At 43.6% G+C, this 72089-nt stretch overlaps 1 protein-coding gene and 1 long non-coding RNA gene across 2 annotated transcripts; one reads left to right on the forward strand and one right to left on the reverse strand.

The window, feature by feature from the left end:
• Window positions 1-763: 763 nt before the first annotated feature.
• On the reverse strand, window positions 764-40039 carry Tmc3 (transmembrane channel like 3). The gene is made up of 22 exons (XM_021168016.3): window positions 39951-40039; window positions 38707-38853; window positions 33481-33556; window positions 28520-28601; window positions 27107-27213; window positions 26362-26460; window positions 26118-26260; window positions 24549-24696; window positions 23545-23588; window positions 20974-21121; window positions 19615-19724; window positions 16617-16695; window positions 15017-15265; window positions 14368-14496; window positions 13559-13626; window positions 11757-11885; window positions 9296-9406; window positions 8336-8461; window positions 7510-7588; window positions 6150-6192; window positions 4165-4420; window positions 764-2185 (listed from the first exon to the last, which is right to left on the reverse strand). The coding sequence occupies exons 1-22, from the start codon at window positions 40037-40039 to the stop codon at window positions 1342-1344; spliced, it is 3306 nt and encodes a 1101-aa protein (XP_021023675.1). The 3' UTR covers window positions 764-1341.
• On the forward strand, window positions 21880-28633 carry LOC147002947 (uncharacterized). The gene is made up of 3 exons (XR_015047725.1): window positions 21880-21925; window positions 27015-27353; window positions 28549-28633. It is a non-coding gene; the product is annotated as an uncharacterized LOC147002947 (long non-coding RNA).
• Window positions 40040-72089: the final 32050 nt, after the last annotated feature.

A 72089-nucleotide genomic window follows, 5' to 3' on the forward strand; every position in this document is an offset into this window, starting at 1 on the left:
CGGCCTTGGGGTGGTGCCACCCTTGCTGCTGATCTCACTAACACGGAGAGCTGACTGAAAGAGCTTATGAAGGCTTCGTTGACTTGTGAAACCATTCCTTTACTCTGGATGCTACAAGGGTTCATGGCTTACCAGACCATGGTATCATCAATGGTCAATGTGATGCTCTCAGTTTCCAAAGAAATTCAATGTGTGGAGGGTCCCATTGCTATTCTAATCGACAGCAGTGACAGGAAACACACATGTGATACCTGTTGTGTGTCAGTTACTGGGAATGTAGAACCGAGGTGCCACTTTTGTCCCAGATGTTCAGAGAATAGTAGAGGAGACAGAAATATTAACTGTCAGAGCTTTTAAAAAGCAATATGAAAATAGGAGTCAAGACACCAAGCTGGTTACCGTGGGGTGGAGCATACACAGCTGCCCTTCACAGGGCCTGTCAGGGGAGCCAAAGAACAACTCCTTTTGAGAAGACACAGTGGGAAGCAGGTAATGTCAACCTTGCTCTTTTTTTTTTTTTTTTTTTTTTTTTGTGGGCTTGTTAGGTGGAGGCTACAGGCCTGGCATCTCTGCAACTGTGAATTCTTCGCTTTCTACCTGAACTGAAGTCCTTTGGTCCTGGGGGAAAACAAGAGCTGCAAACACGGAATCAGAGCTGAGAGGTGAGAAAGACAGGTGGTCTTGGGGACGTTTGAACCTCCATTCCAGCGGAGCATGGTACCAAGTCTCAATTCCCATCCTTCCCAGTGAACCAGGAAACCCCAGCTATATACTTGGGATCATTTCTAATCTGTACTATGACCGAGTAATACAGAGTTAAATAAGTTTGCAGTATATGACACTGGCCACTACTAAACCGATTGTCCTCATAAACTATGTACTCAGAATACTTCAAGGGTAGCCACCCGATTTTGGGTGCTCACTATGGAGTGCTGATACGTGTATGTCAAAAGTCCATAGTGCAAAGCACTCACTCATATTATTAACGATGAAAAGAGTGATGAGTGTTTTTGCAGTCCCGATGAGATATCTGGCTTGTAGGTGAGCATGGACACCCTGAATGGAATCAAAGGCCTGTCATTTTCTTGAAATGACAGCCTGATATGGTTAATGTAAATAAACACTGAGAATGCCCATGCATACCTCATTGCTTTGAATAGGAAGTTACAGCCTTTGGGGTCTCAGAACCTCAGGCAGCATCAATACATAAGCCTAAAGAAGCCCCACAGATCTCTAACACCTCACAGATAGATCTCTCTTCCAGAAAGGGTGGGACCATGTGCCCTCAATACTTCCAAAGAGATCCAGTCTTTAGGAAGGGACATGGAACATTTGAACCGCCTAGACATTTGAACAAATTAGATCATTTAGATCTGTGGGCAGTACCTGCCTGGACTTGGCCTTCCTCCTGCCCAGCTGGCTGGCAGACCTTGGGAATCTGCCCTGGCTGGACATGACATGCAGGTATTGGTCATTGTTGCTGTTTTGATGGTCACTGCTAGATGCTGCTGACACAGAATCAGATTCTGTGAAGGACGGCTCAAATTTGGCCTTGACTCTGGCCTTCAGGGCATGCTGTGGGTATTGGCTGTTCCTGGATCGTGACTTTCTGTGTACAAATGTGGGCCTCTCAAGCTGGTCTTCAAAACTATTATCCCCAGATCTGTAGTACACCCTTCGCTGGTATTTAGGGTCTCTGGTGTTATTTTCTGATCTGTCACCAGTGTAAAAACAAGAAGACCGAGGCAGGTCTGTCAGGGAGCTAGCAGGGATTGACCACTGGACCAAATCTCGCCTGAGCATCTCCTCCTCTTCTTCACTCAGCTGTGGAGAGCAAGGCTGGTGGGGAACCCAGGACATGTACTGCTGCACATTCCTGGGGTACAGCTCTACAATGTCCCCTAAAGCATCTATCTTGAAATGTCTTTCTGGCCAGAAAGCTAGGTGGGTCTTTTTGTGAGAGTCACGTTCATTAACGACATAGTACCTGGGAGCATGGGGACTGTGGTCATGTGTCATCAAGGTAGAGACCCCAGATCCACAGAAAGGAGGACTGATTGGCTGAAAGTCTTTCCGGGAAAGAGGCTCTGAGCGGACATCTTTGAGGGGCTGTGTCTGGGTCACAGATGAGCAGGATCTGTTCTTGTGGAGGTTGCTTGTGCTGGAACATGGCCTATGTGGATGCCTGTAAGACAGACGTGGTTAAGTAGCTATGGCCTCTGTATCCCTCCACAGCTCCAGGAATTCCAAAGTGTCTGTGCATGATTTGTGGGCTGCATGCATAGAAGCACTCAGGGAGCAGAGCCACACACTGAACATCTCAGAACCCTGATATAAGGGATGACAATCTCTATGAGGGTGCACATAAAGGCCTCATTAACATATGTCATCACAGAGCACTGGTTCTGTTAGGAACATTTTTATGGGGCTAATGTTTATGGAATGCATGTTAGGAATACTGCTCTAGTGGGCTAACCTGCTCTCCAGCTTCTCAGGAACTCCCTCAAGTGTCCACTTGGGGGAACTCTACCTGTCAAAGGACCAGTGACTGTGCTTTGGTCCCCGCCCCCAGTGACCTCCCAAGAAAGACTTAGATTCCTCCCTACTTGTCAAGGTGCTCCAAGGATGTGAAGACAACTTGCATAAAACAAATCCTCAAGGTCTATGATAATTTGCAGTAAGGAAAAAGAAAAATTATATCTATTGCTATGATGTCCACTGTAGTACAAATGATGGACATAATTCTGTCTCCTCATTCCTCTGGGTGCTGTTTGAAGAGTAAAGGAATCTGGGTTCTCCTGCTTTCTGGAAGATGAAATTGAAGCATCTGGCCCATATCCATAACACATTGAGGGTCTTGCCAATAACTTATCAGTCTGAGTGTGAAGTGCAGACCATTTACCATTCGCAGACCGAAAGTGGAATGAGGCCAGATAAAAAGATAGGGAAGCTCTGGGACCCAGGGAGCGGAAGGCACCCATCACCCAGGGTATAGTAGAGCCTCCCACGAGCCAAGAAGCAGGAATCCCAGAACTCTCAACACTGACTATGACGGCTGGGACATAGGGGCTCATAGTCCTCTCATCCATAGATACTCTATGTACTAAGGAACCAGGGTTGAGGCCTGAGTGTGTGTGACCTTGCATAGAGTTTTATTCCTTCCCTAGACAAGGCCTGAGTGTCTCAAACAAAACTGCTCACTCTGTTTCCAGTGACAGTATCCTGACCTTCTGTGTCACTGGAAATCTATGTTTTTACCTTATACATTGTAATCCTGTCAGTTGCTCTGCAGGGTCTCATTTAACTTTCTTAATAAACCTTTGCGCCGGGTGTGGTAGCGCACGCCTTTAATCCCAGCACTCGGGAGGCAGAGGCAGGTGGATTTCTGAGTTTGAGGCCAGCCTGGTCTAACAAAGTGAGTTCCAGGACAGCCAGGGCTATACAGAGAAATCCTGTCTCAAAAAAAAAAAAAAAAAAAAAAAACCCAAAGGGGGAAAAAAAAGAAAAAGAAAAAGAAAAAAAATAAACCTTTGCACATAATTAACTTCAACCCCACCGAAGTCTTTTGTATGACTATTGTAAACAAACAAACAAACAACAACGACAAGAACACAAAAACAATGAGCTGTGACTGTTAAGCTTGCCCGTGCTCTCCAGTGCACCTCGGTTTTCCTTCTGAGTGTATCTCTCTTTCACTTAACCCTGCTGCTTAAGCCTGAATTAAAATGCTTTTACTAACCTCAGTTCTACTTCCTAAACTGGCTAGTCCTGATCTTCATCCCTGGATGAATCAGATCTGAGTTTGGCCTGAATCATGTTTTTGAAAGTCTTGGGAAACTCCCCAGGCTATTGGGGAGCTGTACCTTCTACTTCTGCACCCTAAAATGCTGACTTGGGACATCTTACTTTCCCAGGCTACAGAAATATGTATATTAGGCTGAGGAAGGTGTGCTTATAGATGATATGATAATGTAGGTTTCAAAGCTCTTGACCTCCCCTTCCCCACACCACTTTCACATTCTCAGGTCCTGGCACTCCCTGCCTTCCCACTCCTTTAGTGGGCAGTCCTGGAATTTAAGGACCTCAGCCCCTAATGGTTCTGGTCCACCACTGGCATCTCATTCAAGAAGTCTGCTTTCCTTTTGTGCCAGAGTTCACCCTCACCTGTTGGTGTCCTGCTCTGGCCTTGACCTAGATCCATCTGGAAGAGGAGAGCAGGGGTCCCTGGACCCTTGTCCAGGACTCTGAGGCAGGGACCTTGTGATTGCCTCCATCCTGAGGCTCTTGCTACTCAGAGAGTCGAAGTTAAGCATATGGCCATTGTTTGGGGATGTTGCCATATACACTGAGGACAGCTGGCTGATAAGGTCGCTGTCCTTTAGAAGCCTCTTGCTGCTTTCCTCATGAGTCTGGATTCGAGCTGTGGATAGAGGAAAGAGCAGGTGACATGTCCAGGTTTGCTGTGCATTGAACCTTAAAGTCTCCACATGGCACATGCTCAGACTTGGTCCCTTATCTGGCACTCTTGGGAAAAGCCTTTAAGGCTACAGCCTGGTGCTGAGTCCTCAGGCCATAGGGGTCATGTGCTCTAAGGGGATTGTAAGACTCCCTTTCTGCTTTGGACTGTGAGGTGAACAGATTTGCTTGGCACACTATCACAGGGTGGTGTGGCCCCTCCTAAGCAATGGGGCCAATGGAACACAGTTTGGAACCTGAAACTGTGAGCTGGGATGTGGGGCTGGCGAGATGGCTCAGCAGGTAAGAGCACTGACTGCTCTTCCGAAGGTCCTGAGTTCAAATTCCAGCAACCTCATGGTGCTCACAACCACCTGTAATGAGATCTGATGCCCTCTTCTGGCACATCTGAAGACAGCTACAGTGTACTTAGATATAATAATAAATAAATCTTTTTTTAAAAAAAGAATGGGATGTATTTATTATTGCAAGAGAACACTGGCTGGCACAAAGCTAATTTAGCTAAGGGACTTTGACAGCAACAGAGTTTATAGTCATCAGCTGCACCTACAAACACAGTAGACCTTTGGCAATACACATTTGGCCATTTGAAGCATGGTATCCAGGCAAGGAATGGAGGAGTCCAGTGTTGTACCTGAGACTACAGGGTACAATCTGATACCCTTCAAGGCAAGGAAGGCTGTTGGAGAAAGTGTGTGTGGGTCCTGGTGGCTCTGCCTAGATTATGTAGTATTCTCAATTGACAATTCATCTCTAACAGTGACAATGGGTTTCACAGCACAAAGCACAGTCATCTTGTATGTGAAATTGTCACCTGGTGACTCCTCCACATGGAATGTGACCCTTGGGCTTGAGTCTCCTGCAGGAGAAGAGTTCTCTTCCAGACATATCACTTTAAAACATTCATAGGAGCTAGTTCACGGGGACGTTTGAGTTCCATTCTCCGTCATGCTCTGGTAGGTAGCATGGGCTGTGCCAGCTCAGTGGTACCAACTGAGCATCAGTGCACGAACTCTCAGTGCACTCTATTAGTGACCTCAAGGGGAAGACAGAGTTACTGGCTCTTTTTTGAGCTGAACCTGTCATTCCACCCCCAAATCTGGCCTTCTAGCCATGCCAGATATCTGTTTCCCACATTCTCCTTCTTTCTGGGGCATAGCTTGCTCTTCCCTGATGGGTCTGAATTTGGAGAACTGGAGGAAAGAAGGTATAAACTTGGAGAGTCTTTGGCTTTGAATTTTCACTTGAATCTGCTTCCATGGCTGGGCCTGCCTACCTGGCATTGCTAGGGATGGCTAGGGCCGTAGGTCAGAGAAGACAGAACTTAGGAATGTGGGAGCCTGGGCAGAAGCCTGGGAGATGGGCTCATGTGGGAAGAGATGGGTGCCTGAGAGGACAGACACAAAGTGGTTAGACAAGCAGGTGCTTCAACATTTTCCATCTTACCACATTGAGTTTTCTCTCCTGTTTCAAAGCCCCTATCTAATTACAGAGGATTGGGGGTTAGTTATAGGCCTGCAAATGATTAAATCAAGGGCTTAGAGCAGTGGCTGGCCCTGGTTTTACTTTAGTGTGCCCAGTGACTTGAGAAAATCCAGAACTGGTTATGAGGCCCCTTCTGTAAATGCTCAACAACTTAGAGAGTAGACATTTGTATTTTAAGACTCACTTACCCTCTACCATTTGGGCAACCTTTTTCTTATCTTCAGATCTCGCCTGGAAAATAAGAATGACAACCAGTTTGCTTTAGGTTTAAGAGGAAGCAGTTACCATTTTATTTTGGAGAGAGAGAGAAAGACTTATGTGCTATTATTCATACTCTGGACACAATAGTACCACTGAGGACAGAATGCTCAGGACATAGAGACTAGACCTATTATTTGAGTGAATAAATGTAAACATGGAAAAGCCAAGGTTTTATGCCTGAGGGGTTTCCTGTAGAAACAATTAGTTCATGCATGTGTGAAACTCTGCCAAGGCAAACAGTATCCTGTAGATGAAGGAGTTGGGACCTGTAGAGTTTCATATTCTGGTTATTTCAGGGATAAGGCCCAAGTCTCAGTTGAGATTCATTTTGCTTTACCTGTACTGAGCACATTCAGCCTGGGGGTGACTTTATAGAATATTATTTTCCACAGTTTTTGTGCATGAAAGAGTTTCCTGTTTTGGAATTTTACTCTCAGCCTCATGTTGACACTCAAGGACTTTCAGGTCCTGAAGCAGTTCAGATCTTTAGATTAGGGAGACTCAGTCTGAAATGGTTTGAGTCACAAAGAAAATACAAATGAGCCACTAGGGAGATATCCATTGACAAAATGCCCTCCACTGGAAATGGCTTCCTAACTTGACATTTCACAAAGCCAGGCTGTTACTCCTTTACATAAATTTGCATGTGTGGGAGCAGTTGTTTTCTTTCCCTAGTGAAAAGGGGACATAGGGTTGTTTTTCAGTGATGATGAGAGACAGGAGGTGAGCAGGAGGCCTCACTTAAGGAAGTATGACTTTCAAGATACACATGACCCAGAAAGTCTGGTACCTTGGATACCTCCCTGGCCTCCTCCTGACCTCGAGGGAGCAGGAGACAGAAGCAGAAGGCCTGGGAGTATCTGCCTCAACCTGGTTACTTAAGGAGAGGTGTGTGGTCCAGGTGGGAAGGAGTCTATGCCAGGCAAAAATCTAAAAAATAAGAAAGAAGAGAGCAGAGTGCTTGAGGTTCAAACAGTACTAGGGGCTCAAGGGTCAAAGTTGATCCAGGCGGGGGTGGCTCTTCACCAGTCTACTAAAGTCTACCGAGGTGCCATGCAAAGAGGGCTTAAGTGAGCAGCAGGCTTGCTCCCAGCAAAAGCAAGTGACCACTGGCTAGTCTCAGAAATAACTTGGAGGGACTCGGTGGGTAGTCACTTTGTACCATAGTACATGTGCATTGTCATCTGAGGGTTGGAGCTGCTTTGGACTCTCGTGCTGGAGAGGGTGCAGGTGTCTGGCCAGGGCTGACATTGGCATGGATGAGAACTGAGTTCAGATGATACTTGCATTTTGGATCTGCATCCTGAGTTGCTGGCTGCTGAGCTTGAGTGATCTCGCGATGCTCTGAAGGTAGTAGATGAGCATGCTGGCATGGAAGGACATAGGATAGTAAGCGGGGTTCTTTAAACTGCTTCTGTAGCTTCCCAGCCCTGCTCAGGGGGCAGCCGAAGTGAGGGTTCCTCCTCACTAGCCTCTGAATCTTGAACAAAAATACATCTGCCTTCTTTCTCACAGCCTGTGGTCACTGGGAAAGCACAACTTCATTTTTTTTTTTTTGTTTCCCCGCAGCTGACCTCTGTTGCTTCAGATTCTGCACCCTGACAATAAATATAAGGCACCAAGGCCAGCAGGCACCTTGCAGCCAATCAAACTGTAGCTACTGGTTTCACTTCTCTCTGAAAGACCTAAGAAACATAAGCTACTCAGCTGAATTATGACATTTCAAAATTATCTACACTTCTGCAGAACACTCGACTGGTATTAATAGTGTCCGGACCCATTAGAGTGGCCACAGTAGCCTTCCAGATGACGTGGTTGACTCGGGAGCTATGCAGCCATCCCTCCGTAGCATGGTGCCTTGTGCTCTCAAGTGTGGCTCAGGATCAATGTTTAGATCATCAACACTTGTAAGTGCTTTCTGAATGGACTAATTTTTAAAAATTATTGGCCATCAGTGTGATCAGGTGACTACACACTTGTCCTAGAAGGCTGAGAGGTGTGGCACCCCTTGGAGACTGTGGGGAATAGTGTCTCCTCAAGTCTGGAAGTTATGACAGACCCTGTAGGCTGGGAGATGTGATGCCCCCTAGGGGCTGGGAGGTGTAGCACTCACAACAGAAGCAGTACAGCTGGAAGTATCACCACGGGGCTGCTGATATGTCCAACTACAGCGTGAAACCATGTCGGGAAGTCATTCTCTATCGTCTCGGACACAATGTCATAAATTTTCTCTTGTCCGCTAGGAAAAAAGAAAAAGATGACTCCAGATTGGGCTGCTTTTGCCAGCGGAATGTTTCAAGATCTATCAAAAGTGTTTGGGTGTCTAGAGGTGGATCTCCACAAGTGGCTATAAAAGCTGGAGGCCAATCTCCAAATGACCAAGATCCCTAACACTCCTGAAGTTATGTGAAGTAGTGATCCGGTTACCCGGTAGGTATGGAGGTGAGGCCACTGATTGCACTATGAGTGCACTGGCTTTTTAGCAAGTAAATGAAGTCACCTCTAATGGCTTCCTGGCTCAAAATCGGCTTAGGCAAAGATGGAGATGGCAGTTGAGATCTGTATGGCTACAGCAAGATACTCCAGACTGAAAGCTGGCATGGACTGTCTTCAAATAAAGCCTGGCTTCAGTCACATAGATTTCTGTACAACCATCTGCTCCTTTCCCTTCCTTTTCTTTTCTACCTCCAACCCCTTCTTTAGATCCACCCACTTGCTCTCTTTCAAACCCCTGATCTCTTTCTGCATCAACTCATAGTACATGCATACTTGTATGCATATGTATATTTATATTATACATATATTTCTAAATACATTACTACAACCTACTCAGTCTGGATATATTGTATACAAGTGTATTTTCAGTTTTGAGACAGAGTCCTACTCAATAGCTCAGGCTGACCTTTAACTATTGACAGTCCTCCTGCCTCAGCCTCTCAAATACTAGGATGATAGGGGTGACGAACCACACCATGCTCTGTTGGTTGTTTTCCATTATTTAAAAATATTGTATTGTGTTATATTAACTTATCCATTTGCTTGGTTACTTATTTCACTTTTCTAGGTGTGTTACCTGAAGGGACCACAGTTCAGAGACGGCTTGTAGTGGACAATGGCAAAAATGGTGGGCAGCATGCAGAGGAACAGCATGAACAGGAGCATTGCCAGGTAGAAGTTGTTGGATCTGCAAAAAGAGCAAGTATCACGAAGCAGCATTCATTCCAGAGTCTGAATGAGTGCTACACAGAAGTACTACCACCTCTGTGGATGGAAGTGCTCTCTTATCAGGGGCCTGGAGAGGTGGCTCAGTTGGTAAAGTGCTTGCTGCATAAACACAAGGACCTCAGTTTGATCCCCAGCACCCGCGTGAAAACGCTGAAGGAGGCAGCATACTTGAAATCCCAGCAATGGGGAGGCAGAGACAGGACAGTCCCTGAGACTTACTGGCCATTCAGCCTGGTCAGACTGGCAAAGCATAAGGTGGAGAGTAATTGAGAAAGGTGCCTGCCTGCTATCAACCTCTGGCCTCTACATGTATATGCATACATATATGCACATGCACTTGCATACACACACACACACACACACACACACACACACACACACACTGCTGTGTGTGAGGGGCATGGCCAGCTTAGAAACCCAGAACTCAGCTTTCAGAGAGAAGCTTCTACTCGGGCAAGTTTACTTTACAAATACTGGCTGGGCACTTGTAAGCTATAAACCAAGAAGACAGTGATCCTATCCCTGTGTGCATGGCTTATACCCAGTTAACTCTACTCATAGAAATCTCAGAACTACTTTAGGACCCACCAGGGTCCTGACCTCATGTCTTCCTCTTCTCTGATAGCCTTGAGCTTGCTTCTTAGGTCCCAGGGTTGGGGCTCTGTTGGATGTGACTCTTAGCCATCTGAATTGGATCACATTTGCTCTTGTTTTGTTTATTTCTCTGCTCCTTACTGCTCAAAGTGAATGGTCTACTGGGGTAAGCCCTGCTGCCTCATCCCTGGTTCCCAGACCAGTATCAGGGCCGTCAACTGCCCAGCTTCTCTACTGGTAGCTCTGACCAATTTGGCATGTGAGACCCTGTGTGTAGTCTATGGGTCTAGTGATGCTCAACTATCCTGTCTGTCAGTTTTTCCCATCTTTCTCCTTCTCTGCTGAAAAATTACTTAACTAGAAGTCTTGTACAGAATTTAACAGGCAGGGGCTAATGTTTGTACCCTCCCCCTGACATGTGGTTGCTTTTGTGGGATATTTGAGAGGTGGTTTGGTCCATGAGGACTCAACTCTCATCAGTGGAATTAGTTCAGATACATACATTCAGCTCATCCTATTTGTTCTTTTGGTCCTTGTATTTGCAGCACACAGGGAGGCCTATTCTTTCCTCTAGATGACACTGCATTTGAGGAGCATCTTAGAAGCAAATCCTAGACTTATCTGGACTTTTAGCTTCAGAAAAGTGAGTCAAAACATATACTTTATAAACTGTCCAGGTTTAGGTATTCTGTTATAGCAGCTCAAATGGAATTAACAGAGAAGGTATGTGAAGTCCCACCCTGTCTCTGTCCCCCTAAACTATACATTGATGAACACTTACACATTTATTATGTATATGTATGATTAAATAATCACATGTAAATATATAAAACCATATATATCCAAACATAGGCATGTGTGGTCATTAGATAAAATGTAAATAGATTACTATCCAGGTCATGTTAAAAAGGTTTGAAAGCCACTAATAGAGACAAGCAGATACACAGATAATTGCTGTGATGAAGCACTATAACTGGGTAATCGTGAGATTTAAAATATGTTCTGAATCCACCCACATTGCTAAATGTAGGGAAGAATAAGTGTTGTCAGGATTATAGAGCAATTCAATCTTTTAAGCAGCTGTGAAGACTAATACATGCCTGCCTTAAAACTCAGCATTATACTTTGTGGTATACTCCTGACAAAAGACACTTAGCAGAATGTACAGGGATGTTAGCCCTAACAATAAGGAGCTGGAAGCAGCCATGGCAGAGATAAAGAAATTAGCAGATCAGTTGTGTGTATTTCCTCAGTAACATGAAATCGAGCAACACAGTGTTGAGTGGAAAATAAGAAATCTGAACACAAAGGAGCACTTTCTGTGTGTCACGTTCTACATAAGTGACAAAACCAGGCAAGCCCAACTGGGTCTGTAGAAATCAGGAGGGACTGTGAGGAAGGAGTGGGGTGGGGTGTTCTCCCTTTATGTGGGTGTGGGGTGTGGAGTCTGTGAAAGGCCAAATCTGATATTCCTAACTTGTGCATATTTTTCCAAATGATTATTAGACATTAGTAGAAATTTAAAGATATTTGCCAAGGACTCCGAAGGGGTGACAATTGATTTCAAGGTGGAGTGGGGAATAGGCAGTGACTTCATGGGGGAACCAATCTGAGAAACTTGAGGGTTTGATAGATACCATGGTAGGAGGCCCCTAGTTGGAAGAGGCTCAGAGGATGCATGGTCTCAGCTGGAGGCAGCAACGCTAGCTACCAACCTGGAAGCCCGAAACACTTGCTGGTGGGGTACATTGCAGGTCAGCACTGCCCAGCTCCTCAGGTACATCAGCCCAATGAGCTTGAGAACATTGAATGCTGGCAGACACGGAGAGAAGAAGGCCCCCATCCTGAAATGGAAGAAGGTCAAGTCAGTCTGTGTTCACATTCAGGGGTGCACTCCAGATACCCCATGGTGGAGCAAGGGTGTGAGACATTCCATGTACACCCTGTACTTCAAGAACTGAAGAAACTTCTGAAGGTACAAGACCCAGTCTGCACATTCCAGAGGGATGATGAGTCCCTGAAGGTGGGTGTTGGTGATGTGTTCATCTCTCTCCTCATTCAGGAAAAGGAAAGGCCTCCTCTGGGGAGAAGACGACACTGGAGCATCAGGTCCTGGAATAGACTCTAGACTTTGCAGGTCTGGGATAAGAACTAAGCTAATAAGTTACTGAGTTTCAGACTGAATTAACAAAGGTCAAACATCCCCAACTTTTGTCGGCTGTTTTTCTCAGGCACCTCACATGTGTTAGTCCACTTAATCATCTGAAACTGGGAAAGGAAGAGTAGATAACCAAGTTAGTAGATCAGGAAGGCAAACCTGGGGAAACAAATCAATTTGCTCAAACACATATTACCCAAAGAGTGACCTGGTGTCTAGATGTGGACACTTCTAAGAGCAGAATTAGTGAGCTGAGAATACTCAGTTATCTCAAACAAGCCAGGACACCTAGCCAAGGCACAAATGTCAAAGGTACAACACAGCCCAGGACCTCCACTTTAGTTTAAAATCAATTTGTATTGAATATGCAATTGAACCTATTACAGTGGAATTCATATTTAGTGGCAGGAAAATGAAGTGTTTAATAAGTGTTTTAAGAGCAGTTGTTTGCTCTCTTATGGCAGACATGTCTCCTGTGCCTCTCTTCATCATCTTTTACTGCATACAAAGACTACAATTACTTGCAAGAGTTGCAGTGAAAAATTTAGCTCAGTATTCCAGGGATCTAGCACATATTAAATAAATAGTACACATAGTTACAACGATTTGATTTATACAACTGGGTTCCCTATGCAGTCTGTGACAGATGTCAGAGGTTGTTTTTCTGAATGTACAGAATACCCAAGCTTCTTTTTTTTCTTTGTCTAACATTATTTGGACCTACAGCACCATTTGTGGTCCCATAGGTAAAGTGGGAGGTCCCCACCCACTACTGAGAAAAGAATGGCAAGATGACCTCTGCCAGTGCCCTGGTGTCCATAGGAACAGGATCTGCTTGGCTGGAGGTGCCTCAGTCAAAGGGTCTTGCCAGGATCCTGGTCACCCTTCAGGATGTGTGAGCTATTCAGAAGAATAGGCCTCCATCTGAGGCTAGTGTCTACATGAAAGGAATAATGGGAAATTCCCAAGAATGGTCTGTCTCTAAGTGCTCCAATGTAACCACAGAGTTCCTGACACCTTGGCAAGAAGCAGTCTTCTGCTTGCTTACCTCCTTCCCAGATGAAGGATTCTACTACTTCCTATGCAGGTGCTTTAGGGGCTATGACCAAAAGTGGTTTAAAAAGGAGCCACTCCCTCTGTCATTCTTTTCTGTAAAACCCTCAGGAAGTCACTACTAAAATCACCTCATTCAAGAATTTGTCACCCTATTGGGGTTAGGGTTAGGGTTAGGGTTAGGGTTAGAGTTAGGGCTGGGGTCATCCTGATGATGCTTATGACTGTGCGTACAGGTCCCTCTGGGCCCATTAAAACCTTAGCTCAGATGACATTAGAAAAGCTGAGATGCAGCACTGTCCTTACCAAATCATCCCTTGATTGTAGACAAGGTGCAGCACATTCTCGGCAATCTTGAATTCTCCATATTCAGGCTGTTAGAGAAAAGCATCTGCATTAAGAACGAAGTCATAAAGTTTTTTGTTGCACAGTACTGCACTATGGCCATTTGTACCAACTTCTTCGCTCTTGTAGATACTCAGAGATCACTGTCTTGCTGGCTCTCAGCAAATGGTGTAATGAAAGCCTGGGGCAGGAGCTCAGTGGAGCATGACCTCTCCTCTTTCCTCATGAATCCCATTTTGTGGTATCTCTACCTCACTCCCTGGACCATGCTCTTATGTAGCTATTTCTTTAGACTGAAGCATTCCCTTCTGAAAGGAGGATCAGGAGAATTAGGAAAGTCAAGACTTAAGGCTCAGGAAATGTCCAAGGCTCAGAAAGGCCTCCCCTAGGCTATGCAAGCAGTTCCCAAGGAAAGGAAAGACTCTTTAGTGGAGCTGCCTACAAGTTGTGCAGCAAGCTTTGCTCACATCACCCATACCGGCATTGGCATTTTAGTGAAGTAGCTATCTGAGTCACCCATGTGTCTTTAAGTAACCCTTCACCCATGCTTTTGTAAGTAACTCCAAGAATCTTGTAGGTTCACTAAGCTAGACTTGAATGGAACCACTTCCTGGGTCTGTTTCCCTCTATTTGAGATGAACAAAAGTAGACTCCCCAGAAAAAGCTGTATGATGCATGTCCACCTGATTCATAGACAAGCCAACAGGAAGAGATGGATTTGCTTCTAGAACCTTCCGCAAGTGAAATACTGGGGGAAGGATTTTACTTACAAACTTGCTTTCAAGGTCCCAACACCAATAGTCACTTAGGTAGCGAACAAAAAGTCCTCGGAAGAAGTCTATGAGGAGGATGCTGGCCACAGTGAAGAGCATGTCGATGACAGACAGCTTCAGCATCTCCTGCAACACATTGGGTCCTGCTGCCACCATGTCCTGACCCCCCACAATCCTCCCTCCTATTATCTCCACAGTTCTCTTCCTGGTTTTCCCTGTCTCTGTCCCTTCCATGGAGCCAGAGCCAGGAGCCCTCTTATGTTTTCCCTTTGTATCTCTATAGAGCACAGAGGCAGAGGGAGGGGTTTCTATTGCATCATGGGTGTTTGGGTTTGGGATTCAAGATCCAAGGCAAAGACACTACTACATAAATCTTAGGAAGACCCTAAGGTCTGAGGCTCTGAAACACAAGCTCTTAACCAGATGTGCCTATGAGGTTGATGATAACCTTTGACAAGGGCCTTGCTTAGTCACTGCTGGACAGTAACTTTGTTCTGATCACTAGGATTAATTATGAATCCTGGAGCACAGAATATTAAAACCTCACTGGATTCCATATTCTTCTTCTATGAAAAAGGGACAGTGATGCCCAAGAATGTTCCCAGGGTGAAGTGTTTGGGACTTCTCAAAGGGCAGAGGAAAACACCTGGCCAACATATGTCTCCCAGCACTGGCCTTGTGGGCCCTGCATGTAGGGCACTGTCTTGTTGGCCTTTGTGTGTGGCGTGATAGAAGTCAGAAAGCTTGTCTCTTCCACGACCCATGTGCTAGTGTTTCTCCTGAGCTCCGCTCCTGATCCAGGTGTGGGCCACTGCCCTTCTTCAGGCACTGTCCTGGTGGCAGAGAAGGTGGGAGCATCTGCCCAGTGGCTTGTGATGTTTTTAGTAGCAGCTTCCTGTTGAGAGGGAAAGAGAAGGAAGGAAGAAGGCAGGCAGGCAGGCAGGTAGGCAGGCAGGCAGGTAAGAAGGAAGGAAGGAAGGAAGGAAGGAAGGAAGGAAAGAAGGAAGGAAGGAAGAAAAGAAGGAAGGAAGGGATGAAGGGAGGGAGGGAGGGAGGGAGGGAGGGAGGGAGGGAGGGAGGGAGGGAGGGAGGGAGGTAATTTATGTTTTTAAGAATCCAGCTTGGACAGATGAAGGAGTGGCCACATTTGCTTTGGAGAGATCATTCTCTCTCCCCAGGTGATTATACTTCTCTCTCTTTCCCTCTCCACCCTGTCTCTTTCTCCATCTCCAGTCACAATTTTCCCCACTCTTTGCTCCTCTCTTCTCTCCTTCCTTTCCCCTTACCATTTGACTAGAGGTGACCACACTTACAAGACACCAGCTAAAACATACCATACTCACTGTCACCTAATGAGTATCAGAAATGGTTCTATGGTTCTAGGTAACATCTTTTCAACCTCAAGGCAGAGGGAGGGGTTCCTATCACATCATGGGTGTTTGGACAGTATCTGCTCATTTGAGTTTAAGTCATGTTCACAAGGAGATTGGGCTTCAGAAGGTGGTAGACTAATGCTCCAGACAGACTGCAGTTAATTTGCAGGTCAGGGCCAAGGTCTATGTGATTTCAAAGCCCTGGCTTTCTATGGCCTCTTTTATTTATTTATGGTATTCTTTGAGTAAACTACCTCCAGGAAGTTCCTCCTCATGCCTTCCATCCCCTCCCACTCATGGTGTCCTCGAAGGCTGAGCAGGCTGAAATGAATATTAAAACTGCTCTGTAAGTGTGGGGCTGGGACTGGAGCACACTTGGAACCTATGGTCAGCTCATCTTTCTGTGCTCATTTGAGTTGCAGTCTTCCTTGATAAAGGAATGAAAATAAGGTAGCATGGCCCAGAGAGATGTGGTGGCAACAGCCCAGGCTCTCATAACAGCACTGTTGGGGCTTAAATTTCTCTCCACACCCTAAAAGGACCATGGTGGTAAGGACTGGAACATATGAGACACAAATATAAGCACTAGAGGGCAAGGATGATGAAGACACTGGCATAGGGGCACTTTGTGGGGAACAACTACAAGAGACTGTCCAGTCTGGACAGTGATGGGTCAGGGGCTGTGCAATCTAGGCCTTGATGTTGGGTGACCATCCAGTCTAGGCAGTGATAGCAGGTGACTGTCCAAGTTGGAGAGTAGTGGGAGGTTGACTATCCAGTCTCACAGTGATGGCAGGTACTATACAGTCTAGGCAGCTATGACAGGTACCATTCAGTGGCGATGGAAAATGTTGGTCCCATCGGGATGCTCACCTCAATGTTCATGCTGTTCACTTTGTCCAGAAGAGCAATGATCAAGCTGTAGAGATTTCCTAGATACAGTACCAGGACCCTGAAAACCACAAGCTGTCTTGAGAAACAAGAACACCATACATAGGACCAGCAGTCTAGAGCTACCAGGGAGTTCAAAGTCATCATGGACATGCTAATAAAACAGTGGGCACAGCATGAGGCTTTCTTTGTGCTGTCATTGAAAAGCCACAGGCTTTTTCTCAGGGCAGGTGAGATGGCTAAGTAAAGGAACTTGTTGGTCATGCCTGACTTTTGACTTTGATCTTCAGGAGCCACATGGTGGGAAGAGAAAACTCACTTTCACAGGTTGTCCTCTGCCCTTCATGTGCATCACATGCATCACACAGACAGACAGACAGACAGGCAGGCACATATATACATGTACACACACGGATAATGTAAAAAATAAAACAAAACTTAGACTACATGAAACATCTATCTTCAGCAGGTTTGGGTGAGGTTTGGAGTCTCTGTCTTTCCCAGATGATCCCACGGTAGCCTGTTAGAAACACTAGTGCAGCAGGAAGACCATGGGTGAATTAATGCAGGGTGACACAGTGCGTGGCCCATGCTTTCTGGTCTGTGAGTTTGTTACCTAGCATCATTCCACCCAGTTCCCAGCAAGTCTATGCTACATTGTCCATTCAAGGAATGAGTGAATAGAACTGCGGAGTGCTAAGAGTTGCTCAGTCCATGAGGCTGAAAGGGCCAGCAGGCCACTTGGAGATTCCAGCACCCACCCTTGGAAGTACAGGCTGGGCTCCACAGAAGCACAGAGTGGCAGTGTTACAGTTACACCAGGCTAGTAGCTGCCAGAGAGTGGAATCTGCTTGCTGCAGGGTGTGCCAGTCATTATAGACACAATGTCTGTTCTATAGTGGAATATTTGGGAAACACATCCTGGCATTGCCAGCGATGGAGCATTGGGTCTTATGGGAAACCTGCCTAAAGAAATAAGGTGGTGGTGGTGGTGGTGGTGGGGGCTGGAGAGATTGCTCAATGGTTAAGAGCACTGGCTGCTCTTCCAGAGGTTCTGAGTTCAATTCCCAGCAACCACATGGTGGCTCACAACCATCTGTAATGGGATCCAATGCCTTCTTCTGGTGTGTCTGAAGATTGCTATAGTGTACCCATATATGTAAAAATAAATGGTCACATCATTAAAAAAGAAAAACAAATGAAGAAGAAGATGGGCAAGGAAAGCAGCCTCTGCAGATCATTCACTGGGTCAGTGATGTGCAAATGTGGCCACCATCCCAGTGATCTTATCTTAAGGAGAATACTTCCACATGGAAATGACAACTCACACATCCACACTGGCCTCTTCCATCTCTGTGGGATGCAAGTGACTCCATGTAGAGGCAGCTTCTCAAGTAGACACCCTTGCCGCTTTCCTTTCCTTTGAAGCTGTAAAAGGGCTCCTTTATGCGGCATCCCAGGTGACCTCGGCATCTACCTTAGCCTATGTGGGTCACAGCCCCTTCAATGATGTGTGGATGGAGGAAGATGGAAACAATTAGCTCTTGGCAGAGCCTGGGCTTTTGCTTGAGCTCTCACTGCATCTTGGATGAAAGGTATCATGGTCTGCTGGTGAGTTAATGGAACTGAAATAATATGTCTTGCTCTTATTACCAGAATTATGTCTCATTTGTCTGGGGTTATGTCTCTCTGTGGCTCTGTTTCTGTAGTTTTGAGTATGAAAAACGAGACCAATCTGTGTAATAGGATTGCTGTTACACCAAATGCAATAATGGAATCGATTCGCCCCAGTGCCTGTGGGCAAGGAAGGATCTGAGGCAGGTACTTCTCATCCAGGCGGGATTGGTGCAGAGTGGAACAGAACGCAGCAGGACGAGGTGGCCCCAAGCCTTGTCCCAGGTCTAGCCCATGTTGTGGGGTTTTGGTCAACTCCTTGATCATTCTAGTAATGATTTTCTATCTTCACAGCTACAGGGTTTCAGGACTCAGCAAACTGGAGTCACCAAGTCAAACAACACCCTTACCTATTTTAGTAAATAAAGGGCTGGCAGTTAGCTCTCTGTTGACCTATTAGCTGTAGCTTTCTTAATGCTTTTCCCTTAGAGCTTGGAGTCAGGACAGACATGAATGCATAGATGACAGAATCTAAAAGATTGACTGTCCTGTCTTTTTCAGAAGATATTTACTGGCTCCGGAGCAGAACCAATCATTCTCAGAGTGGTGTGACATTTAGAGAGTGTCATGAGGTGTCACAGGAGATGGCTTGGAGAAGCCAGCGCAGGTAGAGTAGTGAGTGACTGATCATGCCTCTGATACCTCCTACACCATGGTTACCAGCGCGTGAGTTGGAGTTTACCAAACCCCAGGGAAGAAAAGCAGCTTTCCAGAAAGATACCCACAAAGCCCTTGCTAGACATGAATGTAGCTCTCTCAAGGAGGCAGTCTTGGGATGTTCCCTTGGACACAGTCTTCTCAGGCCACATCTGTTTATGTGACATTCACTGTGGCAGCTATTGGCTGTCTTGGTACAGCCCATACCATCATCCAGCCTTACTAGCAGAGCATGAGCTGTCTACATCATGTCTGGCAAACAGTGTGGGTCTATGCCACCACTCAGTCAAACCACAGAGGAATTCAATCATGAGGAAAACAAGACATGTATTCCATCATCTTGCTGCTCAGCTCATTTCCTGTCTGCTTTCCGTCTTCCCCTCTGCCCCTCATCCTCTTCTTTCTCTGCTTCCTCTTTCCTCTACCTATAATTCCAGCTGTATTACTGGTACTATTCTATTCCCTCCTGCTCTGACTCCACTCCTTTCATTCCTACTGCTGCCAGCTTTCCTTGAGCAATCTCCCTAGGGGAAGGTCTCTTCTACATGTGGGGAAGCAGCAGCATGCTTTAGCTCTGCAGTGATTCAGTCCCTCTGTGGATGGCTGATGGGTGAACCACCTTGGGGCTCTTCCCACCAGGATGCTCTACCTTGCTAACTGGAAGCGCAGTGTCGTCCGTGGATGGTACATCTCCAAGGCAGCGATGAGGTCAAAGGCAGACGGTGCTAGCATGGTGACGAGGGAGACCACCACGCTTACCTATGGAGAGAGTATAGGCTCCTCAAGCCCCCCCCCCCCCACTCTCTCAACCACACTTGGTTTTGTATTTGGCCACTTGCCAATGTGAATGTCAGTTAACAGGGACACTGAGCCCCTGCTTAGAAACCTCCCCACATCTCTCTTAGAGTTATCCCTTTTTTCAGGCTACCACCACTCCAACATAGGATTGTTCCTTTCTGAAACTCTCTGTTAGGGTCAGGAGGATACTTACATGTGCTGTCTGGGCTTTGGTAGCATTGTATTTATACCTCCCTGACCTTGGTTGGAAGATGGAAATAATTGCTATTATTATGATCAGAAAGGGGAAGGCAGAGAAGTAATTGAATATCCCTCTGTACACAGGGGATTAATTATCTTGAGAACTGTGCCTGGTTCTTGTTTGTCTGGACTTAAGGGAGAAGAAAGGCGAGTTTAAGCTGGTACATAAAATGTCTGAGCTAAATTAAGAAATAATTGTGGAACAGATGTTTAAAAATCTGCCATTTCATAAATGTGCAAAAGGTACAAATTTACTTAACCCACATAACTTGTATAAAATACAAGAAGATGTGAGAAAGACTTCCTGTTATATTTCAGATTCTAGGAAATGATTGAGCACAGGTGAACACACACAGGATAGATGTATGCCCATCTCACTGCTTTTAAAATGGATGCTATTTTTATCCGAGTAATACAAAAGATGTTTTGAAGTTATTTTTGTCTTTCACATCTTGGCAGGTAAATTGGGCCAAACATTTAGGACAACAGTCACCATTATTATAAATTATGACATTCTCCCTAATCTACTGGGTAATTTTTATGTATGGGTGGGTTGTTTAGTACACAAACAGTTTATGTGACTGGTTCTGGAAATGACCTAAGGGCTGGATAGAAGCAGCTAATGGGATTTGAAGCCCATGCGTGGGTCAGTACAGTCACCGATGCAGCTCTGTGGTGGTGCTCATGCCTAAGGATGTGGATGCAAAGGAACAGATGTGAGCATGGAAAAACTGAACCATAAGGATCAGTATGGGCACCTGGAGGAGTTCTTAAGATCTTCCTAGTTCTTTAACCAGGACTTGATAGCACTGGCGCTGAAGCCTCTGGTCCCTACTCTAGAACTAGAAGGCTGTACTCATTTCTAGAGATACTTCAGTCTAGTTCACTAAAGAAGCATACAGAAGGCAATTTTGGCATCCCTATTAAAGTGCCCCTGCTTTAGAGAACATAGCTGCTAGTAGCTGGGTACCTCATTCTTTTCCCAAAGTGTCAGCTCCTTCTTCGACTGCTCCAGCTTCTGGGACCGGTCCACCACAAAGTAGATGAGATAGATGCTTCCAGCCAGTGAGAGGAGCACCAGGATGTTGGCAATGATTCTCAGGCAGACAGTCACCGCCCTGCAGAGAGAAGCAGTACTCGGATGCAGATGGCGGGACTTGGGGCCAGGGGCCTTTCCCCCTGCTGCGGGGCCTCTTTGCTTCCTCTGCCCCCAATTTCTCACTTTCTGAGAGATCAACAGAGTTGTAAATTTGGCCAGACAGCAGCTTGGAACAAATAAACCATCCATCATTGGTTTTAGGATGCAAGTATGTAGGTTCTAGTTTGAGGTTTGTTGCTTCACATTGAAGTCCTACAGAGCTCAAGAAATGATTCAGCTGTGAAGTGCTGGCCATGCAGGCATGAGGATCTGAGCTCAGATTCTGAGAGGCAACATTTAAATATGTCAGGCAAAGTGGCGTGTACATGTAGCCCCAGCACTTGGCTTTGGGGAGGCAGGGATAGTCAGATGCCTGAAATTCACTGGCCAGAGAGTCTAGTCAAATTGATGAGCTTTGGAGTTTGTGGGATACCCTGTCTCAAACCATAAAGGTAGAAAGGCATTGAGGAAAAATGCTCAATGTATACTTCAGGCATCCATGCACACATATTTATGCACATGTACACTAAACAATACATGTATTACTCTACACACACACACACACACACACACACACACACACACACACACACACACTCACACATTAGAGTCCTGTGAAACACACAGTGCTTCACATAAAGTTTTCGGCAAAAGAAGAATGGGGAGGGGAGAAAGACTGGCCTCATCTTTCAGATGACAGTTGGTGGACCCACCCCAGCATTCCATATCATGAGCCCTGGGGGAGTCCATAGGTGCTGTCTTCCATGGCATACTCATTCTATGGGTAAGAGTACATGAGTGTGGCCCAGGACCCTGTTGAGTACCTCCCAGGGCAGTGGTGGGGTAGTTAACCTAGGTACAGGCAAGCTTGCACAGCTCTGCCTGGAGAAAGATGATTTGAAGTGGCACATAGAATTGAGCCACTCCTCCTAAGTCCTACTACAGGGGAGCGTGGGCAGGGCAAGATATTTCTTTTTATGCAAATTTTTGCCCTTCATTGGTATAAAAAGAAACTTGATCCTAAATGAGATGGTGAATGCCATCTCCCAGGTAAAAAAGGAATACATAATGAGCTAGAAAGCATGGTTATTCCCTGCTCTGGAAGGGAAATAGCATAGACCCTGAACTGTGGAGCACTGGGGCAGAAGACACTGAGAGAGCTAGGTCCATCAGTGTCATCCAACCTGCCTCTAGAGCACACAGTTATCATTGTCAGGATCATATTATCCACTAGGCACCAGTTAGGAGGAATGTAGCAGGGGGATACAAAGTCTGCCTCCCCATGGCCAAGCCCCTGGCATCCTTCCTGATCACAGCTGTCTTGAGTGAAGTGGCCAAGTGATAGTTTCCTCTTCCTCTGTGTCTCCCCTGGTCCAGAGTACCTGCTACATCTCTGTCTTCCTCTGAGCAACAGGATGGGGACTATGGGTTACGGAAGAAGAATGAGAAAACTTGTTCATCCTTGGTTCACCAGTAATGAGTTGTTGCGTAAGACCTCTTGGATCGCGAATAAACTTAAAAGTGGCTATCGTTTTCAGATTCCAGGGATCATTTAAATCATTTGATTAGATCTGCTAAAGACCCGGACTCTGTATCCCACTGCCAGGGATGTTAATCTGAACTGAGGTTGTTGCTTTCAGAGGCTGCTGATGACTATGGTGGGCTTGTTGTCTGCTCTCTGAGATGCCTGATGGGACCTATCCTGCCATTTCAGTGGAGAGGAAATGTAGGTCAAAAAGGTTGTGGGCTAGCTTTCTGGGTCACTGGGGTTTATGTAAGGGAGGGCTAGGACCCATACTTCCCGGCTGCTGTGTACAGCTCTTCTTAGCTCTGCCCCTGCTCCCACCATTCCCAGTAGCCAGTAGACACACATTTACCTGAACAGAAGGACTATAAAATCATCAAGGACATGAGGCCAGTGGGCATGCTTACCTTAAGGAGGACAGAGCCATGGCCCCTTCACAGCAGTGTCCTCCTATTCTACTGGGTCTCTGTTTAAAGATCTCATGACAAACCTGGCCCCCAGGTGGTCATCTCTGAAGGCTATGGGAGTGAATGGGATGTTCCTTGTATCTTAGGAACTCAGAGATTTGTTTCTAAACAAATTAGTCCTAACTCATGTGTTTCCTTCACTTTGCAAAGTAGAAATTATTACCAAAGTCAGCCATTTTATTATGTAAGTCAAAGAATAGGAAACTTGTGAGTCTTAGACCTCCCGTCCAGTTTCAGCAGGTTCTGCAGGAGGAAGCTCTGCTGTAGAAAAAGAACGAGATCCCCCAGGTCGTATTACTAAGGAGATGGACATCAAGAGGAAAGAGTGTAACAATTATGAATGTGGACAACTTGATAATTTTTTTGTACCAAATGAGGCAAAAATTAATGAATGGGCATATTAATACTTACATGTTTTTGTTTTTTTTCTTTTCTTGCTCTTCCAGTATGGCCTCCTTGAAGGAAAAATACATATCGCATTAGGACTTAACCTTATAACCAACAATAGGCACTAGGAATAATGTATCCAACTGGGCATAATGGCTCATACTGTGATCCCAGCCCTTAGGATGATCAAGACTTTAGGGCCATGCTTGCCCACATAGTAGGTGTGAGCTAGTCTGGGTCTAAAGAGAAAACAAAACACCAACCACCACCACCACTAACAACAACAACAAAAATCCCCACTCTCTTATCTTAATTCTTATCTTCAATATCTGTGACTCTCTTCTGTAAGTTTCTATTGGTAGCAGTAGATTAAATATTAATTATATAGCAGTCAATTATGCAAAATATTTGGGGATTGGGAAGAAAGAATGGAGAAAAGGAGCTGTGATAGTTTGAATCATGGAGATATTTCCTCCCCAAAATAAGGTTTCCTTTAATTGCCTATGACACTCAGATGACCCAAATCTCTGATTTTGATCACATTAACTTCTAAGCTAAAAAGCTTATATCCACAATGCACAAGTATTTATTCATGTATAGGTTTTAGCAATCCATTGTGTAAATTATTAAAAATACACAAATCAAAATTTTAAGACAATGGGACACTATGCAGAAATAAGACATTTTGAGCTTTTGTTCCCACATTTGTTGGGCTCTTGGCTTTCTTTCCTTTTCTTTTTATTTATTATTATATGTAAGTACACTGTAGCTGGCTTCATATGCACCAGAAGAGGGCGTTTTGTGAGCCACCATGTGGTTGCTGGGATTTGAACTCAGGACCTTTGGAAGAGCAGTCAGTGCTCTTAGCTGCCGAGCCATCTCACCAGTCCCACTCTTGGCTTTCATTATCAACCATGGTCACCTCTTTGCCTCTTTTGCCCTGTGATGGAAGAGAACAGTACTGGTTCTGCCAGCAGGGGGCACTGACTGCCTTGCTGCCAGGACTCCATAGCACAGCCTTCACTTACCCTAATGCTGTTCAAGATGGCAGCTGTTTTGCTTTCTGCAGCCTCTGGGTTCCCAATGAGATAATCCCAGGCACAAAACACCCGCCAGCAGAAGGTGTAGTTTTCATTGGAAGCACTGGCTAGGCTGGTGCGGGAGTTCTTAGCCATCCTGCAAGAGAGCCCCTAGTGAGATCACAAGAGCATGTCTCAGGGATGGGATCACCCACTCTGAAGTGGAAAAACCTGACATGGAGCCTTTATGCAACCTGGGCAAAGCTGTCCTCTGACATAATTCCTCAGTTCCTATTTGGCAAGCAGAACACTGGCTGGACTTTAACCATAGTTGGACCCTCGGGCCCATCCTTTACCTGTGTGGAAATGACAATGGTAATTATCACATGAGTCCACCATGTGATACCACCCTGTCAGCACTGTGGTGATCAACAGCCATTCAGGTTTGCTTGTCCCAGGAGGTCTCATGTCTGCGGCGGTGATGGTAAAGTTTTCACCTGCTCTCTGGGCTCAAGCTGTGTTCCTGAAGCTTCTGCCTATGGTAACTCCTCCCCATGTGATCACCAAAACTGCCGATCCCTCCTGCACAGGACAGTCACATATTTTAAGGCAGGAGATTCCCCCTCTCGGTCCTTTAGGCTATCTCTACAGTAATAAGCCTTGGCTTTCTTCCCCAGTTACATTTCTTGTTCTCTCATCTGCTCTGAGTTACTTTTAAAAAATAACACCCAATAAAGGATAGAAATTGTTCTGGAGGGATTGTGAGAATACCAGGAGCTAAGTTGGAGAGCCTTCAGTCATCGGAAGATCCCTTCCAAGTCACTGTACATTTCTTCAAGGTTTGTGGGTTTGCCCATTCATTTGCTATGTAGCTTCTAATAAGCACCTCTGTGTGTACTTTGCTGCCGGGCAATAGGGGGCGTGGCAATGGTGAAAGAGCAAAGTAGACCAAAGGCAAGAGATAAGGTAACCAGGGCCAGGCTCTCCCTAAGCTCCTTTGCCAACTCTGCATATCCCCCCCTCCCCCAACCCTGTCCCCTCTGACTCCCTAGCTTTACACAGAAGCATAGAATGTTAACCTGGAAGGGAGCCTCGTACTCTTCGGAGTCAACATGCACACAGAGGAAAAGAAAGTTGCCATAGGGCTCTGGGTGAAGTTGGTGGAGCTCACAGCGGTACATTGCAGGACTCATAGCTCTAGCCAGTTTTCTTTCTTTTATACTGTGATCCCCCTCCCAATGGTGAATGGCAGGCATCAGTGGTATGCTTTACCGCCTGGTTACAGATACACACACAAGCTGTGTGCATTCACCTGTCTCTGGTCACCTCGATGTCACTGGACACATCTTATTAGTACTGCTATGGCATTGTCCCAATCAGACCCCTCACAGAGCCTTGCACAAAGTAATCAGCATACAGTAAGTGCTGGCTAAACTTAGTATAACTCGGAGTCTTGGTCTCTTCCTCCATAAAATGGCTCTAGTGACTGGTAACTTTAACAGGGCTATTGGCAGGAGGTGAGGTCACACATTCTCTAACCTAACTCCTGACATGGTCTTGCGAAACAGACAGTCATACTTTTTTAAGAGAACGATGAAGCTGTAAGCAAACACTGCCATCCCCACCAGGAAATATGCCAAGGGCAGGCGGTAGCCGGCTCTCCCGATCCGCCTCTCTCTTCCGTAGTACCCGTAGAACAGGACGGAGTATTGAAGGTAGCCCTGCAAAGAGAGCACTCGAATTGTTTCTGATTCCTAGATCCCAGAACTGTGGCCCCTTCAGCTCTCCCGCAATGTCTGGGTGTAGTCAGCATTAGCCTTACCCCCAGGGACCAGACAGTGTCCAGATCCTGTGCAGATGTGATCTGCTCCCGGGGAATGGTCTTGCTGGCTGTACTTCCAAAGGGCTGGCCTGCGATCAGCTGGTGAGAGAGGAAGGGAAGACATGTAACTCTGGGCTAGGGGACCAGATCAAAGGAATGGCGGGTCCCCAGGTGTCTGTGGAGATGCCCCGATGGTATCTCTAGGGACTATGGTACACTTTAGCTTGATTCTCTTCAACGAGAAAGTAATAATTTCTGCATGAGTTTTCCGTCCTCTGATATGTGCCTGCCCACACTGGTCACTGTGTAAACCCATTTGAAATAAATGCAACTGGTTTCTATGGATGATTCATTGAGGTCCCTGGACCTCTAATGTCCTGAGGAAATGAATGGCTCTATTTGTTTATAAGGATGTAGTTTACTTGGAAAACTGGGTAGACAAACTAGTACCTGGGCCAAATACAGTCTGTCACCTCATTGCCCTGTTGGGGAAAGTAATCAAAAGAAAAAGTACACACATGATATGAAATTCAGAGTTTAGCTACCCTCACTAGTCTCTGCCGTACTCAAACCTTCTTTTGGGACACATGGCCACTTTGAGTAGTGGTGACTAAGTCTGTGTTCTTTTACTAAGCTTTCCATGTTCTTTCTAGCCTTCCTAGTGTAACAGTGAGGGCAGCAGGTTATAGCACCTGCCTCTCCCTCAGGCTTTGAACCTCCCACCTTGATCCTGGGACAACCTCACCTCAGGAAGGACAACAAAGGCACCGGTCATCACTGTGAGCACTATGTTGATCCCAAATAACCACCTCAGGAAGATGAAGTAGGAGGCCACGCCAGACCCGAAGTGACCTATGGAAAGACAACGGAGAGTGGCTCTGCTCAACCCTCACAGCACAGAAAGCCTTGTCACCCACCTTCAGCAGTAGCAAACACAGGAAGAGTGATGTCATATGGTGCCTCCCACCCCCCACTGTTGGCTGCTTAACTGGGTCAGCATCTTGTGCCTGGTCCCTGGTTCTGTATACAGCTCTGGTTGACCCAAACACTGACAACCTTCCCAGTGCTGTACCCATTTGAATATGCTGAGTCAAACTTACTAACTCATGGGTTAAGAGACTTTCATATTCTGTAATATGCTGCATTACTTTGCATAGTCCAAGGTTTTTCTAAGGTCCTTTTGTCTTAATTTCAGCATGGAAACTATTGTGGTGTTTACTGGTGTAGTCACATAAAGGGTATGTAGAAGCTCTGTAATGTTCTGTATTCACACACTTCCTCTCAGCTTAAAGGTTAGAGAGCATTTAACTCCACTGAAATATCAGAAATGATTTTTCTAACTTCCCATCTAGCTTTTGATTTTTTTATGTCTATGAAATCTATTTTCTGAGGCTAGAGAGATGACTCAAAGGATGAGAACATTAGCTGCTCTTATAGAGGACTTGGATATGATTCTCAGCATCCCCATGGTGGCTCACAACCATCTGTAACTTCTCTTCCAGACACCCTCTGCTGGCCTCTGTGGGCAGAACACACATGTGGTGCACAGACACATATATAGGTAACACATCCATACACTTGAAAATAAACAAATCTTTAAAAGGTATTTTCCAATAGCTAAATTTAAAAGCAGTTTTTCTAGACAGTTTCCCACTTCACTTTTATGATTAAACAGATCTCCATGCTGAGATCTCATTTACTATATCTTCTTTAATGGTTTTTATGATTTCTGACTATACATTCATATATTAATAGAATATTAAAGTGACAGGTTTAGACTTACTTTTTGAAACTGTTGAATCTACAGCATGATTTCTCTTGACTGTAGTAATAACTGGATGCAGAATTAACAATAGGATACACTCCTGTTTCTGAAATGTTTGCCTAATCCTTTGAATGTTGGTCAATGAATGAATGTCCTAGGAATGAACACGGAGCCATGGAAGAATGTGGAAAGGCAACTCGGGGACTTTTCCCATCCTGGGAGGTGGGGAGGGAACCAGGCCTTCCTCTGAGTCCCACATAAGCAGAGCCTCTCTAACTGTACAAGTGTCTTGAACTGACTCTATTCCATAATGGCCGAGGCTCACCAGATGTCTCAGGCTGTGTGCTGCCCACAGTTGCACATCACCCCTGCAGTCCACCAGTGGATACTCACTCTCAATTTTCTTTATCCTCATTTCCCAGGGAATGAAGATGACCACAAAGTTACAGGCCAGACGGGCGAATTTCCGCCAGAGCTAGACAAGAGAGGCCACGATTAGAAAACTTCTCATTTGTAACCTTGGTAATAGGAAGGGTTCTGGGGTGGATTCTGGGTGGAGGAGGGGCTTCTGGACACATCCACAGAACCTTTAATTATAGTTCCTCAGGCTACTAAGCATCTCTAAGTCAAAGCAGCCGCTTATTTTCCCTGTGTCCTGACCAGGTGGTAGACATCTGGCTTGCACTGTGAGCTATGGGGTCTGCATTCCTTTTTGGAGGCAGAATCACATAAATTCCAAGCTCGGTTCAAATTCATCATGGACCTAAGGATAACCTTGAATTTCTGATCCTGCTGTCTCTACCTCCCAAGGGGACCCCACCACAGCCAGTTTAACGTGATGCTAATTAAGATCAGGGCTTTGCACATCCTCAGCAACCATTCTACTAACTGAGCTACATCCCAACCCTGTGATCTATAATCTTTTGGTCACAGTCTGCCCTATTCATGGGTTGAGGACCTGGAAATGGAAATTCCTATCTCATTAGGAATGGCATCGCAAGATACTCATTTGACCCAGCCACAGACCCCTAGCAGCTCTGTGAGTGGAGCCTAGGAATCGGTCTGACTCACCAGTCCCCCAGATGATTCTACATGCACTTCAGAGACCAAAAATCTAGAATCCTCCTTGAAAATAAGCTCCAGTCCAGGTGCTCCTGTGTCTTATAAGATATATCCTCGCCTCTGTCCTTGATGAAGCTGCCAGGAATTAGCTTGGGAGTTTTGTCTGTGGACTTACACACTTGCCAAAAGTATGAAATCATTATTCTTTTTCTCAAAGGAGAGCAAAGCAGACTGTGGCTCATGCCGGCTCTACTCTCTAGCAAAATTGAAAGGCTGTGCATTCTAACACACAAACAGTGTCCGGGTTTGTGTTGGAAGCAAATGATATCACTGTGCAAGAAAGAGCCACAAATGTAATTACTGCATTCCCAACTGTAAGACAGCACACAGTCCTGCCACAGACTCACAGGATAATGTCATTCTGGATGGATCTGCCAAGCCAGACGGCTGCCTGCACATGGAAGTCCGAGTTTTATCAGAAGTTCAAATTGTCTTTCACTCATGATTTGAGGACCAAGTCAAAGTCAGACATGATTCCTGTGAGCAATCATACAGACCCCGTATGAGTAGCCAGGAAGAAATATGTCTGTCTCTGAATTCTCCTAGTTAGGGTCCTAGTTAAGTTCTTGCAATTTTCTTATGTCTGCCTGGCATCATATGCCCAGAAAATACAAGCTTTCTGATCCCTAGAGGCAGATAGGCTCAAACATCCTTTAGTGAAGGCCTGGGCTTAGTAAACACCAAGTCTCCTCACTGCTTTAAAGCCCTACAGTCAAAGAAGCACAGAAGTCCAGAGATCTGTCTGAGCTCTAGTTTTCCTTGTATATCTGTCTTGCCATGAGCCCCCAGAAAGTTCCTTTCTTTCTAGGGGCAGTCATTGGTTTATCTGTAGAAGGAGCAGTGAGTGGCATCCAGGCCTTTCCTCATTTAATAGTCTGAGGATTTCAGTGCACAAAATAGGCTAGATCTGTAGGTAAGAGATGCACTCCCTACCAGTTTGAGGCTTGAAAAGCCAGATTCCCTACACATATGTGGCATTTGGCAATGTAGAAGGGCTTTCCAGAGCCAGAGAAAGAGTTGGAGGGTGGTGTGTGACATTGTCTTCCATGATGCTGCTACTGGGAAGTTGCCTGTGCTCCTGGAAATAGCTCCCAATCCATGATCATCATGTAAGTAAACTTAATTAAACTTGATGATTTGTGAACAGATAGCAAGGACGAGGGCTGTTCAGAGATGTGAAGGGAATCGGTGGGAGTGACAGGGGGACAAAAGAGCAGTGGTAGGTGACTATGATCCAAAGCTTTCATATAAAATGTCACTGTGAAACTCATATATACATAACTAGCATATAATAATAATAGAAACAGATTGGAAAAGGTGATTTTTGATGATCATCATTAGGGAAGGCATGGGAAAAATATGCCGTGCTTCTCTGACGATTGCCCCCAGCCCCCACAGCAGAAGACCAGAGAATCTAGACTAGGTCAAGGTCAAAAAGCCAATGAAAAACAAATGGAAAGAACTCGCCAAGACCGATGAACTGGGCCATAACTGTGGGCATGGCTGACTGCGTTTTGGTGACTCTATTTTGGTTAGAATATTCTGGTAATTGGTAAGTTTGGGTTATTTGATAATCTGTATACTTAGTAAACTTTGTCACGTATGTTGGTAAGGGACGCTCTTGTCCACCTGAGATATCTATATACCTGGGATAACTGTCCTAACAACATGTATGGTATGTCCTGAGACGTATGCTCACTTCCAGCAGGCCTGGAGTCCCTTGGCTGTGTTTTCTTGCAGTGGAGACAGTAAGCAGGACAAGTGTCAGCTAGAGAAGAGCTTGTATCCCTGTACAGAGAGGGTTACCACAAGCAATCCCGTGTCCTAGTCAGGCTGGGAGGGAAGCTCTTTCTTGTCCAGAAGTTGGGATGCTCTCGCTTCTAAGGATGTACCTGATGCATCTCTATGCCCTAAACTAAACTTAACTGGAAGAAAATGTCCTTGCCTCAGGCAAAGGCAATGCTAAATGGGCTGGAGATGCAATCCCTGTGCAGTGGTTTCAGTGAGACATGAACCCTGAAGGCTCAGGTATTTGAACACTTGGTTCCCAGTTAGTGGTGCAAGTTGGGGAGTTATGCAGCCTTGCCATAAGAGGTATGGTCACATGGAAGTATGGGCTTCAAGTGTTCATAGCCTCACCCCACTTCCAGTTTGCTGTCTGCTTTGTGCTTGTGACTAAACACATGATCCCTCAGCTTTCGGCTCTGGCTACCTTCTGCCATCCCTCCCTTGTCACCATAGACACTTGCTTTGGAACTGAAACCCCAAAGAAACCCTTCCATAAGTAGCTTTTTTTCTTGCATTTTATCATAGCAATGGAAAGTAACTGATACCCGCGGTGGGAACTAGATAATTCCACAGGGCAGGGATTTTGGGTTACCTATTTCTGTTACAAAACTCTTCTTCTGATAAGTCAGAATGCCTTTCATGCAAGTGATGTCCATTATGCTTGTTAGTCAGACTTTTGCTTGTAGCCCAGGTTGGCCTCAAACTTGAAATCTTTCTGCTCAGTCTCCCAAGTGCTGGGAGTATAGACATGTGCCACCATATCTAGCCTGTTAATGTAGTTTCACCTTAAGTAAGATTATGCTCTTTATCCATAGTGAATTTGATGGTGCTAGAAATACTAACACCTTTTCATATATGTGTGTGTATGTATGTATGCATATATATATATGTATGTGTATGCATATATGTATATATGTATGTATATGTGTATATGTATATATGTACATATGTATATATGTACATATGTAGATATATTCACACACATACATAAATATACTGTCTGAAGTCAAGCAATGAAAGGTCTTATATTATTTAAAGCTATTTCCCCATAGCATCTCATATGGTTTCTAGAAAGCTGGCAGAAAGTTAAAGCACATGAGAACACAGAGACATAATTGTGTTCTGTATATTTACCTCATGAGCTCCCTTTCAGTGCAGCTAGTGTAAGGAGTCAGAAGTTATTTTGGTCATGAAACCAAAAAGAATCTCTGAAGAGTAGGAAGAATGAACACCAAGGCCTAACCTTGGAGGATTTTTAAAAATAATTTTTAGACATCGAAAGTTAATAAATTTTGTTTTAGAAAATTTAATAAGAGTCTATTTATATTTTTCCTGTTAAATTAATAAACTTAAAATATAACATTCAAGATTTGTGCAGATGTAATAAAGTCAGGCTGATTATTTCATTATTCATATGATGATGTAAATGTTACGCCTTTTGGAAAGTAAATTGTAATATTTAGCATGAACCAAAAAAAAAAAAAAAACCACCCACAAACCAAAACAACAACAACAACAACAGCAACGCCCCACAAAACAAAAGATAAAAACTAAGCCACAACCCCCCAAAATCCATATTCATAATGTTTCCTAGGTGGACTATAGCTTCTACATTTAACCTAAGAATGAATTTAAACTGACAAAATAATTTGCAAATGGCAAACATGTTCTTTGTAGAATTAATAACAAGGGAAACAAGCAACTTAAATATCTCCCAGCAGCCAAATAACAAAACGAACAGACATTTTATAATGAAACATTGAAGAGTTTTGTAAAATGATAAACATAGACACTATAGATCAATATAAAAATATTTAAGGTTTGAAGTAAGAAAAGAACAAGCAAAAGGTATCGTCATGATGCAGGAAAAATTATGTATTTATATAATGGTTTTAAATGGGACTTAAGATTAAACTATCCTGTTTGGGTCACTAAGCAGGGGATGAGCAGGCATAGACATGATTTTTTTTTCTGTGATTTTTGAAGATGTGAAATCTCATTGACAACAGGAAATTTCATAATATATTCAATTTTAGTTTTAGCTATCTGCTTAGAAGAGAGGATAATCCACTCGCCTAGCTTGGATTATTAAATAAGAGCTGGGATTTGCCTAAACCACTCTAGGTGCGAGTGCTGCAGGGCTACAGCCGGATATAGGGTGGAAGGCCGTGAAGTGCACTTATGAGGTTGAGTCAGGAAGGCTGCCGAATAATTCTCACAAATATTTCCCTTTTCCCAATACACTAGGCTGATTTATATTATACAACTGATAACTGGTGGCCCCCAGGATTGAGATCCAGGTTTGGTGGTGTTTGAACTTGTGGACTCATCGACATTCTACAGTTGTTAATGGTGAACACTCCCAAGTATGTGTGAGGACTGGGGTGCTGGGTTCCAGAGACAACCATTCAGGAGGCCCACCACACCTCATGCGTGCTTGTTACCTCTGCTCCTGCTGCTTGGTAGCCTCGAGTCCTGGTCAGCCGCCCTTCAAACTTCAGCACAATCTCCTTGGCTCGTCTGAGAGAAGAAAAACGTAAAGTGACCCCCAACTTTACCATAGCAGGAAAGGAACACCAAATGGTACAGGAGTAGAATTAAAATATTTCATTTCCTGACTTTTGATAACAAGAAAATAAATGCTTTAAAAACGATTTTTAAGGAGCCAGAGAGATGGCTCAGAAGTTAAGAGAGCTTGCTGCTCTTTTAAGGACCTCAGTTCTGTTCAACACCTATAATTCCAGTTCCAGGGGATTGGATGTCCTCTTATGACCTCCACAGACACTTGTGTTCACACACACACACACACACACACACACACACACACACACACACACACACACCTTAAAACTGCCCTATCACTTATATGGATGAACTAATTGGAAATAATGAATTCACACCAGTTAGTTACGGTGCACTTTGTCAAAGTGCGTCCTAGGCTGGGGAATCACAGGCTTTGGGTATTCTGATAGCAGCCACCATATCTTAGCTCCTCTACCTTACAGCTTGCTTGTTCCAGACATTTCCTCTCATTACATTTCTTGGGATTTTATTTTTATTGTATGTGAATGAGTGTTTGGATATCGGTGCACCACATGAGTGAGGTGCCAGTGAAGGGCAGGGAGTTAAATTTCTGGGCAGTTTGAGCAAACTGCAAACTGCCATGCATGTAGTGGGGCTCTCTGGAAAGTCACTGTCTTTCCAGCCCAGTTTAGTCAGTTCTTTAGTAGTAAAACCATATCTACCTTCAAGGACCCTGCTTCAAGGAAGGAATGCTGTGAAGTTGACTAGTATAACAAAGTTGTGTGTATACAAGCCGTGAACCCAATACAGTCTTGGCAAATGGCTGACACACTGATCACTCTATTGAGTTGACCTGAGATGTCCACTTCAATGTTTTGTCTTTTTTCTTTCTTTTCCTTTCTTCCCTCTGGCTCTCTCTCTCTCTCTCTCTCTCTGATTTTCCATATGTAGCCCTGGCTATCCTGGAACTCTCTCTGTAGACCAGGGTGACTTCAAACTCAGAGATCCACCTGTCTCTGCCTCCCGTGTGCTGGGATGAAAAGCTTATGCCACCACCACCCAGATCTTTAAAAACAGACAGAAATTGAAATTGGAGAAATGAGTTGGTTAATAAAATGCTTTGCTTGCAAACATGAAAATGTGAGTTCAATCTTCAAAATCTACATAAAAATCCAAGTGTGATGGTGACCACTTAGAATCTAGCCTGCTTGGTGAGGTAGGGACCAGATGAGCCAGACACCTTGTCTCATTAAATGAGGTGGAAAGAGTCCTGAGGCATGGTATCAGAAGCTGTCCTCTAGCTTCTGGTATGTGCACAGATATGTACCTGCCCCCTCCAAACATGCGTGTACACACACACACACACACACACACAGACACACACACACACACACACAGACACACAGACACACACACACACAAGTATGCACATGTATATACACACAATAGACTGAATCTGTTGGGAAAGTTATGGTTAAAATGATAACCCAATGAATAACAAGACTGAATGTAAGGGTTAATACTAGGGGCTGGGCTGATGTCAGAGGCTTTTGGAGATGTACACCATTCAAATAACCCCAGTGATACACTCATCCCTACCTGATGACCAGCCTCTCTGTTTGCTTACACGCATTGTTAAAGAGCTCAGTTCCTCTCAGTCGGTTCATTGGTTTGACAAGTCTGTTTAATAGGCTATTCCTGTATGTGCCTTTCCAAAGCCTCCTGATAACACCCACTGGAGGTAAATCCTTTCGGAGACACAAGGGATAAGTCAGGTCCTGTTTCTACAGAAAAGGTGACATCCCCAAATCATCCCTTTACCAAATTCTGAGTTTTAGACCTGTCCCATTATTTTGTTTTTGTTGAGATTGTGTCGTGTTTGGCCCAGGATGGCCTTGAACTTGCTATACAGCTAAGGGTAGCCTTGAACCAACCCATCCTCCTGTCTACTCAATAATACTTCCATTATTGTAGCCCATCACACACACTGGCTCTACTCTGATCAGCAGAACAAGTACAGAAACATTGAGGGTCTCTCTCTCTCTCTCTCTCTCTCTCTCTCTCTCTCTCTCTCTCTCTCTCTCTTATCTATGGCACTCATTTGTAAAAAATTAAAATACCGCAAAACTCATGTATTTTCTGCACTTTTATTTTGGGTCAAGGACAGTGGAATACAGACATGAGGAAAACAGTTGTCCTGGAAGGGCTCCCTACTCAATAAATATGACCCAGCTGCCAAGATGCAGTGATGGAGAAGAGTGGGCTCCGTGGTGAAGAGTGAGAGGTGTGGAGAGATGAAGTGAAGGTACACATGCTACGGGCCCCGTACAGGAAGCATGTGTGTACTGTGTCCTCACGGACAGGTAGCTCGCTCTTGGTGGTGTCACTCCTGGTTTATAAGCAGTCAGGGATCAGTGGCTCCTGCACCCTACACAGACACCAAGATCAGCCTCAGCAGGCCCAATTAGTGAAGTGGAGCTTTGCAAGGTAAAGGGTAAGAGATGTAGGTCACAAGGGAATGACAAAGAAGTCTCGCTGTCAGCCTGAGGAATGGCCTGTGTCTGACATTTTGGAGCTCTGGTGAGTCAGAAGGTGTGACTGAATTCACCAGACACCTGGATTTGTATTTTATTCCTGAAGTTACGTAAATGAATGGCAAGCAGGTATTCTGTTCTTTTCTCAATATTATAAGGATTTATTTGGGGGCTGGGGAGATGGCTCAAAGGAGTGAACCACTTACTGTATTAGCATGGGAAACTGAGGTTGGATACCCAGCCCAGGTAAAAGCTAGGCACAGTAGCACATATTTTAAGCCTCACACCACGTGGATGGGTGGAGAGACAGGGTATTGAGAACTGACTGACCTGCTCGTCTACCTAGAATAGTGAGCTCCATGTTCAGTAAGAGACTCTGTCTCAAAGAATAAGGTGGACAGGAGCAGAAGATGAAGGTGCCTGGTATTGACCCCTGTCCCCTCTACAAGTGCACATACAGTTCAGTGCTCTCTCTCTCTCTTTCTCTCTCTCTCACACACACACATATACACACAGAGTTTAACTTCCCATTACTCAGATAAAAACTGGCATTTCTGAATAGTGTTTGAAAGTAAACCTTGTCCTTGTTTAGTTTTAGATTATTCACTCCAAAATTTACATGAAATCTCTATGGTTTAACCGGAGAGACCCTGGATTTAAGATTGGAGTGTCTCGTTTAAAGCTGAGCTTGTCACAGGTTTATGTATTCACAGGTGGTATTTGCTCAGACTGCTCTCTTACTGTCTCCATCAGTCTTCTCATCTGAAAAGTGGGCACCCTCAAAGGACAGAAACGATGAGATACAGAAACAGACTCAGAAAGTAGGCAGAGGAGAATCCATTGCAGCCATCTGAGATGAGAGTGTGGATATCTTTAGCCCGAGGCTCATGTTGGCTAGACTGGGCCTCAGATCTCAGAAAGGGATGATTTAATAGGAAGATGTACAAGTCTCATAGATAGGAGTAGTAAAGGAACACACACTGGCACCTAGAAATACCACCCTGAAGAGCAAGGCGTGACAGCAGTTCTGGGCACAGAGTAGGTGCCTGACATCAGACATGGGGGCTGCTTTCCCAGGAACGTGCACTCCTGGTTCACTGTAGCTGGGTTACCTGGGTTATGAAGACCATGCCTCCAACACCCCTTATGGGGTCAGTGGCAGTCATCCCTATTCTTAGGTGTGAATATCACATATTGAACACAAAGCTAGCACCCACAGTGCTTAGCACATTTATTGTTCCATAAGCTTAAATTTGCAAAGTTCAAGGTCGAGTGGACATAAGGATCAAGCTGAATTGAATATTTAAAATGCTAGGGGCCAGGAATATAATTCAGTGGTCGAGTATGGACTACTGTGTGGGAAGCCTTGGATTCTAACCCCAGTATCACAGAGATGAGAGGTGGGAGAGGGCTGGGGAGGCTGGGTTCATCTCCCATTGCGTTTGGTTGTGGGTCTGCGGGACTGCACAGACAGTGTTTTTGAAGGCATGCTTAGCTGAGCTGTTGACATTTTGGGCAACACTGTTGTTTATCATTGCTTCAGATTTAACCAGAGAACCCACATCTAGAGAGGTTAGAGAACTTGCCCAATATCAAACAGCTAGAGATCTGAGGAGGTAGTATTTGAGTTCAGGGAATCTGCCTTCAAAGTATAAGGGCTTAACTATGACTGAGACAGACTCTCTAATAGACTCAAATATCCTAATAACCTGGCTTCCTGAAGAGATTTCCTTCCCTAGGGAGATCAAAGCAAGGACGTGAAGTAGATGTCTCTTTGATTCTGCCTCTCACCCTGTCTCCTGTGAGTTTGGAGATAATGTGAAAATCCAGTGTTTGGAAAAGAGATGGGCAACTCTAAACTCTATTAAAACAATACAATACACTACACATACACACACACACACACGAGAGAGAGAGAGAGAGAGAGAGAGAGAGAGAGAGAGAGAGAGAGAGAGAGAGAAGCATATGCACACACCACACACATAAGTGTATACACACACATCACACACATACACATACATAACATCACACAAATACACACACACACACACAGACAAGCATATGCACACACCACATACATAAGTATATGCACACACATCACACACACATACACCCACATAACATCACACATATACACATACACACATATACCACACACAATACTCTCATGCACACAGCACACTCCCACACACTCACACAATACCCCACACTCACACACCCTCACACACAAACCACACACACACACACACACACACACACAAGCATATGCACACACCACACACATAAGTATATGCACACACATCACACACACATACACCCACATAACATCACACATATACACATACACACATATACCACACACAATACTCTCATGCACACAGCACACTCCCACAATACCCCACACTCACACACCCTCACACACAAACCACACACACACACACACACACACACACACACACACACACACACACATGCATATTCACAGGCACTATAACAGCTATGTCTAGATGGTCCCATCAAGCATCTTTGGGACTTCTCTGAGTGAGATGAAGGATGGTCACAGTTCTTGAATCAAAACTCTTATCAGTGAATGCTGTGTAGGCCCTTCCTTACCTCAGCGCCCGCAGCTTCTGCCCCATGGTCCAGGGTCTGCAGCGGATATTTGCCATGAGATCTTTCTGAAACTGTATATTCTGGAAGATTTGTTCCGGATCGCTGCTGTCTCCCGTTTCATCAGCATTAAAGCTGTCATCGGAGTTACTGAGTGGAAAAGGGGAATCATGGAGGAAATCTGATTACAGAATTGCTTTCAGCAAAGGGCATCTTTCTTGTGTAACTTCTGCATCTCACTGTCCCAGGGTCATCTGTAGTGTGTGTGTGTGTGTGTGTGTGTGTGTGTGTGTGTCCATAGACTGACAGAATTTGGTAATGTCAGCAGTCCTTAGAAACTCATTTGTGGATTCTATTACTTCAGTGGTCAGTGAAAAGGAATGAGTTCTCAAGGCAAACGACAGCAAAGGAGAGAGGAGAAGAGGAATTCCCACGTTTGATTCCACTCTTGAGGAACAGTAGTTTTGAGAAGGGACACAATGTCATCTATAGGCTCACTGAGGTGACAAGCAAACCTTGGAGACACAATTCCTCTTTCTCCCACTCTAAAGGTAAAAGAAACAAACATGTGGCCTGTATTGCCTGGAGATGCCTCTCTGATGTGTTCATTTTAAACACAAGACAAGAGGTGAGGCAGGCAGTGGTTTTCACAAACAACAACAACAACAAAATGCGTTAAATGACTGCATTGGGCAAACTCCTTAGGGCATAGCTACTGTGTAGAACAATTTTTCAACATTTAACAGGGACTTTCTTCCATAGTAATTCTAAATATGTCACTCAATATTTTTTTAAGGAGATGAGTAATCTATGGCTTTTGCAAAAGAACACATTTCCTCTCATTTTGATCAGGAAGTCTTTTATTTCCTCAAAGGAAAATTTCTCTAGAGTTAGAGGAGGTTTCAGTATTTAACAGAAAATATTCCCGAAAAACACCTAAGACGTTCAGTTCTCATCCCCGCCCACATCTCCGTGATCGGAAGCGTTTTCCAGCAGACACCTGATTTATCAGAGGTAGCAGATGCCGTGTCTGCCCTCTTCCGACGCTAGCAATTGAGGAAGCAGGGAGAAGCAGATGAAGCCCATGTGTGGAATTGGCAGGCAACAAAATAAGTGCAGGATACAGGCTTTGGAGCTGGGAGCTTGCAACTGTCTTCCTCTCTGAGCATTGCTGTGGTCGCCACCCCAGTTCCACATGACCCCAGAGAAGTAAGTTTCTGCACTGGAGAACCCAGCAAGGCACTCACCCAAGAAGCAGGGAGTCCTGGTAGAGATAGCACTGGCTGGCATTTCTCCGAATGCTTCTGTAGCGCTGGGATGCCTTTGAGGTTTTCATGAGGCCTGGTCTGTAGCCAGTGGTCCCTAGGGATAGCCAGGGAATTGGAAAGCCTTGATTTTGCAGGCAGGGTTCTGTTCCAAATGAGCTGTCTGAAAGAGGCCTGCAGAGTTGACCTGCTCTCCTCCTTCAGAAACAGGAGCAAATGTCTGCCTGCATCTGGTGCTCAGGGCAGAAAAACCAGGAGGGCAGCCAGGGTCATACATATGTAACAGTGAGGTGGGTGTGCTCACATTGATTGGCTAAGATCTGGACAGTTGGAGGCGTGGCCCAGTGGCCTAGGGTTGTCTTGGTTCTTCCTAAAGTCCATCAGTAATCTCTTGTGCCCAGACAGGGCTCAAAGACGTGCAAACTCCTCTACATCTGACTACAGCTGGCAGTCTCTAAACACTTTAGGAGCATAGGAGGCAGGGTGTGGTGGGTCTTTCCAGAAGAGACTTAGAGACAGCAAGTGCACTGCCTATCCAGGCACAGACAATAGCACTCTATTCTTTTCTCCCTCTACATCTTTTTGATTTTGTACTTTGAAAGATGTCAAGCTTACAGAAATGTTGACATCACAGTACCATGAACCTCTGGCTACTTTCAAGCATTAACCATTTACATGTTGCCACAGATGTCTCAGTACCACCCATGTTTTCCCTGCTACCTACCATTTACCAGTAAACTCTAGAAATAATGATGTTTCAACCTTCAAGACTTCCATGTTCTAGTAACAAAAACTGGGTTGCTTTAGTTCTAGTCTTACATGTATTAAGTATGGACAAGTCAGTATGCATAATGACCCATAAAGCTGAGGTTTAGAAAAATTAAGATTTTTATTTATTTTATGTTACTTTATTTTTATCTCAGGGCTGGAGAAATGTCCCATAAATTAAAAGAATTTGCTACTCTTGCAGAGGACCTAAGTTCAGCCCACTAACCACCTCTAACTCCAGCTCCAGGGAACCTCTTCTGTCCTCTATACATGGTTCTCTCTCTCTCTCTCTCTCTCTCTCTCTCTCTCTCTCTCTCAGAAATGCTTAGAAAACAAGACTCTGGAAATACATATATGTTGGAGGTCAAAAAATGTATAGCCTTAGAAAATGTGGCATCTTGCCCATACAAAGGCTAAATGGGGCCCATTCCCTTATTGCCTGCATGTTTCCCTTGTTAGCTGTACACTGGCTTTTTAGCCAAACATCTCATCCCTGGTCAAGGCCTTTGGTGCACTTGGGAATTACAAACCTGTTTGCTAGTGAACACCCAGAGCCCTGGCTGCTTGCAGGGAGTTAACACACTTGTGTGTAGCTGAGCAGGCTAATGCAGTGCTAGAAAGCATGGCTCGGCTCTGCTGAACACTCTGTCTTGCCCACATTAAGAACTCTACATATCAGTGAGCAGAGGTCAGGGCAGTGCCCCAGACAACAGAACAGAAGGAAGGCACAGACCACCACAAAGTGTGGGGATGGGAGAGGGTCTCATTTATTTGTTCATTTTCTTTTAATTTATTATAGCAATAACTCTTTTGTTCTATTGGCCACAAATAAAAACTGGTGAGAGGTAAAAGAGAACTCTTATCAAATGAATAATTCTCTCCTTACATTTGTTTTGATTTAATATGGTATTGTGGCTATTGAGAAAATGAATTTTAAAATAATGTTAACTTTAAATTATTTTTAATTGACACAAGACTGTACATATTTAAAGGTATTGTGTGTTATGTTGATATACAATAAAGTGTAAACAGAGCCAAATCAGACTAATGAGCAAACCCGTGGTCTGAAGTATTTAGCATTTCCTTGTGTTGGGAGCATTAGAAAAATCCCAATTTCTGGCTATTTTGAAGTGTGCAATAAATTTAAATAAAAGTATTTCACATACTGTCATTTGTAGGGTGCTCTTCATGGTTTCTATGGTTTGAAGTCTCCAGACTTCTGCTAGGGACATGTGGACGAGGCTCTTGACAATTGGTCCTTTCGGTCCTGTGTGTGAACCCCTGTCCTTTCAGGGTTCTGCTGCTCTGGACTCCAGAGATGGGGGCAGAAAGTGAAAATGCAGATGCATCTTTCTGAATGCTTGAATGATTGACAATGTGTGCCTTTTGCCCCCTGTGAGAGAGCGATTAGAACCCCAATTACTGGATGCTTCTAATCCAGCTCTGCATTTACAGTGATAATAGCACTAAAAAGTCCCCAGATACTTCAAGTCAAACATTCTTCTTCAAAGGGATCCAAGGAATGTCAGAATGACCTATAACTAATATTTTAAGCGCTGTAAGTGCTTATAGGGTTCCATGGTGTGAGAGGAAAAGTCATGAAGGGAGAAGAAGAGAGAAGATAGGACCTGACTCTGTAGTGTTAGAGCTTGTGGATACCATTACTTCCAAAAGGAAACCAGAGTAATATTTAGTTTTAAATCCCAGAAGATTTGAATAGAAGTCACCCGGTGGTTTAGCTTACAGGAACAAAACTGTCCATTTCCTAGATTGCTGATTAAGACTGTTTTATCCTGCTAAGTGAATTATATTTTGAGACACTAATATCCAGAGAGCATCTTGACCTGTAGACAAGGGAGTCTGTTGCCTCCCTCTGCTACGCTCCAGATTCTCAGGTACCAAGATTTTAGCCCTGGATTTTTTTTGTTTGTTTGTTTTTGTTTTTGTTTTTTTAAGAAGACAATCTTTCAGTGGATGCTCACAGTCAGCTATTGGATGGATCACAGGGCCCCCAATGGAGGAGCTAGAGAAAGTACCCAAGGAGCTAAAGGGATCTGCAACCCTATAGGTGGAACAATAATATGAACTAACCAGTACCCCCCGGAACTAGTGTCTGTAGCTGCATATGTATCAGAAGATGGCCTAGTCAGCCATCACTGGAAAGAGAGGCCCATTGGTCTTGCAAACTTTATATGTCTCAGTACAGGGGAACGCCAGGGCCAAGAAGTGGGAGTGGGGGGAGGATGGGAGGTTGGGGGGAGGAGTTGGGGTAGCATTGGAAATATAAATGAAGAAAATACCTAATTAAAAAAATAATAATAAAAGAAGAAGACAATCTTTCCTCCTCTTTGGATTTAGCTGGATGCCTGGTAAACTGTTTTGGCAACTCTGAAAGTTTTGGTTTGAAGTTGAGAAATGTTTAGGGTTTGTAATCCAGGGAAGATTGTAAAAACAGAATTCTCAGAGATCTAAACTTGCAGCAGAATTGGTTGAGACAAGGGAACAATTTCTGGGTGTGTTCAGCTACAAAACCTCAGCATTCAAAGGAATCACATTTAGCTGAATGGGTCCTCTCCTACCCTGCCCCCCCCCCCCAGTAATCCCATAACCTGGGAGGATGAGGCAGGAGAATCACTGTGAATTTGAGGCAACTTGGGACTAGTGTGACCCCATCTCTCCCCAATCTCTTGAATAAGAGAGAAATACTTTTTACTATGATGCATCAGGGAACATACACATTTAACAGGTATGTATACATGCACAGAAAAATTACAAGGTACTCAATAAATACATACGATCTGTCATTTTAACTTAAAAATAATTAATATAATGTAACTTCTAAAAGGATGAAGAGAAACTAATCCGAAGTTGAGATGCAGCTGACATGTGTAAGCTTTAGAACTCTCTGCCAGGAGCGCTGTCAAACTTTGTCACTAGAAGAATATTCTCACATCTGATCAAGCACTCACAGCATCTTCAGAAAGGGAAAATGAAACCTCTTTAAAAGTGACGCAAAAGCAAACAAACAAATAAAATCCAACACACACACCCCAAAACAAACAGCAAAAACTCAGCAGTTGAATTCCTTGTCAAATAACTGGCTGATTCCCCTCTATTGATTTCTGTGTGATCTTGCATCATCCCTACTGCTCAGGCACTCACTCAGCACAGTGGACACTGTTGTTGAGGGAAGTGAACTTTGGCAGCATCTCCTCAGGTTTCCTACACAGCTGCTGTGTGCCCATCCAGCAGACAAAGGGAAGTCAAAGCATCTCCAGTTCCCAAGGGAACCGAACAGAGCAGATGCCAGATTACACAGTTTTGCTGAGTTGACCTGTTGCTATAGCACAGTCATTTCCAGGCTTCTGATTGGGTCTTGGGGTGAAATTCAAAAATCTTTTCAGGAAAATTCTTATGGTTTGTACAGAAATTGTACCAAGATTGACTGACACTTTTTTCATTTATTTATTTTTGTTTTAAGATACTTAAAACCTCCAACACAGGTTGACTGGACTCAAGATGTATGAGTTGATGGCATGGATGTAGACACTGTGTCCATGTCACATGCACTAGCATATTTTGCATGGAACTCTTTCATTTCTTGTCTTAGAAAGTCCTTTTTAAATCTATTTTCTGGGGCTGGAGAGATGGTTCAGCAGTTGAGAACACTTTTGCTGATCTTCCAAAGCACCCAGGTTTGGTTTCCTGCACTCATATGGAAGCTCACAACCATGTGTTACCCCAGTTCCAGGGGACCCAATACTCTCTTCTGACATCCCCTGGCACCAGGCAGGCACACGGTGCACAGACATATGTACAGGCAAGCACTCCTACACATAAAATTAAAAAAACAACAACCCTTTTTTCCTAAAGCAGGACCTAAAATTCAGTTACTTACCCCTCCTGGGGGCTTTTCCATCTCTGCATTAGTCTTTGGTCTCCGTCTTTCAGTTAAAACATACTTCTGTAGGTTCACATGCTGAGGTTAGGTCTATCGCTATGCATTGTAGTGCTAAATTCTATACTCGAAGGTCTAGGCATTCGAGTGACTTTTCCTGTTTATAATCTTTCTTTGTGTAAACATTGTTCCTTGATTTAAAATTATTGGTGAAATAAAACTGGCTACTGGCAATTACTGGAGGGATTAGAGGTAGGTGGGTTTCAAGTGACCTGGTTGGAGGAAGAGAGAACAGAGGGAGGAGGAGGAAGAAGGGAGAGGAGAGAGGAAGCCGCCATCAGGGGCAATGGACAAAGAGCACATGGCCAGGAGAAACAGCAAGTATTTGAGGGTACATGGCTGAAGGGGTACTCAGGCCAGCAGTTAGAAGAGAAGATTAGGTGTTACCCCCCCCCCCCCAGTAATTGTCAAAGCCAAATAAAACAACCGTAGTCTGAGTCTCATTTATTTGTAAGCTAGTTGGAGATAATCTTTAATTAGATGTACTGCATTCACATCTCACAGTGTCTTCACCTTCCTGTCTGCTGGGTTTGGACTGGGAAAGCTCCAAGTTCAGGGATGCTTAGAAATGACATGAACCCCTCCTACCCTTATTGCAATGATGCCATGGTACTGGTGCTCACACACCAACTTGGACTTCTACCACTTTGTCTTACTCAGGGTTTCTATTCCTGCATAAACATCATGACCAAGAAGCAACTTGGGGAGGAAAGGGTTTATTCAGCTTACACTTCCACAGTGCTGTTCATCACCAAAGGAAGTCAGGACTGGAATTCAAGCAGGTCAGGATACAGGAGCTGATGCAGAGGTCATGGAGGGATGTTACTTACTGGCTTGCTTCCCCTGGCTTGCTCAGCTTGCTTTCTTATAGAACCCAAGACTACCAGCCCAGGGATGGCACCTCACACAATGGGCTGGGCCTTCCCACCTTGACTACTAATTGAGAAAATGCCTTAGGGCTGGATCTCATGGAAGCATTTCCTCAAGGGAGGCTCCTTTCTCTGTGATAAGTCCAGCTTGTGTCAAGTTGATACACAAAATCAGCCAGCACACACTTGAACTTGTGCATTTTTATTTGTTTAGAAATTTTACAGCCTGAGGAAGAGACAGCTCATACTCAAGCAACAGCAAGTAAAAGTGATTTCTTTTACTTCACTTTTACTTTCCAACTTTGCTGTCCTAGCAGAAGTATCCACGGGGTGCCTTTGGAATGGATTCTGCATAGGTGGCTAATCTTAGAAAAGAGATGCCACATGCAGGAACTCACATTGCTCAGAAAAACTTGGGTCTGTGCTCATTCAGCTGAGGCAGAAATGTGTTCCTAAGATTCCTTTCTCTGACTACAACCTAGATCTGTGAGATTTGGAGGGTGGCAAGAAGGAGCTTATACTTTGTTTGCTCTGAGTCTAGATTAGGGGCATCAGGAACAGGGGCCGATACAGTCTCTTGCCAGCTGGCCTGCTCCTTCCAGGGTCCACATCCTAGACCCTCCACAACTCCAGCCTCCACCGAATCTCCTCAGCAGCTCTGAGTCCTGGGTCAGGTGTAGGTACAGCTCACCAACTTCTTTGTGGGGCATTACATCTTTGATAGTAGAGGTTATTTGGTTGGGGACCTGGGAACAAGGGTGGTGCATATCAAAGCAGACCTGGCCTCCTAGCATCCTTCAGTCCCTTTCTGACATACTTGGTCACCAACCCTGAACTTTCCAGCCCATGGGTGTGGGCTGCCCTTCCTCCAGAGGCTCTTCCCTATATAATACAGACATTTTGGTCTCTCTCCTCCTTTTCTCTCTCTGCAAGTGCACCCTTTCTCTCTCCCTCATCCATCTAGAGTGACTTCCCTGGTCTTGGTCCTTGGGGCCAGTGTCCTCACCCTCCTGAGACCAGTTTCCCAAATATACCTGCAGGCTTGAATTGGCTCATTTTATCGGTGGCAGAGAAATAGCCTATCAGAGATGTTGAGAGAGCTATTAGGCTGTCGTTTATCCTTTGGGGTCCTCTCTCCTCATTATAATTTTTGAGGAACACAATAATTATTTCAGTTAATAAAAAGAAATGGGAAATGCATCTTTATAGATGTGGATAAGTGGGTGATATGGAGATGGAGAGATCCAGGATTATTTGGGTGAATCTCAAAGAAACTGCTGGTACCTCATAATAAGGAGGAATCCGGGGTGGTGGTGTTGTGTGTGACCCTACACAGCAAAGAAGGTGACAGGAAGACAGAAAGAGGCAGTTTGTGAGATGTTGACTTTCAAGACTGAAGGAGTGCAGCCAGAAACCACAGAGCACTAGCTCTCTTTAAGAGCGTCATATACTACAACGCTCTTTTAACCTGTTCCACTGATGGACAGAATGCTGAAAATACCTTCCTCCTCCCAAGAAACCAGCCTGCGACAATCTGAGTACATGGAAAGATGTTAAGTCTGGTTACTTCATCTGCTAAGGAAGCAGCTTGCCAAAGCTAGGGACACAGGACTCCTTCCCAGGGCTGGTGGTGCCCTGCTGGCTTGTCAGTGAGGCTGTGCTGGGTAAATGAGTATGTGGTTCTAGCCCAACTGCAAGAAAGAGGACGTTTACTAAGTGGTGGTATAACGAATCTAGCAGGAAAGCAGGTATTCTGTTCTCTTCTTTTTGGCTTTCAGACTAATAAAACAATGGTGTGGTCCTGTCTATCTCTCCTAAAGGGCAGAACAGTCCTTAAGGTGGAATCTCTTTCCAGAAACGAGAAGCTCGTTTCTGGAAAAGAAACTGGGATTTCAGAGCTGGTGAGATGGCTCAGTGGTTAAGAGGTCCTGAGTTCAATTTCCAGCAACCACACTGTGGCTCACAACCATTTAATAGGATCCAATGCCCTCACCTGGTATGTCTGAAGATAGCTACAGTGTATTTATATACAATAAATAAATAAATAAATAAATAAATAAATAAATAAATCTTTATAAAGAAAAGAAAGAAACTGGTATTTTCCCAGGAGTCTCACACTGGGAGAAGAAAAATGCTGAAGTCTGGTGGCAGGTAAAAGAGAAGCTCGTTTCTGGAAAGAGATTCCACCTTAAGGACTGTTCTGCCCTTTAGGAGAGATAGACAGAACCACACATTGACCAGGACTGTTAATCTATACATTCTTCCTCCTTCTATTTAAACTATTTAAGCCTAAACCTCCTGTGAGGACTCTGAAGAGGGACGTGGGTAGTGGGTTCACAGGGCCTCTCTATTTCTTTTCTCACTGTGGCCACGTTGGTTACAACTCTCCTTTCTCCTCTTCACAATTACACGTTTTTTAAAACAGATATATTGAGGAAAGATGGACAAGCCTGGCTTATCAGAGCTGCCAGGGCACTGGCTCTGACCTCAGCAACTCCGGTAACACTATCTTTGATGAAGTTAAGATGAGACCTTATTGCATTCTCACTTTACTAATTTGGAAACTGTGATGATGTGTACTTGGCATATATAACAGGCTATTCTTCCTTTTGGAAGAGTTGAGTGCTATCATTTGGAAAATTTGCATGATGCCTTGCATCTACTTAATTGTCATATTTCCATTCCATGTGCCTAGTTATCACCCCGAGGTGCCATCTGCTTCAGTGTGGCCTGGATTTCCTTCCAGTGATGGACTAGCCTTTGGATGCTTGCAGAACATTGGGAGGTGGAGGATGGAGAGGAAGGTTCATGAGATCTAATTTCCTAGACCTCTCTCGGGAAAGCATCAGGGATGAACTTTGAAGATATGCTGGTATGTGCTGATCATATCAACCTTGTAAGAATGAGCAGAGGGCTGAGCCCACATGTCATCCCTGTTCAGACTGAGCAGAGGGCTAAGCCACTGCAACTGAGAACTGTGAGCACTTGTGTCATGGACGGGACTGAAGGCCACACTTCCTAACAGTCAGACCACACCACTGGTCAGTAGGATGCTTCACACATCCCCTGTGCATTGACCTCATGAGGCAAGCATTCCAACGGGACCAAGGGGAGTCTGTCCAGTTTTGTTGTTCTCATGATGTGATACACAACCCTGTAAGCCAATCTCCCTAGGGGCTTTTGAAAGCCTCCTAAACACATTATCACTTTTCTGTGTAAAGCAAACTTAGTGAGAAAACAATTATGGGATGGACATCAAATGATCCCCAAATGGCCATAAAACAGAGATGGCAAACAGCAGAGACGTAGAGGAAAACCACCGATGATTCCCGAAGCTGTGTTTGAGTTCTGTTTGCTTGGTTCTTGAATTTCTATCACTCTTCTTCTGTCTATGACCTCTCTGCCCTGTGTCTTACAAGCCTACACCATCCTAAGGTTAAAGTACAAATCATTAACTTGGTGTATTCTAGGAGAAGATGACGTGGCCTGGACAAGAAGAATGCGAAGATCTTTCTGTATAATACAGAGTGAATTAGAATATTCCCTCATTATTCCTCCCACAAACTGACTTAGAACGACATCCTCTGGGCATGACACAGCTTCTGCACTTTTGAACTCAGCAGCTGTGATTTCTCTAAGGAGATTTGCACATGGCTAGGCTTTCTGTTACAAAGGAAGGGAGAGGCTTATAAGATCTATAAGGAGCTAACCAAGGGAATGGTGAGAATGGAGAGAGGCATCAATGGTTGAAAGCACTTGTTGCTCTTCCAGAGGATCCAGGTTTAGTTCCCAGCATCTACATAGTGGCTCACAAGCATCCTTCACAACAGCTCAAAGAGATAGGATCCCTCTTCTGGCTTTTTCTAGCACCCACTAATGAGGCACCCAGATATACATGCAGGAAAAAAAGTCTACAGACACACACACCCAGAGACACACAGACACACACACACAGACACACACTCACAGAGACACAGACACACACACACACACACAGACACACAGACACACAGACACACACACACACACACACACACACACACACACACGCTAATTGGAGAGAGACATAAGACCTTCAGCCCCAGGACTTATTTTAGCTAACTGTTGGTGGGGAAGAGTAATTTTTTCTTCAGTTGTGTAGCCTTCAGTTGCCTTTGCTTCTGTGAGTAAGCCCTTATGCATACTCCCGTCCCGTACTCAGATTAAATTCACCGATTCACCAAAATGTACGTGGAAAGAATCATTCCTTTTTTTCTCCCCTTGGTGTTCTATCTGGGTGAGTTAATGTTCACTTAGTAAAGCTTCATGCTCTCACAGACATTTAGTAACTTATATCTGACCCAGTATACTTCCTTAGGAAATGAGAAGAAAATATGCAACACCCTCTCCCTTCCCCTAGAAGCAGCTTGCCGGAGACTAAGCAGAATGAGGTCATGGTTTTGCTGGGCAGATGCTTGGAACTGAGGAAGGGAAGAGGAAGGGAGGGGAGGAGGGCTGCCTAGCTTCAGTCTTCAGGGATAAGTTCATGTTCTGAAAGCACAGTGAGGACATAGGCTGGCCAGTCAGGACAGAAACCTTCAATGGCCTGTGGGGGCAGATGAGATCTGCTGTACTTCTCTGGCTGTTAAGACCATGCCTCAGAACCTAGACAGCCTACTTGTTCATTCCCAGGCCATGTTGACAGGAGACACCAGCAGCCATGGAGTCTGGATTCCTGAAGATCAGAGAAGATGCAGGTCAAAGGATTCAGAATCTGCAGCTTAGCTTATGGCCATCCAGGAAACCTGAACTGTGGGAGTTTATGGCTCAGAAAGTCCTTAGAACCTGGATGAAGACAAATGAAGGTTTATAGAAGGTCTGAAATTCATTAAATGAAGCTTTCATTCGTTCATTCATTCATTCATTCATTCAGTAATTTGTTGATCAATAGTGATTGGTGCTCACAATATGCCACTCTGTTCACTAATGTCTGGGACATAGTTGCAGGTGATTTGGTGTTTGTGCTCCTATAATAGGCTACCTAAGGCAAGGTAACTTCTTTTTTTTTTAATTTTAAATATTTTTTATTACGTATTTTCCTCAATTACATTTCCAATGCTATCCCAAAAGTCCCTCATATCCCCCCCCCCCCAGACTTCCCTACCCATCCATTCCCATTCTTTTGGCCCTGGCATTCCCCTGTATTGGGGCATATAAAGTTTGCAAGTCCAATGGGCCTCTCTTTCCAGGGATGGCCGACTAGGCCATCTTTCGATACATATGCAGCTAGAGACAAGAGCTCCGGGGTACTGGTTAGTTCATCATGTTGTTCCCCCTATAGGGTTGCATATCCCTTTAACTCCTTGGGTACTTTCTCTAGCTTCTCCATTGGGAGCCCTGTGATCCATCCAATAGCTGACTGTGAGCATCCACTTCTGTGTTTGCTAGGCCCCGGCATAGTCTCACAAGAGACAGCTATATCTGGGTCCTTTCAGCAAAATCTTGCTAGTGTATGCAATGGTGTCAGCGTTTGGAAGCTGATTATGGGATGGATCCCTGGATATGGCAGTCTCTAGATGGTCAGGCAAGGTAACTTCTAAGGAACATAGATTTATTTCTCACAGTTCTAGAAGCTGGAAAGTCCAAGACCAAAGGGTATGCATATAATGAGGGCAATCATGCTGCATCATCTCTTGGTGGAAGCCAAGAGGCTGAGATAGGACAAAAAAGAGAGCTGACCAGTGTGTACCTTTCTCTTTCTTTTTTTAAAGTCATTGATCCTATCATCTGCTACCTCCTCCGCCTGAAGTCTGAATCTATCCCCCATACCTTCCAGAGTCCCCAGCCACATATGAATTTGGGGACTGTGTCCATCAATCACACACAATCAAGGAATGTGTTTAGACTATAGTACCAGGTATCACTGGGCTCGTCTGTGAATCTCATGTCATGGCTCTGGCCAGCCAGGTCTTTCCCTGCTGTTTATACAGCATCAGTTTATACAGTATCCTATCACAGAACCACACAGTCCAGTTAGCTTTTCTGTAAACTTCACAGCATTCTCTGTGTCAAGGCAACTCCTGCTGTGCTATTGTCCTGTGTGCTTTCCTGGATGCATGCCAAAAAGGGAGAAGGATGCTGTCTTAGTTGGGGGGCTTTCTATTGCTGTGATAAAACACCATGACAACTATAAAAAAAAGAATCTATTTGTGCTTACAGTTTCATAGGGTCAAGAGTCCATGATGGTGGAAGGAAGGTAGGAACAGCTGAACTCATATCTTGATTCCATGAGCATGAAGTGCTAACTCAAAATAATGTTTTGAAACCTTAAAATCCCACCCCCAGAAACATACACTCTCCAGCAGGGCTACATCTTCTAATCTTTTCCAAACAAGCCACCAACTAGAGACCAAGTACTCAAACATCAGCCTATGGGGCCATTCTTATTCTAACCACCACAGACCGCCTTTTAGGAAGGTTTGTAGACACAGAATACTTGAAGCCACCTTAAGATCGGTAGCTCCACCCTCTGAAATTTGGGGGATTGATTTCTCATGCTTACATTAACATTTTCAGATCCAGATCTGGCTGGCATGGCAATACCTGGAGCTGTGTGAGGTTCCTGGAAGCCATCTTTTCCATAATTTCTGCAGAATTAATTGCAAACCTCATGCACAGGATCAGAAAACAACAACAACAACACCTCTGCTTCTTGTGTTTGACTCTTGGCAAAATCTGGCTTATTGGTACACACGTATGTTTTTGTGTGTTTAAAATGGAGTTGTGATTTTCTCAGCGTTGAAGGAAGTCCTATGTCTTTCACTAAAACTTGAATGTCTTTCTATCTTATGACTCAAATAGGTTGATTTTGGAATTTTCCTGTGACAGGGAAAGTAATATGCTCCAGAGAGTCTGGGTGCTGGTAGTTAGTTAGAAGCTGTTATGGTTTTTAAACAATATGAGTAGAGTGGACAGCTACCCCTTCAGGTAGAAGCGGGGAGCCTCTAGTGAATAATATTTCACTTTGACTTTTCCTACAGCAGCAACTAAGAAGGCAAAACACGTGATGGAGATGCAGGATGACAGGGCTGACTTCAGCCTGGGTCCCTGAGAGACCTAAGCAAAGCTCTGCTGACAGTTGCACTGGCCACAAGTGAGGGAGAAGACTGTTCTGTAAGCCTCTCATCGGCTGGAGTCATCTGCTTCCACCCTGTAGCTGACCTAACATACCTTCTGCTCTTTCAATTTCTGCTTCCTTTCCTGGCTCCATAATTTGCTCAAGCCATCTGTCTGCTTACGGAGCCATTCGTCCTCTTCCGGGTTTATAAAATTTTATGTGTCCTGCATGGTCTATTTCAGGTTATCATTTGCCCAAGGATCACCTCAGTCTCTAGATCCTATTAGTCAATGTTGGTCATACGATTCTCTAGTGATAGGAAGAAGAGTGTGTTCCATTTATACCAATTGCCTGCATATTTCCCTTAGCTCAGAGGCTCTTTGCCCATGTCTGATTCATTCAGAAACCTGAGAGCACAGCTCAGCAGTCCATGGGAGCTATAAGAGAAACTTAGTTTGTATGGACCAAGTCTCATGAAGATAATACAGTGTGAAATAATTTTTAGTCCTCTGTTTTATGTAAAACAGTGGAAGGAAATGGAAAGCAGAAAACAACAGCAATAGCAATTTTCTTTTACATGAAGAAATGTGATGTTTAGAGTATATGAACAGCAAGCACATATGGCTGGAGAAGATAGCAGAGGGAAGCCTGATGTTTTCTGAATGCCAGAGTGAAAATTAGCGGACACATGTTAGATCAGACCCCTTTTGAAAACCTATCCTGTGGCTCCCAGATTCTCCTCCATGGGGGTCAGGTCAAGAGCTGAACTGGAGATTAATCAAAGCTGCTTAGTAAGCACAGAAGTTTCTTGCCACTGGGAATATCCCAGCGCTAACCAAGACAAAGACTCCATCTTGTGGCTGCATTCAGATCTGCATTCACTCTTAGTTCAGCATCAAGAAGGCAGAAAGTTCGTGCAAAGGTCAGGGACATCTGTGAGCAGCAGAAACACATTTCTGTTGTTTAAATACAGGGTGGTGGGTTCATCCACAGCAACTGGGCAGGGATTCCCACTTTCACCCCTCACCGTATATCTGTTCTCTAAAGTTGAACGACACCCCTATATCTGCCGTTCCACACTCCCTGACCTGTGTTCTCTTTCCCTACCTCTAAAGCCACCCAGGTAACAACTCACCTAGGTCTCTGATTGCCTTCCTATTTTCCCACCCCCACCCCCATGCCAAGTCCACCGAGATCACCCAGGAAAAATCTCACTATCACAGGACCCACAGTTTAATCACATTTAGAAAGTCATATTTGCCCTAGAAGAAAACTTCCTCAGCTTCTAGGGTAAGGCAAGCTGTTTTGTGGACCATTGTTCAGCCTACTGTGGGACGGAAGAGAAAAGGGTCTGTGGGAGTATAACAGTGAGCACAGTGGCCCCTTACAACCCATTCTTTGCCCACACTGGATTGTAGCCATGACCGGCCACTCACTGTCTTTAGTGCTGTCTTTAGAGCGCCCAGAGTGGTTTCTGGATAGTAAGTCCAGGGTTAGGGCCACCCTCCCTGCTGAGTACTCCTCTTGGGAATGGATGCTCGAACCAGTTCCAGGCAGCCCAGGATACCCCTACCGCCACTATCATCACTGTGAAAAGAGGATTTATCTTTGTGTCGGCTGTCTGGAGGGACAATAAAGGTCAAAGATCTGTCTTTATAAAGGACTGCAGCCTTGTGTTTGTTTGTGATCCTCTATTTGACTTTTTTTTTTTTATAATTATGTATGTAATGGCTTGGGGATGGCCCTGTCACTGAAGTCTTTGCCACGAGAGCATGAGGATTTGAATTGGCTTTGCAGAATCTATGTTAAAAAGCCAGACATAGTGGTGGCATGTTCTTGTAACTCCAGGATTGGAGGAAGTGACAAACAGATCCTGGGGGCTGCCAGTCAACCTAGTCTCCTTGGTGAATGGCACATCAATGAAGTCCTTATCTTAAAGACAAGGTAGACAGTGGATAGAACATCAAAGCTTAATCTCTGGCCTCTAAGGCACACATGTATTCACACACACACACAGGCACCCATGTGGATAAGTGAATACATACCCCCACACAAACACAAACACAAATTATGTGCTTTTATTATTTGGGAGGTTTTTAAAATTAAAGTAAAAAATATACTTTAAAAGACAGAACTAATAAAAGCAGTGCACTTTCAAGGTAATTAGATCACTGTTCAGAATAGCTTGCGTTTTATTACCATTTTTTAAAATTGTTTGAGAAGTATATTGGCTCCAAGGAGAATTCCCCATAGGGTTATCTGAAGACAATGGCTGTGGTTCTGCCTGATCCTTTCTGTCCGTTGTAGACATTGTCTAGATCAGAACTCATTTTGATCCTCAGGCTTTACACTCGGCAAACAGCAAGCTCTTCCCAAGGCCAAATTGACCAATTCTCTTTCTTTTTTGAAGGATCCCTCCTGTTAGAGCGTTCCTGTAATTATTTGTGACATATTCTTTGTGGGTCATTTCCTGGCACTAATAATAGATTCAGAGTGGCTTCTATTCAGTACCGTAGAGTATGAGCAACGCCCTCTCTGAACATGTTATTCAAAATCAGGAATTCTTCCCGGGGCTGGAGGCCAGAGCCTCCTGCTGGGAATGATTCCACACAACAGCTAGCTCAGCATGTGCTGGGGTTTGTTTCCTGCCCTTTGAACTTGGTGCTGGGTCCTCCAAAGAAGGCTCCTCTGTCTTCTTGGGTGTTCTGAGAAACAAGTTGCTTTTCCCTCTCACTCTTTGCTCTACTGTCCTGTCCCACTTTCTTTGGCATGATGGAGAGAGAGAGAGAGAGAGAGAGAGAGAGAGAGAGAGAGAGAGAGAGAGAGAGAGAGAGAGCGCAGAGGGAAGGTCAATGCTTCCTGAATGGCAGAGTGAGAACTAGCAGACCCCCTTTGAAAACCTATCCTGTGACTCCAGGCTTCTCCTCTCTGGAGTGTGTCAATTGTTTTTTTTTTTTTTTTTTTTTTTCTAGAGCTGGACTCAGGGATGCTCACAGCTGGACAAGGATTCTTCAGTATCTCCTCAACAGAGGCAGCAGCACCCGTTAGAAACCCTTTGACCTACTTTCATAACACAGCAGAAAAAGTAATTCCAGTTTCAAGAAAGTCAGGACTCGAATCCCTTACTTAAAGATTAAAAGAGGTCTCTAAAAGGACCTCAGGGTTTGGACTGGAGAAGTAGTTCAGTGGTTAAGAGCCAATTGTTGCTCCTGTAGAGGACCTGGGTTCGATTGCCAGCACCCACATGGTGACTCACAAGCATTTACAAACTCTAGTTCCAGGGGATCTAACACACTCTTCAGACCTCTGTGGACAGCAGGCATAGATGTGGTACACACACACACACACACACACACACACACGAGGCAAAACAGTCACATAAATAAGATGACTAACTTTTTAACAATTTATTTTAAGAAGTAAAATTAAAACTCAGGTCACGTTTCTCAAGGCGTCCATTTATTTGTTTTAGAATCAGTTTTTTTTTTTTTTTTTTGGAAGAAGATGCTTAACTGCAGCCTGCGAGACAGCTGTTCTCAACTGATTGCCCCGCCCAGGCCTCAGATTGCCTCAGCGTGTGGGTGGTGAATGACATTTCCTCCCGGAAGACCATGTAGATCGGACCTACACTGTGGCTGAGTCTCAGCCCACACACAATATTGTGTACTTAATGCCACTGGCCTTTTAAAACCAAGAGAGTCTCCTAGAAATAGGATATAACATCCCGACCACGGTTTTCTTCCTTCGTCTCCTCCCCCGCCCACCTCTCTTCTCCCCCAGATCCACACCTCCTTTGTTTCCCTTCAGAAGAGTGCAGAGATCTCAACCAGACAGACATATGGAGTTACAGTAAGACTGGGCATCTCCTCTGATGTTAAGGCTGGATGAGGCAACCCAGTGGGAGGAAAAGGGGCTCCCAAGCAGGCAGGAGTCAGAGCAGGCCTCACTCCTACTGTTAGGGGTCCCATAAAAAGACAAACTTAGACAATCATAATATATATGTAGAAAGCCTAGGTCAGACCCACATAGGATCCCTGATTATTGATTTAGTCTCCCTGAGCCCCTGCCAGCCCAAGTTAGTTGATTCTGCGGGGTTTCTTGTGGTGTCATGTCCTTGACACCCTGGCTTCTACAATCCTTCCTCTCCCTTTTTCACAGGATTCTCTGAGCTCTGTTTAATGTTGGCTGTGGGTCTCTGCATCTGCTCCCATCAGTTTCTGGAAGGAGCCTCTGATGATGATTATGCTAGGGTCCCATCTATGAATATAACAGGATATGATTAGTGACCATTTCTTTGACTTTTTTTTTTCTTTCCTTTTTGCTAGTCCTCTGGGCTGCCCAGCCCCTGGTCTCTGGCCCTCCAGGCAGTAGCAGAGGTGAGATCCCGCTTACAAATAGGATTCTTGAAATATGAAATAAAAAGTCCTCATGGTCTGTCAATTCAAAGTATGCTTTGAATATAGGGTTAGAAATAACAAGGTAGTCATCCCACAGGTGTTTTACAAACTTTAGTTTACAATGGCATTGCAGTCTAGGTAACTGCATCATTACTGTTACACATTTTCCCAGTAGGGGCACAGGTAATCGCTCACCAGCTGCCACTAAGCTAAGAAAGGTCTGTATTTTTCAGCATCTTTTTTTTCTTGGTACTCTGCTGTGGTTTGCATTTAAAATGACTTCATGTGGGGTTATGCATGTGTTATGTGTTGGTATATATGTCCATATGTGTGCATGTGTGTGTGAAGACTGGATTACACAGGGTACCATCCTGTATCACTCTGCACTTTACTTTTTGAATTTGGAGCTTGCTGATTGAGCTAAACTGACTGGTGAAGGCCCTGGGAATGAGGCTGGCATCACAGGCATGCACTGCTGTGCCTGGCTTCTTATGATGTGCCGGGAATCCAGACTTGGGGGTTTTACACTTCCCTGACAAGTCCTTGGGACACTGAGCCACCCCTCTTCTTCAAATTTATTTATTTTATGTGCATGGGTATTTTGATTGCTTATATGTCTGTGCACCACATGTATGCAGTGCCCACAGATGCCAGAAGAAAGTGTTGGATCCAGGATTTCAGACCATTGTTAACCACTATGTAGGTGCTAGAAATAGAACCTGGGTCCCCTGAAGAGCAGTCAGTGCTCTTAACCACTGATCCAACTCTCCAGCCCAGGATTTGTGTTCTTAATCATTGTGCTGAAAGTAATGTTGTTGACTGACAGTAATTATGGAGGAATGATGCTTGACTGTAAAGAAGTTCATGATACTGGGGACATCCTCGAGAAGAAGAAATTGTCCTTAATTTTGACTGTGGAGGTAGTTTCATGGATGCGAACATTTGACAAAAATTTTTCAAATTATACACTTAAGTGACTAATGTCATGTGTAGATATATTTTAATAGATGATCTTAAAATGATAACATTTTAGAGCATACATGGGCTGAACCTAGTTCCCCCACTTATGTAGCAGATGTGCAGCTCATTCTACATGTGGGTTTTCAAACAAGTGGATCAGGGGCTATCCCTAAGGCAGTTGCCAGTCTGTGGAATACTTTCTCCTAATTTGGTTGCCTTATCTGGCTGTAGTGGGAGAGGATGTGCCTAGCCCTGCATAGACTTCATGGGCCAGAGTGACAGGATGAGAAGGGGGCTCCACCCTCTCTGAGGAGAAGGGGAGGGGAGATGGGAGAAGGGACCATGTGAGGGAGGGGACAGTGATTGGAATGCAAAGTGATTAAAATATAGTTAAAAATATAACATTTTGATTTTCTACAGTAATTTAACACAAGTTTTACAAGATTATTTTAAAACGCTGATGAAAAATTGAATGAGAATACTAATTTTGAAAACTGTAGTAGATATAATAAAATGCCTCAAACACAGAGAAGGAAAATCTGCATGTTTTGGGAGAAGGGGGATTCTGGAGTCCTGATTTCATACACAAGAAGATGGAGTAAAACAAACAGATCAGAATTGAACTTTAGTCCCTTGCTAGTCTCGTGTGTTCTGTTTTAACATTTTCCAGTGATAAGAAATATTTAAATTGCTTATGAATTTATTAGAATATATTATAGCATCTCTTTAGTGGGGCAAATAATATTTTTTGAATGAGCATAATATTTTTTTCAGCATAAAATGACTGATTTTATTGTAAAAACATGAAGCAAGTAGTAACTTAAGTGTGATGGACACAGAAACCAGGACGCTCACTATTGTAAGTTAAGGAACAGAGAAAAGATACCAGAAATCTCTGTGGACAATGCAAGGTCGAAACATATGTGTGAACTCATATTTAGCATTATTATATATAAATATTTATAGCTATGCTACACACAAGAGTTAACATACAAATAGTCATTTGACCATTTTTGGGCTTTACAACCATGACTTCAGATAACTATTAATACTATTAATAAAAAAAAATTGGAAAACCTCATTTTTATAATGAACATATACAGACCTTTTTCTCATTTTTATTCCCAAACAATAGGGAATGAGATTTACATAACATTTACATTGTAATGGAGAAGTGATTGGCAGAATAAAGGTGTCTGTACGTAGCACACACACAGTATGCTATTCTATGTAAGGATTTGAGGACAATAGTCTTTTGTATTCTCGGGGCTCTGCAATCAACCAGTCCTCCATGGGAATTGGTGGACAGTCACTTCTTCCCACTGCCAACTAGAAGGAATTAGAAGTAATGACAGGGAGCTCAAAGTACCATTCAGTACTCAGATTCTGCCTTTAAAAAATATATATGTTTCTTTTAGCAGAATGGTGTTGTTACACACCTTTAATTCAGCACTTGGGAGGCAGAGGCAGGTGAATCTTTGAGTTTGAGGCCAGCCTGGTCTCTAGAGCAAGTTTCAGAACATCCAGGGTTACACAGAGAAATCCTTTCTCAAAAAATTCCAGAAAACCCTATATACATACATACATACATACATACATACATACATACATACATATATGTATATAAGTGCACACACATATAACTAAAACATTATATAATATAGCATATTATGTATTTATTATATTATAATACATTATTATATATTAATGTGTTCTGTATATAATGTCTTAGCTAGGCTTTCATTGCTGTGAATAGACATCATGACCAAGGCAACTTTGCAAAGGACAACATTTAATTAGTGCTGGCTTATAGTTTCAGAGATTCAGCCCATTGTCATCATGATGGGAAGCATGGCAGTATACAGGCAAATAAGGTGCTGGAGAAGGAGCTGAGAGTTCTACATCTTGATCTAAAGGCAGGCAGAAGGGAACTGTCTTCCAAAGGCAAACAGGAGGTGGCAGAGGCTCTCTTCCACACTAGGTAGAGCCTGAGCATAGGAGGAGACCCTAAAGTCCACCCCTTACAATAACACACTATCTCCAACAAGCCCAAACCTACTAATAGTGCTACTTCCCATGGACCAACCATATTTAAGCCATCACATATAGCATATAATTATTATATATGTGTACATATATATCCTACTTATATACAATTATATATTTTTATTTGTGTGGGTATGTTTGCATGTGTGGGTACGTGTGTGTGTGTGTGTGTATGTGTATGTATGTGTGCGTGCGAGTGTGTTTGCATGCCGCATGTGGATGGGTATTGAGGAAGGCCAGATTAAAATGTCAAATCCCTTGGAGTTGGCATTATATATAGGCAGTTGTTAGATCCCTACATAGGTGCTGAAATCCAAACTCAGGTCCTCTGGAAGAGCATGAAAAACTCTTAACTGCTGAGCAATCTCTCTCTGGCTACACATCCCAGTTTTTATTATATCACTCTCAAAAAAAAAAAAAGACTGTGTGTCCTTGAATAAATGAATGGATCTGGGAACTACTGGAGGATATATACAAGATGATCCTGGGAACTAATATTAAGAATTGACAAGTGGGAGTGCATAGAATTAAAAAGCTCTGCATAGCAAAGAAAACAGCAGGACAAAGAGGGTATCATGTAAGAGGTATCTTTGTAAGCAATTTATCTGATAGAGGTTAATATCCAAAATATATGGAGAACTCAACAGATTAAGCACCCCCAAATTATCCAATCAAAAAGTGGACAAGAGGCTTTGCCTGAGCATCAGCAGCAGACATCTTGGTTCCGGGAGCCACCAAGAGTATTCTGCACAGGCCCTAGACATCCGGCCACTTTCCAGGCCAGAGGAAAGGGGTCTGCCCGGCGCGGGAGCACTTTGCCTGAGCATCAGCAGCAGACATCTTGGTTCAGGGACCCCGCCGAGTGCATTCTGCACAGGTGAGAGTACGGAATACAGAAGCTAAAAGCTTCTGGAACAGGCGGGAGCCACAGAGCTTCTAAGGCAGCCCCATTTTCGGGCCCCAGACAGATGGCCACTTACCCGGCCAGAGGATAGGGGTTGGCCCGGTGCGGGAGCGCTTTGCCTGAGCATCGGCTGCAGACATCTTGGTTCGAGGACTCCTCCAAGAGTATTCTGCACAGGTGAGAGTGTAGAATACAGAAGCTAATAGCTTCTGGGTCAGGCCAAAGCAACTCAGTTTCGGGACAGGTCCTGCTTTGGGCCTTCGTCTTCAGCCAGGAGGGAGGTCCTAAGGCCAGATATCTGTGCACCTTTCCTGTAGTAGGAGAGCTTGCCTGCAGAGAGTGCTCTGACCACTGAAACTCAGAGGAGAGAGCTAGTCTCCCAGGTCTGCTGATAGAGGCTAACAGAATCACCTGAGGAACAAGCTCTAACCAGAGACAACTATTACAACTAGCTCCAGAGATTACCAGATGGCGTACGTAAGGCAAACGTAAGAATCCTACTAACAGAAATCAAGACCACTCACCATAATCAGAACGCAGCACTCCCACCCCACCTAGTCCTGGGCACCCCAACACAACCGAAAAGCTAGACCCGGATTTAAAAGCATATCTCATGATGATGGTAGAGGACATCAAGAAGGACTTTAATAACTCACTTAAAGAAATACAGGAGAACACAGCTAAAGAGTTACAAGTTCTTAAAGAAAAACAGGAAAACACAACCAAACAGATAGAAGTCCTTAAAGAAAAACAGGAAAACACATCCAAACAGGTGATGGAAATGAACAAAACCATACTAGACCTAAAAAGGGAAGTAGACACAATAAAGAAAACCCAAAGTGAGGCAACGCTGGAGATAGAAACCCTAGGAAAGAAATCTGGAACCATAGATGCAAGCATCAGCAACAGACTACAAGAGATGGAAGAGAGAATCTCAGGTGCAGAAGATTCCATAGAGAACATCGGCACAACAATCAAAGAAAATACAAAACACAAAAGGATCCTAACTCAAAAGATCCAGGAAATACAGGACACAATGAGAAGACCAAACCTACGGATAATAGGAGTTGATGAGAATGAAGATTTTCAACTTAAAGGGCCAGCAAATATCTTCAACAAAATTATAGAAGAAAACTTCCCAAACCTAAAGAAAGAATGCCCATGAACATACAAGAAGCCTACAGAACTTCAAATAGACTGGACCAGAAAAGAAATTCCTCCCGACACATAATAATCAGAACAACAAATGCACTAAATAAAGATAGAATATTAAAAAGAGTAAGGGAGAAAGGTCAAGTAACATATAAAGGCAGGCCTATCAGAATTACACCAGACTTTTCACCAGAGACTATGAAAGCCAGAAGAGGCTGGACAGATGTTATACAGACACTAAGAGAACACAAATGCCAGCTCAGGCTACTATACCCGACCAAACTCTCAATTACCATAGATGGAGAAACCAAAGTATTCCATGACAAAACCAAATTCACACATTATCTTTCCACGAATCCAGCCCTTCAAAGGATAATAACAGAAAAAAACCAATACAAGGACAGAAATCACGCCCTAGAACAAGCAAGAAAGTAATTCCTCAACAAACCAAAAAGAAGACAGCCACAAGAACAGAATGCCAACTCTAACAACAAAAATAAAAGTAAGCAACAATTACTTTTCCTTAATATCTCTTAATATCAATGGACTCAATTCCCCAATAAAAAGACATAGACTAACAGACTGGCTACACAAACAGAATCCAACATTCTGCTGCTTACAGGAAACCCATCTTAGGGAAAAAGACAGACACTAACTCAGAGTGAAAGGCTGAAAAACAATTTTCTGAGCAAATGGTCTGAAGAAACAAGCTGGAGTAGCCATTCTAATATCGAATAAAATCGACTTCCAACCCAAAGTTATCAAAAAAGACAAGGAGAGACACTTCATACTCATCAAAGGTAAAATCCTCCAAGAGGAACTCTCAATTCTGAATATCTATGCTCCAAATGCAAGGGCAGCCACATTCATTAAGGACACTTTAGTAAAGCTCAAAGCACACATTGCACCTCACACAATAATAGTGGGAGACTTCAACACACCACTTTCATCAATGGACAGATCGTGGAAACAGAAACTAAACAGGGACACAGTGAAACTAACAGAAGTTATGAAACAAATGGACTTAACAGATATCTACAGAACATTTTATCCTAAAACAAAAGGATATACCTTCTTCTCAGCACCTCATGGGACCTTCTCCAAAATTGACCATATAATTGGTCACAAAACAGGCCTCAACAGATACAAAAATATTGAAATTGTCCCATGCATCCAATCAGACCACCATGGACTAAGGCTGATCTTCAATAACAACATAAATAATGGAAAGCCAACATTCGCGTGGAAACTGAACAACACTCTTCTCAATGATACCTTGGTCAAGGATGGAATAAAGAAAGAAATTAAAGACTTTTTAGAGTTTAATGAAAATGAAGCCACAACATACCCAAACCTATGGGACACAATGAAAGCATTTCTAAGAGGGATACTCATAGCTCTGAGTGCCTCCAAAAAGAAACTGGAGAGAACACACACTAGCAGCTTGACAACACATCTAAAAGCTCTAGAAAAAAAGGAAGAAAATTCACCCAAGAGGAGTAGACGGCAGGGAATAATCAAACTCAGGGGTGAAATCAACCAAGTGGAAACAAGAAGAACTATTCAAAGAATTAACCAAAGGAGGAGTTGGTTCTTTGAGAACATCAACAAGATAGATAAACCCTTAGCTAGATTCACTAGAGGACACAGTGACAACATCCTAATTAACAAAATCAGAAATGAAAAGGGAGACATAACAACAGATCATGAAGAAATCCAAAACACCATCAGATCCTTCTACAAAAGGCTATACTCAACAAAACTGGAAAACCTGGACGAAATGGACAAATTTCTGGACAGATACCAGGTACCAAAGTTAAATCAGGATCAAGTTAACGAGCTAAACAGTCCCATATCCCCTAAAGAAATAGAAGCAGTCATTAATAGTCTCCCAGCCAAAAAAAGCCCAGGACCAGATGGGTTTAGTGCAGAGTTCTACCAGACCTTCAAAGAAGATCTAATTCCAGTTCTGCACAAACTATTCCACAAAATAGAAGTAGAAGGAACTCTACCCAACTCATTCTATGAAGCCACAATTACTCTGATACCTAAACCACAGAAAGATCCAACAAAGATAGAGAACTTCAGACCAATTTCCCTTAAGAATATTGATGCAAAAATCCTCAATAAAATTCTTGCTAACCGTATCCAAGAACACACTAAAGCAATCATCCATCCTGACCAAGTAGGTTTTATTCCAGGGATGCAGGGATGCTTTAATATATGGAAATCCATCAACGTAATCCACTGTATAAACAAACTCAAAGACAAAAACCACATGATCATCTCGTTAGATGCGGAAAAAGCATTTGACAAGATCCAACACCCATTCATGATAAAAGTCTTGGAAAGATCAGGAATTCAAGGCCCATACCTAACCATGATAAAAGCAATCTACAGCAAACCAGTAGCCAACATCAAGGTAAAGGGTGAGAAGCTTAAAGCAATCCCACTAAAATCAGGGACTAGACAAGGCGGTCCACTCTCTCCATACCTATTCAACATTGTACTTGAAGTCCTAGCCAGAGCAATTCGACAACAAAAGGAGATCAAGGGGTTACAAATTGGAAAATAAGAAGTCAAAATATCATTTATTGCAGATGATATGATAGTATATATAAGTGACCCTAAAAATCCACTAGAGAACTCCTAAACCTGATGAACAGCTTCGGTGAAGTAGCTGGATATAAAATTAACTCAAACAAGTAAATCGCCTTTCTCTACACAAAGAATAAACAGGCTGAGAAAGAAATTAGGGAAACAACACCCTTCTCAATAGTCACAAATAATATAAGATATCTTGGTGTGACTCTAACTAAGGAAGTTATCTGTATAATAAAAACTTCAAGTCTCTGAAGAAAGAAATTAAAGAAGATCTCAGAAAATGGAAAGATCTCCCATACTCATGGATTGGCAGGATCAACATTGTAAAAATGTCTATCTTGCCAAAAGCAATCTACAGATTCAATGCAATCCCCATCAAAATTCCAACTCAATTCTTTTACGAATTAGAAAGAGCAATCTGAAAATTCATCTGTAATAACAAAAAACCAAGGATAGCAAAAACTGTTCTCAAGGATAAAAGAACCTCTGGTGGAATCACCATGCTTGACCTAAAGCTTTACTACAGAGCAATTGTGATAAAAACTGCATGGTACTGGTATACTGACAGACAAGTAGACCAATGGAATAGAATTGAAGACCCAGAAATGAACCCACGTACCTATGGTCACTTGAACTTCGACAAGGGAGCTAAAACCATCCAGTGGAAGAAAGACAGCATTTTTCAACAAATGGTGCTGGCACAACTGGTTGTTATCATGTAGAAGAATGCGAATCGATCCATTCCTATCTCCTTGTACTAAGGTCAAATCTAAGTGGATCAAGGAACTCCACATAAAACCAGAGACACTGAAACTTATAGAGGAGAAAGTAGGGAAAAGCGTCGAAGATATTGGCACAGGGGGAAAATTCCTGAATAGAACAGCAATGGCTTGTGCTGTAAGATTGAGAATTGATAAATGGGACCTCATAAACTTGCAAAACTTCTGCAAGGCAAAAGACACTGTCAATAAGACAAAAAGACCACCAACAGATTGGGAAAGTATCTTTACCTATCCTAAATCAGATAGGGGACTAATATCCAATATATATAAAAAATTCACTAAGGTGGACTCTAGAAAATAAAATAACCCCATTAAAAAATGGGGCTCAGAGCTGAACAAAGAATTCTCACCGGAGGAATACCGAATGGCAGAGAAGCACCTGAAAAAATGTTCAACATCCTTAATCATCAGGGAAATCCAAATCAAAGCAACCCTGAGATTCCACCTCACACCAGTCAGAATGGCTAAGATCAAAAATTCAGGTGACAGCAGATGCTGGCGAGGATGTGGAGAAAGAGGAACACTCCTCCATTGTTGGTGGGATTGCAAGCTTGTACAACCACTCTGGAAATCAGTCTGGCGGTTCCTCAGAAAATTGGACATAGTACTACCGGAGGATCCAGCAATACCACTCCTGGGCATATATCCAGAAGATGTCCCAACCGGTAAGAAGGACACATGGTCCACCATGTTCATAGCAGCCTTATTTATAATAGCCAGAAGCTGGAAAGAACCCAGATGTCCCTCAACAAAGGAATGGATACAGAAAATGTGGTACATTTACACAATGGAGTACTACTCAGCTATTAAAAGGAATGAATTTATGAAATTCCTAGCCAAATGGATGGACCTGGAGGGCATCATCCTGAGTGAGGTAACACAATCACAAAGGAACTCACACAATATGTACTCACTGATAAGTGGTTATTAGCCCCAAAACTTAGGATACCCAAGATATAAGATACAATTTGATAAACGCATGAAACTCAAGAAGAATGAAGACCAAAGTGTGGACACTGTTCCCCTTCTTAGAATTGGGAACAAAACACCCATGGAAGGAGTTACAGAGACAAAGTTTGGAGCTCTGACGAAAGGATGGACCATCTAGAGACTGCCATATCCAGGGATCCACCCCATAATCAGCTTCCAAATGCTGACACCATTGCATACACTAGCAAGAATTTGCTGAAAGGACCCAGATATAGCTGTCTCTTGTGAGACTATGCCGGGGCCTAGCAAACACAGAAGTGGATGCTCACAGTCAGCTATTTGATGGATCACAGGGCTCCCAATGGAGGAGCTAGAGAAAGTACCCAAGGAGCTAAAGGGATCTGCAACCCTATAGGTGGAACAACATTATGAACTAACCAGTACCCCAGAGCTCTTGACTCTAGCTGCATATGTATCAAAAGATGGCCTAGTCGGCCATCACTGGAAAGAGAGGCCCATTGGACTCACAAACTTTATATGCCCCAGTACAGGGGAATGCCAAGGCCAAAAAAATGGGAATGGGTGGGTAGGGAATTGGGGAGGGGAGGGTATGGGGGACTTTTGGGATAGCATTGGAAATGTAATTGAGGAAAATACATAAAAAAATATTAAAAATTTAAAAAAATTGGACAAGTGCACTGAACAGGGTGTTCTCAGAAATGAAAAGCATAAATAGCCAACAAACACGTTTAAAAAAGATGTCCAACTTCTTTCTTTTGCCATCTGGAAAATGCAAACTAAAATCACACTGAAATTATATTTCACCCAGTTAGAATGGCTGTCATCAAGAAACCAAATGACAGCAAATACTAGTGAGGATGAGGGGGGAAAGAACCTACTGAGTGCTGATGGGTGTGTAAGCTGAGACAGTCACTATGGAGATCAATATAAAGGTTCTTAAAACAATGCAAGCAAACAAACAACCCCTAACAACAGAACTACCATGTGACCCATGGCACAACTGTACAACTCCTGGACATAAACCCATGTGACTCTAAGCCAGCATCCCTGAGAGATGCTTACATATTCATCTAATTGCTGCATTATTTGTGATAGCTAAGACATAAAGCCAGCCTAGATGTCAATCAAAAGATGAACAGAGGAAGAAAGGTGGCATAGATAGAATGGAATTTTGTTTATGTGACAAAAACCCGAAATTATGTCACTTAAGGAAGATTGATAGAACTGGAGATCATCATATTAATCATAACGAGTCAGACTCCCACAAAATATCACATTTTCTATCATGTGCATAATTTACATGAAAATAAATGGACAGAAGGCAGAAGGATGATTATTAATTAAGAGGAAATGAGGTAAAGAGGAGGAAATGTGATCAAAATACAGTAGACATGTGTATGAAAAACTGTCATAAAGAAATCCTCGCTTTCTATAATTAACATGCATAATAAAACTGTCTAAAAAACAACATGATCCTAGAGCACCTTGTTGTACCAGAAATAAATAAGGAAGGACTGAAAAGTTCACATTGTCAGAGTATGGCAGAGGACATGGGAAGCACCAGAAAACTACAGTAGTAGCATTGAGTAATTCAAGGGTCCATGCTATTATAAATGAATGATGATATAAGCAAAGAAGTGAAAGGAAGACCTGGTCTTCCGGTCAGAAAAGCACCGGGGCAGCTGGGGCGCAGGGTCGGCTGACACTCGCCAGCTACCCACAACACCCACCACAGGATCTTAAGACTTCTGGAGAGTGGAACACAGCTTCTGCTCCAATCCAATTGCGCGCGGGACCTGAGACTGCATTAGTTAGGGAAGCAGAAACCGGCCTGAGTAGGGCCACAGGCCTCATCCGGCCGGATCAGGCCGGGGTAGCTGGAGCGCAGGGTTGCCTGACACCCGCCAGCTACCCACGACCCCCGCCGCAGGATTTTGGGACTGCTGGTGAGTGGAACACAGCTTCTGCTCCAATCTTTAAACAGTGACAACGATAACAACTAACCCCAGATATTACCAGATGGCGAAAGGTAAACGTAATAATCTTACTAACAGAAACCAAGACCACTCACCATCATCAGAACCCAGCACTCCCACTTAGCCCAGTCCAGGGCACCCCAACACACCGGAAAAGCTAGACACGGATCTAAAAGCATATCTCCTGATGATGGTAGAGGACTTCAAGAAGGACTTTAATAACACACTTAAAGAAATACAGGAGAACACTGCTAAACAGGCAGAAGACACTAAAGAGGAAGCACAAAAATCCCTTAAAGAATTGCAGGAGAACACTGCTAAAGAGTTACAAATCCTTAAAGAAAAACAGGATAACATAATCAAACAGGTAGAAGTCCTTACAGAAAAACAGGAAAACACATCCAAACAGATGATGGAAATGAACAAAACCATACTAGACCTAAAAAGGGAAGTAGACACAATAAAGAAAACCCAAAATGAGGCAACACTGGAGATAGAAACCCTAGGAAAGAAATCTGGAACCATAGATACGAGCATCAGCAACAGAATACAAGAGATGGAAGAGAGAATCTCAGGTGCAGAAGATTCCATAGAGAACATCGGCACAACAATCAAGGAAAATGTAAAATGCAAAAAGATCCTAACTCAAAACATCCAAGAAATACAGGACACAATGAGAAGACCAAACCTACGGATAATAGGAGTGGATGAGAATGAAGATTTTCAACTCAAAGGACCAGCAAACATCTTCAACAAAATTATAGAAGAAAACTTCCCAAATCTAAAGAAAGAGATGCCCATGAACATACAAGAAGCCTACAGAACTCCAAATAGACTGGACCAGAAAAGAAATACCTCCTGACACATAATAATCAGAACAACAAGTGCTCTAAATAAAGATAGAATACTAAAAGCAGTAAGAGAAAAAGGCCAAGTAACATATAAAGGCAAGCCTATCAGAATTACACCAGATTTTTCACCAGAGACTATGAAAGCCAGAAGATCCTGGACGGATGTTATACAGACACTAAAAGAACACAAATTCCAGCCCAGGCTACTATACCCAGCCAAACTCTCAATTAACATAGATGGAGAAACCAAAGTATTCCACGACAAAACCAAATTCACACATTATCTCTCCACGAATCCAGCCCTTCAAAGGATAATAACAGAAAAAAACCAATACAAGGACAGGAACCACGCCCTAGAAACAACAAGAAGGTAATCCCTCAACAAACCTAAAAGAAGACAGCCACAAGAACAAAATGCCAACTTTAACAACAAAAATAACAGGAAACAACAATTACTTTTCCTTAATATCTCTTAATATCAATGGACTCAACTCCCCGATAAAAAGACATAGACTAACAAACTGGCTACACAGACAAGACCCAACATTTTGCTGCTTACAGGAAACTCATCTCAGAGAAAAGGATAGACACTACCTCAGAATGAAAGGCTGGAAAACAATTTTCCAAGCAAATGGCATGAAGAAACAAGCTGGAGTAGCCATTCTAATATATGATAAGATTGACTTCCAACCCAAAGTCATTAAAAAAGACAGGGAGGGACACTTCATACTCATCAAAGGTAAAATCCTCCAAGAGGAACTATCAATCCTGAATATCTATGCTCCAAATACAAAGGCAGCCACATTCATTAAAGAAACTTTAGTAAATCTCAAAGCACACATTGCACCTCATACAATAATAGTGGGAGACTTCAACACACCACTTTCACCAATGGACAGATCATGGAAAGAGAAACTAAACAGGGACACAGAGAAACTAAGAGAAATTATGAATCAAATGGATCTGGCAGATATCTACAGAACATTTTATCCTAAAACAAAAGGATATACCTTCTTCTCAGCACCTCATGGTACCTTCTCCAAAATTGACCACATAATTGGTCACAAAACAGGCCTCAACAGATACAAAAATATTGAAATTGTCCCATGCATCCTATCAGATCACCATGGACTAAGGCTGATCTTCAATAACAAAATAAATAATAGAAAGCCAACCTTCACGTGGAAACTGAACAACACTCTTCTCAATGATACCTTGGTCAAGGAAGGAATAAAGAAAGAAATTAAGGACTTTTTAGAGTTCAATGAAAACGAAGCCACAACATACCCAAACTTATGGGACACAATGAAAGCATTTCTAAGAGGAAAACTCATAGCTCTAAGTGCCTCCAAAAGGAAACTAGAGAGAGCACACATTAGCAGCTTGACAACACACCTAAAAGCACTAAAACAAAAGGAAGCAAATTCACCCAAGAGGAGTAGACGGCAGGAAATAATCAAACTCAGGGGCGAAATCAACCAAGTGGAAACAAGAAAAACTATTCAAAGAAACAACCAATCAAGGAGCTGGTTCTTTGAGAAAATCAACAAGATAGATAAACCCTTAGCCAGACTCACTAGAGGGCACAGGGAAAGCATCCTAATTAACAAAATCAGAAATGAAAAAGGAGACATAACAACAGATCCTGAAGACATCCAAAACACCATCAGATCCTTCTACCAAAGGCTATACTCAACAAAACTGGAGAACCTGGATGAAATGGAGAAGTTCCTAGACAGATACCAGGTACCAAAGTTGAATCAAGATCAGGTTAATGATCTAAACAGCCCTATATCCCCCAAAGAAATAGAAGCAGTCATTAATAGTCTCCCAACTAAAAAAAGCCCAGGACCAGATGGGTTTAGTGCAGAGTTCTATCAGACCTTCAAAGAAGATCTAATCCCAGTTCTTCACAAACTATTCCACAAAATAGAAACAGAAGGTACTCTACCCAACTCATTCTATGAAGCCACAATTACTCTGATACCTAAACCACAAAAAGACCCAACAAAGATAGAAAACTTCAGACCAATATCCCTTATGAATATTGATGCAAAAATCCTCAATAAAGTTCTTGCTAACCGAATCCAAGAACACATCAAAACAATCATCCATCCTGACCAAGTAGGTTTCATCCCAGGGATGCAGGGATGGTTCAAAATACGGAAATCCATCAACGTAATCCAGTATATAAACAAACTCAAAGACAAAAACCACATGGTCATCTCGTTAGATGCGGAAAAAGCATTTGACAAGATCCAACACCCATTCATGATAAAAGTCTTGGAAAGATCAGGAATTCAAGGCCCATACCTAAACATGATAAAAGCAATCTACAGCAAACCAGTAGCCAACATCAAAGTAAATGGTCAGAAGCTTGAAGCAATCCCTCTAAAATCAGGGACTAGACAAGGCTGTCCACTTTCTCCATACCTATTCAACATTGTACTTGAAGTCCTAGCCAGAGCAATTCGACAACAAAAGGAGATCAAAGGGATACAAATTGGAAAAGATGAAGTCAAAATATCACTTTTTGCAGATGATATGATAGTATATATAAGTGACCCTAAAAATTCCACCAGAGAACTCCTAAGCCTGATAAACAGCTTCGGTGAAGTAGCTGGATATAAAATTAACTCAAACAAGTAAATCGCCTTTCTCTACACAAAGAATAAACAGGCTGAGAAAGAAATTAGGGAAACAACACCCTTCTCAATAGTCACAAATAATATAAAATATCTTGGCATAACTCTAACTAAGGAAGTGAAAGATCTGTATAATAAAAATTTCAAGTCTCTGAAGAAAGA

This window comes from Mus caroli, unplaced genomic scaffold (genome assembly GCF_978045245.1).
Source record: "Mus caroli unplaced genomic scaffold, Mus_caroli_1 scaffold_8, whole genome shotgun sequence".
NCBI lineage: Eukaryota > Metazoa > Chordata > Mammalia > Rodentia > Muridae > Mus > Mus caroli.

Bases quoted from the DNA above. Each gene is read 5' to 3' on its own strand.
- Tmc3 (XM_021168016.3), bottom strand. From the start codon at position 40,039: ATGAAAACCTCAAAGGCATCCCAGCGCTACAGAAGCATTCGGAGAAAT. The intron at 24,697-26,117 runs GTATGACTGTCT...GCTCTCTTGCAG, and splicing joins TTCATCGTTCTCTTAAAAAA to GATGGCTAAGAACTCCCGCA. The intron at 14,497-15,016 runs GTGTTTTCCTCT...AATGTGTTGCAG, and splicing joins GGGAGACATATGTTGGCCAG to GAGATGCTGAAGCTGTCTGT.